The sequence below is a fragment of the Taudactylus pleione genome, unplaced genomic scaffold (assembly GCF_031769625.1).
Source record: "Taudactylus pleione unplaced genomic scaffold, aTauple2 ptg000079l, whole genome shotgun sequence".
Taxonomy (NCBI): domain Eukaryota; kingdom Metazoa; phylum Chordata; class Amphibia; order Anura; family Myobatrachidae; genus Taudactylus; species Taudactylus pleione.
Window position 1 is genome coordinate 620,950 of NW_028284481.1, and position 72,089 is coordinate 693,038.

General features: G+C 46.5%; 1 protein-coding gene across 2 annotated transcripts; it reads left to right on the forward strand.

The window, feature by feature from the left end:
- The first annotated feature begins 12,362 nt into the window (after nucleotides 1-12,362).
- FOSL2 (FOS like 2, AP-1 transcription factor subunit) lies at nucleotides 12,363-40,119 on the forward strand. 2 transcript variants are annotated; one of them, XM_088467946.1, is made up of 4 exons: nucleotides 12,363-13,429; nucleotides 30,526-30,780; nucleotides 33,073-33,180; nucleotides 35,173-40,119. In XM_088467946.1, the coding sequence occupies exons 1-4, from the start codon at nucleotides 13,319-13,321 to the stop codon at nucleotides 35,680-35,682; spliced, it is 984 nt and encodes a 327-aa protein (XP_088324072.1). In that variant the 5' UTR covers nucleotides 12,363-13,318; the 3' UTR covers nucleotides 35,683-40,119. The 2 variants fall into 2 exon arrangements, with proteins under 2 accessions (XP_088324072.1, XP_088324073.1); XM_088467947.1 differs by lacking the exon at nucleotides 12,363-13,429 and adding an exon at nucleotides 26,495-26,581.
- The last annotated feature ends 31,970 nt before the right edge of the window (nucleotides 40,120-72,089 follow it).

Consider the following 72,089-nt stretch of genomic DNA (forward strand, 5'->3'; position numbering starts at 1 on the left):
ATGCAAGCAGCGTCAGGCGTTTCACAGAAGGCAGCGAGGAAGGGAAGTAGTGCTCGCTATTTTTAGGACCAGAGATTGCGGGGGAGAATAAGCCACAGAATACTAATATGACTTTCCAGTAACGCATGTAATATATACGCATCTCTTTACCTCCACAGGAACAAACCCAAATATCTACGAAATAAAAAAGGTAATTAACAAATATTTCTCAGAAAGACCTGTAAATGACATGCAAACATTACATATAATGTATACATTTCAGAAACTGGTTGTATATTTACATTATTTTATATTATCTATAATTCAAGGTTACTATAATAAGGTTCATCATTCAGTACTTTTCCTTAGTAAAATGATTATGCTGGGTGCTACAATTTACTAGACCAGTGGTTCTGAAACTCAGGGCCTGATTCAGACCCACTCGCGAGCGCTGAGCGCTCGCAAGCGGGTCGATGTTGCCCTAGTGCGCATGCGCACGACGGAGGGAGCTCTGTCGTGCACATGCGCGAGACCCGAATAGTGACGGCCAAGCCGTCACTATGGGTCTCACACCAAAGGGGGCGTGCTGTCACTCACCATCGACAGCACGCCCCCTTTGGTGGGCGTGCCGGGGCGTTGCTGCCCAGACGGAGGTGTTCCCATGGGAACGCCTACCGTCTGGGGCCGGCCCCACTGACATCACTAGTGATGTCAGTGGGAGTGATTTTGGCTCTGATAGAGCCAAAAGCACTCCGGGCTTGCGGCAGACGAGACCCTACCGCAAGGGTCTCGTCGCAAGCCCGATGGTCACGATGGTCTTGACCATCGCGATCATCTTTTTGGCCGCTCGCATAAGCTGTGGGTGGTCACCCACAGCTATGCGAGCGGCCATGAGGCCGCTCCAATAATAGGTAGGACGGCCCTGATTCAGAGCGAGCGTTCTTGTCAGAGCGTCCGGCTCTGAATCAGGCCCTCAGGACCCCAAACAGTGCATGTTTTCCAGGTCTCCTCACAGAATCACAAGTGATATACGGTAATTAGCTCCACCTGTGGATCTTTTAAAACGTGTCAGTGAGTAATGAATACACCTGTGCACCTGCTGGGTGACCTGCAAAATGTGACCTGTGTAGGTTCTTGAGGACTGAGTTTGAGAACCACTGTACTAGACTATTGGCTTAATCTATAGCAGTAAAAGTAAATCTTGTTATCTGTAATGGATGCAGGGTGTGTAGTGCACACGGACTCCTGTGTCCAGGGGGACCCCACTCCGCACACCCTGCACCCATAGACTATACTTACCTCTCTGCCGATGCGAAGGAATCACCAGGAAAATGGCACTCGTGCGCATGTGCTGTAGACTTTGGCACAGTGCCAGCCTACTGTTGATAACGAGAGACAAGAGGCCCACACGGATATTGCACATAAGCCCCCCCCCTCCTAAATCTCCCCTGTTGGCACCGATTTAATTATAACATTTATGCAGAGCAGCTGAGTGATACTACCTCCTCATCGAATACTAGTTGGCAGTGGTAAGATGAATCCTACCACTTACCAGTTAATCCTGCATGTTTCTGCATACCATCCAACATTTGGAATTCCAGAATAGGGACTCTGGGGAGTGGCTGTGGCATGCTTGGGGTGTGGCTGTCTTATAGTGGGGGTGACCGCAAGGGAACACCTCTCAATCACCCACAAGTCAGGGCGAATGTCATGATACTGAGATAGTCCCCTTAAATCAGGACTGTCCCACTGAGGGCTCCCATCACAAATTGCGGGGCCTAGAACTGACAAAATAGGCAGAGCCCCACTGTGTTTCTGAAACTGCAGCCCCGCAGTGTTTCTCCAGCTCCAGCCAGCACCCCTTCTGTCTCTCCAGCCAGCACCCCTTCTGTCTCTCCAGTCAGCACCCCTTCTGTCTCTCCAGTCAGCACCCCTTCTGTCTCTCCAGTCAGCACCCTTTTGTCTCTCCAGTCAGCACCCTTTCTTTCCCCCCTCACCAGCATCCCTTCTGTCTCTCCAGCCAGCACCCCTTCTGTCTCTCCAGCCAGCACCCCTTCTGTCTCTCCAGTCAGCACCCCTTCTGTCTCTCCAGTCAGCACCCCTTCTGTCTCTCCAGTCAGCACCCTTTTGTCTCTCCAGCCAGCACCCCTTCTGTCTCTCCAGCCAGCCAGCACCCCTTCTGTCTCTCCAGCCAGCACCCTGTCTGCGTCCCCAGCCAGCACTCATTTTATCTATCTCTACAGCCAGCACTCCTTCTATCTCAGCAGCCAGCCCCCACATTCAGCCCCCTGCAGCCCACAGGCACTTGCCTTCTCCTTTGTCTTCTGGCCGCTCCCCTTCATGCTGCAGCCGGCTCCTCTGTCAGTGGTGTGACATGCGTGACATCATGACATCCTGCTCCTGGTCTTAATAAAAAAGAAAAACTTTACTGTACCAGGCAGCCACCGGCATTACAGACCCCCCAGTCATGGATTAAATAGATCCAACTGTAGTATAACCAATGCCTGCGCTGTTGCAGTGATCAGCAGGTCGTAGGAAACGATTATAGTTAGATCTCTCTGTCCCCCCCATAGCTGGTGTCCATAGGCTAATGCATGTATGGCCTCCAGGAGTTCTACCACTGTGCAGCTCAACAGTTATTGGTGGTAGGAGCCAGGGGCTGGTCCCACTCTCTGTCTGGGCCCTGGACTCCAGTCCCAGCAGTCCCCTTATAGCACTGCGTTAGACTTTCATAGATAAGCTCTATCCCCAACAAAACTGTAGGACTGTTCTCATTTTCATAATTAGAGCCCTTATTCCGGTAATTTATAGTAGTCAGCACCAGAACCGTAACTAGACTTTTTGGTGCCCTGTGCCAGAAAGAGCATTGGCGCCCCCCTCATTTTTCAAAGGGACATAATGCACCCAAAAAACGGGAATGGCCTCATGGGGAAGGGCCAGGGAAAAGATAGGGGAGGCCAGGAGATGCTGGGGATGAAATAAGAGGAAGCTACAAGCAAGAATGATAATAAACAGAAATTTGACAGGCCCAAACAGCGCCCCCTGACCTGTGGTGCCCTGTGCGATGGCACCGGCCGCACTGCCCTAGCTATGGCCCTGGTCAGCATAATCATTTTATTCAGACAACCACCCTTTTTCAGTGACAATGCCATTTATCATTTCCAACAGTGCAACAGCTTTCAGACAATAGAATCTCCGAGCAGAGATTGCTCAATGAGGATGTAACTGTGGTGTTGCTGAATCAATTCACCAACCACAAAACAACTACAGCCCAAGAGAACATCAAAAAACGGCATTACGCAAGAAAAGCAATACAATATAAAGGGTGGTCACAGACCCAATGATATTATTATTAATACGACAACCAGAATAGTAACAATGGCAAAATTCATTCTGTACAAGAGTTCTATGTACTAAGCCTTGGAGAGAGAGATAATGTACCAACCAATCAGCTCCTGTCATTTTTAAAAAACACAGCCTGTAAAGTGACAGTCTGCTGATTGGTTGGCACTTTATCTCTCTCCAAGGCTTAGTACATAGACCCCCTAGGTTATTTATATAATTTCTTTGGATCATTTAGGACAGCTATAGCTAATGAATCTGTCCCCTTGCCCTCGTTAACATGAAGTGTCGCTGACTTTATAGGGGCTGCCAGTAAAGGGGAGGAGCAAACAGGTAAAAAGGTAAATACTTTGCTGAGGGTTTCTAGAACAAGCATCAAGCGCAATCTAGAAGCGGATTCTCCAGTGCAGCTAATAGAATTGATAAAAGTAAAAAACGAAATGTACCACGCAATGGAACTGATGCAGAATTAAACACAAATTACTTTTGCAGACCTATCTCGCGTGTTTTTTGCACTATGCGGGGCCTGGAACATGTACAGCACGTTACAGCGGGTAATATGAAGTCATACTCAGTGGCATCTCTAGTTGCTCAATAGGTGTAACTTATTGGTAAAGGGGCATTCAAAGATAGGCAATATTTACATTGACATATTAATGGCATGTCAACGTTTTAGCAGGTTACGCTGAGGTTTGCATAAGTATAAATACGCCTATTTTCAGATGTACCTTATGCACCAGAGGTAGGGCTAGTGTAAGTCATACTTGCCTACCCTCCCACAAGCAGTCGTGGGAGGCTCACGATTTTTCTGGTAACCCCCAACACCCCGGGGAAAGTAGGCCCTTCTCCCGCATTCTATCCACTTCCTAGGGAAAGTGGACAGAATGGGGAAAATATTCTTGCGGTTTGGGGGGTCCGTGAGTAGGGGGCCGGCCCTATGGATGCGATTCTATTAGAATCGCTTCATTTGGCCCCGGCCTCTTAGTCAAATATACGGGATTTGCTGTATTTTAGCGCGAGGGGGCATAATGACACGGATCGTCTGGCCTCGCCCCCACCTGCATTTCCTCCCTGGACAACTTCCAGAGAGAAAAATCTCAATGACGGCAAATATGGTGTAACAGCCTGATTAATTCCGGATCGCTATTGCGATTACGCATGCAGACGGCCGATTGTTGTGTACTACGCATGCATGACAGTGCGTGTGTGCGAAGGCACCACTGCAATCGAACTGCGTCTGTTTAGAACGCCATTACAGTGGCGTGCATAAATTAGGCACTGCAACGGCATACGCAGCTTGTGTTCTCACTGCGTGCGATGAGATCAGCAATTTCTGAGTAAGGGCAGACCTGTTGTAATTGTGCGTGAGGGATAGATGTTACTCGATGTTCCCGATGTATACGCAGGATTGCAAAGTATTACGGATGTGCAAAAGTGGTAGTGGGTGTCTCTGTGCTGGCTCTCGGTGTCTCTATAATAGCTTTGCGATTGCAGTCATTACCATATTTTCGCAAACTACCTGCGTGCGTAATCGCAGCTGCGATCGCAATAGCGATCGGTAATGAATCAGGCCCTCAGTGGGCAGTAATAATGAGGAGGACTATGAAACCAAGCTTATGGAAAGAACGTCTTTGATATAAGTGCAATATTACATATCGCTCTCGTTGCTGTGCGCAAACCCCCAGTGTTTTGGTTTTGGTTCTAAATCATCGTCGTGTTTTGGTTTTGGTAAAACCATCCTCAAGTGTTTTGGTTCAGTTTTGATTTTGGATTTTTTTTTTAAAAACTTACTAAAACAGCTAAAATCATGTAACTTAGATCTGTTTTTGTTCCTATAGTATTATTAAGATCAATAACATCTATTTCCAGTGAACTTTGGGCAATAGCGATTACGCACGCAGCCTCGCTGCGGAGATATGCTAATCCACTGTGATCGCTATGCCGACGCAGCACAACATAAGGATGCCCACCTTACCTCACATACATCCGTAATACTTGGCAAGACTGCGAAACCATCGGTAACATCGAGTACAATCGGAGCACACAAGCATCGCACTGGCATGCCTGCATTTCGCTGACCACCCCCCTCCCGTCATCACCCTACAATGGTACTTCTTGTCAGTCACTCTGCGATGGGTCTGCGTAGCCACTGCGGTCGCAGTGGAGTGCTCACACACTGCGATGCATACGCATGCGCACAATGCAACAATCGCCCATTTGCGTGTGCGTAATCACGGTTGCAAGACTGGCTGAATCAGGCACTTTGACCAGCACACAGCACCTGAAATCACGAAGGAGGGAGTTAAATGCAATCCACAGCATGCGTGATCCATTTATCTAGATCGGAGTTCCAACCTTGGAGAGAAGACCCGAGGCGTGACACAGTTCGGCTCAGAACACCAAAGTTCGGGTGTGTTCGGTTTTCAGTAAAACCAAACCACTCATCTCTAATATTAATGTGAATTTATGATACTGGCGGCTTATAACTGGCGCTAGAATTTCTGTTGCCATTGTATTTGCCATTACTGCTACTGGAGGCTTATTATTGGGCATAACAATTATTGTGGTTATTTTATTTAACATGACTAATTAGGTGACACAACTGGGCATCACTGCTGCTAGTGGCATATTACTAGGCAGTACTGCTGGCATATTAGATAGATAGATAGATAGATAGATAGATAGATAGATAGATAGATAGATAGATAGATAGATAGATAGATAGATATGAGATAGATAGATATGAGATAGATAAATAGATATGAGATAGATAGATATGAGATAGATAGATAGAAGATAGATAAATAGATACATAGGCAAACGCAGGAGGGGTTTCCGTCTGCCTGGAAACCCCCCTCCCCAGCCCACACCATGACCACCATAGAAATGGTAATATAATAGATTGTTACTAGCAGTGGCGTAACTAGGGCAGGGCAAGCGGAGTGCGTGCCCTGGGCACCGTTGGACCGGCGGCGCAGGGGGGCGCCGCCGGCCACGGTACCGGCCCGCCCGTCCTAGTTAGCCAGTGTAGCGCCGACCGCAATGAGTGGGGTCAGCGCTACACATTTACACAGGACCAGCGCTAGGCTTCCAGTGACGGTCCTGTGCTGCACGCCTGAGCCCGTTCCCTCCCCCTGAGCGCTTGCCCAATAGCACCAGGAGGCGGGCTCAGGCTGTGCATAACACACGCATCGCCGCCAGCGCTGGCGGCGATGCATGTGTTAAACAGCAGCCAATGAGAGTCAGATAGACTCTCATTGACTGCTGCAGCACCCACTGCAACAGCCGGACTTCCGTCCGGCTCCTGCAGTGGGTAATGGGACTGACGTCATGACGTCATGACATCTGTCCCAAAATGCTGAGCGCGCCAGCCCGGGCGGGAGCGGCGTCGCGACCAGGAGCAGAAATTCAGGTAAGTATATTTTTATATATATATATATATATATATATATATATATATTTTTTAAAACCTATCTGCACAATGGGGGAGGGGGGTGGCTACTACTGGGGGGACTCTACTGGGGGAGGGGTGGCTACTACTGGGGGGACCTCTACTGGGGGAGGGGTGGCTACTACTGGGGGCGCCATTGGGAGGACCTACTCTACTGGGGACTACTACTTGGGGGGGAACTACCACTGGGGGCATTATAAAAGGGGCCTACTACAAGAGGCACTGCACTCGGGGGACCACTACTGGGGGCAATAATTGGAAGGGCCACTACAGGGGGCACTGGATAGGGGGGATCACTACAGGGTGCCTTCATAAGGGGACCACTACTGGGAAAACTGCATGGGGGGGACTACTGCTGGGGGCACTATATAAAGGGCACTGCATAGGGGGGTGGACTACTACTGGGGGCACCATATAAAGGGCACTGCATAAGGGGATACTGCTACTGGGCACACTGCATTGTGGGGACTGCTACTGGGGGCACTGCATAAGGGGGAACACTACGTGGGGCACTGCATTTGGGGGGGCCACTACTGGGGGTACTGAGTAAGGGGAACTAATTGGGGGCTGTATAAGGGGGACCACTACTGGGGATACTGTATAAGGGGCACTACTATGGGCCTGCATAAGAGGGACCACAACTGCATACTGGGGGTACTGTATAAGGGGTACTACTGGGGTTAAGGTGCATATGGATAGGTATGTTCAGCGTGAAAATAAAGGGGTGTGTCATGTTGACACGCCCCATTTTTAAATGACCATGCACTGTTAGAGATGCACTGCTATAGGGCCCAGTATGTACATATACTGTATATCCAGGGCAGTGCTAGGTTCTTTTGCTTCTCCTCCAGGCTCCCGGACTTGCTCCAATAGTCTGGAATGGAGCCCACATCTAAAATAAATACATTAAGCTCAGGCAGGATGGCCCTACTGCCGAATCTAATGGCTTACTGTGATCGCTGGTCCTGTATATGCTGGAATTATGACACACAATACACTATGCATGATGCATATAATGGGTCACTGTGATCGCTGGTCCTGTATATGCTGGGATTATGACACACAATACTCTATGTATGACACATATAATGGGTCACTGTGATCACTGGTCCTGTATATGCTGGGATTATGACACACAATACACTATGTATGATGCATATAATGGGTCACTGTGATCGCTGGTCCTGTATATGCTGGGATTATGACACACAATACACTATGTATGACACATATAATGGGTCACTGGGATCGCTGGTCCTGTATATGCTGGAATTATGACACACAATACACTATGTATAACGCATATAATGGGTCACTGTGATCGCTGGTCCTGTATATGCTGGGATTATGACACACAATACACTATTTATGACGCATATAATGGGTTACTGTGATCGTTGGTCCTGTATATGCCGGGATTATGACACACAATACACTATGTATGACGCATATAATGGGTCACTGTGATCGCTGGTCCTGTATATGCTGGGATTATGACACACAATACACTATGTATGACGCATATAATGGGTCACTGTGATCGCTGGTCCTGTATATGCTGGAATTATGACACACAATACACTATGTATGATGCATATAATGGGTCACTGTGATCGCTGGTCCTGTATATGCTGGGATTATGACACACAATACACTATGTATGACACATATAATGGGTCACTGTGATCGCTGGTCCTGTATATACTGGGATTATGACATACAATACACTATGTATGACACATATAATGGGTCACTGTGATCGCTGGTCCTGTATATGCTGGAACTATGACACACAATACACTATGTATAACACATATAATGGGTCACTGTGATCGCTGGTCCTGTATATGCTGGGATTATGACACACAATACACTATGTATAACACATATAATGGGTCACTGTGATCGCTGGTCCTGTATATGCTGGAACTATGACACACAATACACTATGTATGACACATATAATGGGTCACTGTGATCGCTGGTCCTGTATATGCTGGGATTATGACACACAATACACTATGTATGACGCATATAATGGGTCACTGTGATCGCTGGTCCTGTATATGCTGGGATTATGACACACAATACACTATTTATGACAGATATAATGGGTCACTGTGATCGCTGGTCCTGTATATGCTGGAACTATGACACACAATACACTATGTATGACACATATAATGGGTCACTGTGATCGCTGGTCCTGTATATGCCGGGATTATGACACACAATACACTATGTATGACACATATAATGGGTTACTGTGATCGCTAGTCCTGTATATGCTGGGATTATGACACACAATACACTATTTATGACAGATATAATGGGTCACTGTGATCGCTGGTCCTGTATATGCTGGAACTATGACACACAATACACTATGTATGACACATATAATGGGTCACTGTGATCGCTGGTCCTGTATATGCTGGGATTATGACACACAATACACTATTTATGACAGATATAATGGGTCACTGTGATCGCTGGTCCTGTATATGCTGGAACTATGACACACAATACACTATGTATGACACATATAATGGTTACTGTGATCGCTGGTCCTGTATATGCCGGGATTATGACACACAATACACTATGTATGACGCATATAATGGGTCACTGTGATCGCTGGTCCTGTATATGCTGGGATTATGACACACAATACACTATGTATGACACATATAATGGGTTACTGTGATCGCTGGTCCTGTATATGCTGGAATTATGACACACAATACACTATGTATGATGCATATAATGGGTCACTATGATCGCTGGTCCTGTATATACTGGGATTATGACATACAATACACTATGTATGACACATATAATGGGTCACTGTGATCGCTGGTCCTGTATATGCTGGAACTATGACACACAATACACTATGTATAACACATATAATGGGTCACTGTGATCGCTGGTCCTGTATATGCTGGGATTATGACACACAATACACTATGTATAACACATATAATGGGTCACTGTGATCGCTGGTCCTGTATATGCTGGAACTATGACACACAATACACTATGTATGACACATATAATGGGTCACTGTGATCGCTGGTCCTGTATATGCTGGGATTATGACACACAATACACTATGTATGATGCATATAATGGGTCACTGTGATCGCTGGTCCTGTATATGCTGGGATTATGACACACAATACACTATTTATGACAGATATAATGGGTCACTGTGATCGCTGGTCCTGTATATGCTGGGATTATGACACACAATACACTATTTATGACAGATATAATGGGTCACTGTGATCGCTGGTCCTGTATATGCTGGAACTATGACACACAATACACTATGTATGACACATATAATGGGTTACTGTGATCGCTGGTCCTGTATATGCTGGAACTATGACACACAATACACTATGTATAACACATATAATGGGTCACTGTGATCGCTGGTCCTGTATATGCTGGAACTATGACACACAATACACTATGTATAACACATATAATGGGTTACTGTGATCGCTGGTCCTGTATATGCTGGAACTATGACACATAATACACTATGTATAACACATATAATGGGTCACTGTGATCGCTGGTCCTGTATATGCTGGGATTATGACACACAATACACTATGTATGACACATATAATGGGTCACTGTGATCGCTGGTCCTGTATATGCTGGGATTATGACACACAATACACTATGTATGACGCATATAATGGGTCACTGTGATCGCTGGTCCTGTATATGCTGGAATTATGACACACAATACACTATGTATAACGCATATAATGGGTTACTGTGATCGCTGGTCCTGTATATGCTGGGATTATGACACACAATACACTATGTATGACACATATAATGGGTTACTCTGATCGCTGGTCCTGTATATGCTGGAATTATGACACACAATACACTATGTATAACACATATAATGGGTCACTGTGATTGCTGGTCCTGTATATGCTGGAATTATGACACACAATACACTATGTATAACGCATATAATGGGTTACTGTGATCGCTGGTCCTGTATATGCTGGGATTATGACACACAATACACTATGTATGACGCATATAATGGGTCACTGTGATCGCTGGTCCTGTATATGCTGGGATTATGACAAACAATACACTATGTATGACACATATAATGGGTTACTGTGATCGCTGGTCCTGTATATGCTGGAATTATGACACACAATACACTATGTATGACGCATATAATGGGTCACTGTGATTGCTGGTCCTGTATATGCTGGAATTATGACACACAATACACTATGTATAACACATATAATGGGTCACTGTGATCGCTGGTCCTGTATATGCTGGAATTATGACACACAATACACTATGTATAACACATATAATGGGTTACTGTGATCGCTGGTCCTGTATATGCTGGGATTATGACACACAATACACTATTTATGACAGATATAATGGGTTACTGTGATCGCTGGTCCTGTATATGCCGGGATTATGACACACAATACACTATGTATGACGCATATAATGGGTCACTGTGATCGCTGGTCCTGTATATGCTGGAATTATGACACACAATACACTATGTATGATGCATATAATGGGTCACTGTGATCGCTGGTCCTGTATATGCTGGATTATGACACACAATACACTATGTATGATGCATATAATGGGTCACTGTGATCGCTGGTCCTGTATATACTGGGATTATGACATACAATACACTATGTATGACACATATAATGGGTCACTGTGATCGCTGGTCCTGTATATGCTGGAACTATGACACACTGCACTTTGTATGACGCTTATTAAAGCTGGTTAAGTACTAATTTTGCCCTCTTCATTGACAGACCACACTGGCTCTAAAATTAAGCATTTGGAAGCACCCCTCTGGAAATCCTGCGTTTGCCACTGAGATAGATAGATAGATAGATAGATAGATAGATAGATAGATAGATAGATAGATAGAAGATAATAATAATAATAATCATAATAATAATAATTTTATTTAAATAGCGCTTTTCACCTAAAGGACTCAAAGTGCTTTACATTTACAGTACAAAATAAGCTTAAACAAGAGATAGATAGATAGATAGATAGATAGATAGATAGATAGATAGATAGATAGATAGATAGATAGGAGTGGATGGTATAAGATGCTGGCTGCCTTCGCTTCCCTGCCCAGTGCTCCCAGCCCGGTGCCCGCCACATGCAGGCTGCAGCACATGCGAGATAGGGAATCCCTGCCCGCTGTCGTCATCAGAACCAAGGAAACCCGCCTACGTCACTACACGCAAATGCCCATATTTGGCAACATGCGTCAATGGACGAGACCAAGCCCCGGAGAGGGGGGCTCTCGCCGCCCAGGGGCCCCTAGCAGAGCGTGCAGTGCAGCCGGCAGAGCGGAGTCAGGCCACGGGGCAGCTACAGAGGACGGTGCAGAACGGGCGAGCGGTGGGGGCTGTGCTGTGGGCGGCGGGGCAGTGAGGCGGAACCACCCATTTGGCAGTGAGGGGGGAGGAGGGAGTGACGTCGCCCTGTAAGAGTGCTGCCTGGAGCTGAGTGAATGATCAGAGTAATGCCATTCCCCTGACTCACCCGCAGAGCAGCAGAGAGAGCCCGGAGTAGCAGAGGGACAGCCTGAGTCACCCAGCAGCATAGTGACCCCCTGCCCTCCTGTCACTGTGAGCCATCAAAGTGCCCCAGCTGGTAACATTGTAACACCCACAGGACAGACCCTTCCACTGCTCAGGGGTCCCGGAGAGAGTCCCTGCTGGTAACATTGTGACACCCACAGGACAGAGCCCACTGCTCAGGGGTCCCGGAGAAAATCCCTGCTGGTAACATTGTGACACACACAGGACAGACCCTTCCACTGCTCAGGGGTCCCGGAGAGAGTCCCTGCTGGTAACATTGTGACACACACAGGACAGAGCCCACTGCTCAGGGGTCCCGGAGAGAATCCCTGCAGGTAACATTGTGACATCCACAGGACAGACCCTTCCACTGTTCAGGGGTCCCGGATAGAGTCCCTGCTGGTAACATTGGATACCCACAGGACAGACCATTCCACTGCTCAGGGGTCCCGGAGAGAATCCCTGCAGGTAACATTGTGACACCCACAGGACAGACCCTTCCACTTCTCAGGGGTCCCGGAGAGAGTCCCTGCTGGTAACATTGTGACATCCACAGGACAGACCCTTCCACTGGTCAAGGGTCCCGGGGAGAGTCCCTGCTGGTAACATTGTGACATCCACAGGACAGACCCTTCCACTGCTCAGGGGTCCCGGGGAGAGTCCCTGCTGGTAACATTGTGACATCCACAGGACAGACCCTTCCACTGCTCAGGGGTCCCGGAGAGAATCCCTGCTGGTAACATTGTGACACCCACAGGACAGACCCTTCCACTGCTCAGGGGTCCCGGATAGAGTCCCTGCTGGTAACATTGAATACCCACAGAACAGACCCCACTGATCAGGGGTCCCGGAGAAAGTGAGGACCGGCTAGAAGGGCTGCACTATCCTCCCCCGGCTGCTCGCTCCTCGGATCATGTACCAGGACTTTCCAGGGAGTTTCGACAGCTCCTCCCGTGGTAGTAGCAGCTCTCCGGCTCAGCCAGAGGGATATCCCGGCAGCTCCTTACCTACCTCCATACACCAGGTGAGGGTCTGATTCCGGTCACTAGGGTCCAGCAATGTAGGGACATCAGCATAACCAGTCACCTATTGTGGTATAAGGGGTTCTGACAGTTCTCCTGCCTTATAAGTGTTATGGAGTGCCCACTCAGAGTGTAGGTGACCTGACCTGTCCTCTATGTGGTGTCCACCAAGAGACCTGTATGTGGTGTGGAGTGTCTACTCAGTGTAGTGTATAGGTTGCCTGCCCTGTATGTGGTGTGGAGTGTCCATTCAGAGTGTAGGTGACCTGTCCCGTATATGGTGTGGAGTGTCCACTCATAGTGTAGGTGACCTGCCCTGTACGTGGTGTGGAGTGTCCACTCAGTGTAGGTGACCTGTCCTGTATGTGGTGTGGAGTGTCCACTCAGTGTATAGGTGACCTGTCCTGTATGTTGTAAGGCAGAGATGACCAGTCCTGTATGCAGTATGAGCCCTGTATGTGGTATGGAGATGACCAGTCCTGTATGCAGTTTGAGCCCTGTATGTGGTAAGGCAGAGATGACCAGTCCTGTATGCAGTATGAGCCCTGTATGCGGTAAGGCAGAGATGACCAGTCCTGTATGCAGTATGAGCCCTGTATGTGGTAAGGCAGAGATGACCAGTCCTGTATGCAGTTTGAGCCCTGTATGTGGTAAGGCAGAGATGACCAGTCCTGTATGCAGTATGAGCCCTGTATGCGGTAAGGCAGAGATGACCAGTCCTGTATGCAGTATGAGCCCTGTATGCGGTAAGGCAGAGATGACCAGTCCTGTATGCAGTGTGAGCCCTGTATGTGGTAAGGCAGAGATGACCAGTCCTGTATGCAGTATGAGCCCTGTATGTGGTAAGGCAGAGATGACCAGTCCTGTATGCAGTTTGAGCCCTGTATGCGGTAAGGCAGAGATGACCAGTCCTGTATGCAGTGTGAGCCCTGTATGTGGTAAGGCAGAGTTGACCAGTCCTGTATGCAGTATGAGCCCTGTATGTGGTAAGGCAGAGTTGACCAGTCCTGTATGCAGTATGAGCCCTGTATGTGGTAAGGCAGAGATGTCCAGTCCTGTATGCAGTATGAGCCCTGTATGTGGTAAGGCAGAGATGGCCAGCCCTGTATGCAGTATGAGCCCTGTATATGGTAAGGCAGAGATGACCAGTCCTGTATGCAGTATGAGCCCTATATGTGGTATGGAGATGGCCAGTCCTGTATGCAGTATGAGCCCTGTATGTGGTATGGAGATGAGCAGTCCTGTATGCAGTATGAGCCCTGTATGCGGTAAGGCAGAGATGACCAGTCCTGTATGCAGTGTGAGCCCTGTATGTGGTAAGGCAGAGATGACCAGTCCTGTATGCAGTGTGAGCCTTGTATGTGGTAAGGCAGAGATGACCAGTCCTGTATGCAGTATGAGCCCTGTATGCGGTAAGGCAGAGATGACCAGTCCTGTATGCAGTACGAGCCCTGTATGCGGTAAGGCAGAGATGACCAGTCCTGTATGCAGTATGAGCCCTGTATGCGGTAAGGCAGAGATGACCAGTCCTGTATGCAGTATGAGCCCTGTATGTGGTAAGGCAGAGATGGCCAGTCCTGTATGCAGTATGAGCCCTGTATGTGGTAAGGCAGAGATGTCCAGTCCTGTATGCAGTATGAGCCCTATATGTGGTATGGAGATGACCAGTCCTGTATGCAGTATGAGCCCTGTATGTGGTAAGGCAGAGATGTCCAGTCCTGTATGCAGTATGAGCCCTGTATATGGTAAGGCAGATATGACCAGTCCTGTATGCAGTATGAGCCCTATATGTGGTATGGAGATGACCAGTCCTTAATGCAGTATGAGCTCTGTATGTGGTAAGGCAGAGATGACCAGTCCTGTATGCAGTATGAGCCCTGTATGTGGTAAGGCAGAGATGACCAGTCCTGTATGTGGTAAGGCAGAGGTGGCCAGTCCTGTATGTGGTAAGGCAGATATGGCCAGTCCTGTATGCAGTATGAGCCCTGAATGTGGTATGGAGATGGCCAGTCCTGTATGTGGTAAAGCAGATATGGCCAGTCCTGTATGCAGTATGAGCCCTGTATGTGGTATGGAGATGGGCAGTCCTGTATGCAGTATGAGCCCTGTATGTGGTATGGAGATGACCAGTCCTGCATGCAGTATGAGCCCTGTATGTGGTATGGAGATGACCAGTCCTGTATGCAGTAAGACAGGTGGTAGATAGATGGCATAAGCCATGTCTGGTTATGAGGTTGATGTTTAGTCCTGTGGAGACACCTTCCACCCCAAACAACTACCCATTAATCCTGTATCTATGTTATAACAAATACTCAGTATCAGGCTAACCAGACCCATCTCTGGCTGTAATCCCCTCCTGGTGGAGAGAGGGAGAGCCCCCTGCATTGATCCAGCTCTCACACTTATTTTGAATTTGGTTCTTGTCTTGTCGGTTCTCACTTATTGGGTCCTAGCCCAGGCGTTTATGCAGATGTGCCATGTGTCATTGGCTGCGGTGGGAGCCCTGTGTTCCCCTAACCGTGATCTACATATGATTCACCAGCACTAACGTGTCCTATACACCAGAGCACATGGAGCATTAACCCTTTCTGCAGCAGAAGGCTTGCCTCAAAGCATGCAACGTACAATATCCAGAACCCTGCACTGCCGCGGAATTAATTTGGGTTACAGTTTTCACTTACAACAAATATTCCATCTTTTAGATCATTTGCAATATACTTCTATCCTCAACCAGGTCCATTGTTCCCGAGCACGTTTTATTGATGTTTGGGAATGATATATGATGTTAGGGGGATAGTGCGCAGTCTTACACACTAACAAACGAGTTCTCGATACACTTCCCCATACTCCTGTAACTAGGGTGGTGCGACCTGTGCCATGGCACAGGGCACCGCAGGGCAGGGAGCTCTGTTTGGGCCTGTCAGTTCTGTAGCTTCCTCTTCTTTTATCCCCAGCATCTCCTGGCCTCCCCTATCTCTTCCCTGGCCCTTCCCCATGAGTCCATGGCCCTTTTTCGGGTGCGCATGTTTTGTCCCTATTTGAAAAATGGGGGGAGGGCGCCAATCCTCTTTCTGGCACAGGGCACCAAAAAGTCTATAGACGGCTCTTCTCCTAAGCACCTGATGTTTTTAGGTGTCTTCGCCCTGTGGCTCAGGGTCTTCCGACATCAAATCCAGGGATGTAGCCATTGCATCGCAACCATTTGATGATATAACCATCAACGGTTTTACAGTGCGCAGACGCATTCATAGCTTTTGCGAATGCGCACACTAGCTGAACTGCCGACACCACTTCCAGGTGACAGCAGAAGCCGTCAGCCATCAGAACAGCTTCGGAAAGGGGCATCCGACGACTGGCAACCATCAAATACCCCTAATTTGACGGAAAAAGTACTTGTCTGCAAGTTGTCTTGGGGGGCATTGGACACTGTTAGTGCAGAGTGTATTGATGACGACAATGTAGCGTTTCCTTTGTGTGTCGTTTGTGTATAATGGGTGTCATGGCGACAGGCTTAAGACTGAACGCTGTTGTCATGCAATATTCTGGTTCCCTAACCACATAGCTCAGAGAGTGGCGGTGATTCTGTCCACGCTTCCGGGCCACAAGCTCTGCTGAGCAGAGAAATACTGCTGTAATGACTGTGCTGCATGGAGGCCTCGCAGAACACCAGTCATCTAGGTATTTGGGGGGACGGGACAGTGCTGTTTCCTCCTGCACTGTGTTTCCAGTTCCTACTTCTCCCTCTCAACCTTTGCACTTTGTTTTGTTGATTAGAGGTGCACTAAAGTTCCTTCTTCCCCACCCAGCCCACGTTGTCCTGGAGTGAGAGCTGATATTGACTTGGGAACAAAGGAACGAGGACTACAAGGCAATAGGAACCCACTGTCGGAGCTTATGACACAATCCAAACATAGGGAAAGGAAACGTGTTCCTAAGTTGTGTCTCAGTGCGTATTCTTCTGCAACATCCGTGATAAAATATATCGTTTAAAGCTCCAGAGAGAGCACTGGCGGCAGTTTTATACCACACTTTGATGGAGAGATACTTTCCTGTATCCTTGCAATGTCAGCAGAAGGTTGGTCATTGAAGGCCTTGGGTCCACCATAATTATTAGACATCCACTTTTTTTTTATCTACAGAAGAAAGTTACAGCGGGAAATAAAATAGTATATAGTACTGTGCCAACTACACGGGCACATATAGTACTTCTGGTGCCTTCAGGGTTTAACTGACATGAAAGAGAAGTACAGAGTGGCACAGGCCACCACAGGTAGCGTATGGTGTCACGGAACAGCGTATAGTTGCGGAGGATATGAATGAGCAGACTTACCTACCCTCCAACATGACCCCTTCCATCAGGTACAAAACACTGCTCCTGGACTTCCCACCTAATTAATGATTGCAGTCACCTGTGTTGAACTAGGTAATAGGTGAGACAGGTGTTTCAGCACAGGTGTCTGCAATCATCAATTAAGAGGGAAGTCCAGGAGCAGAGCATTTTGTACCTAATGGAACGGATCATGTTGGAGGGTCTGGAATTAGTTATGCTCCTGTGGGACAGATCATTTTGGCCAAACAATGCAAATAGGAATAGGAGAGCTCCATTATACACCCTGGAAATACAGAAAGCTGTATAGGAATACACGTTGATACAGACAAGTGACCCAATTATTGCTGAAATGAAGCAGAACTGACTGGCTGAGTTCATGCAGCCTCTCACGCAAACTATTTTAATTGGCACCTTTCTGAATACACAGGAAATCCTCTGCTGTCCTCTACTGACCTCTGCTGGCTGCAGGGACACTTTCTGCCAGTAAGTTAAAGGACAGGTGGCTTGTACAATATGTTGACCTGGGCGTGTTATGAAAACGCAAAGTGCGCTGTTACCTATGCATCGCGGAAGCAGCCGTAATCTGCCGCACACAAATATTTTCAGGCGATTTTTATTACTATTTAATAAATGTCATTACTTTAGAATATCGACGCTCACGAGCAGCGCCCTCTTACCTTAATGTGGTTCTCCTTTTCCTTACTTATACTATTACACACTCGGCAGCAGGGGTAGCCAACCTCGGTCCTCGAGAACTACTAACAGTTCACGTTTTCCACAGGTGTAGTCATTACTCGCTCACACATTCGAAAGGATCCACAGGTGGAGTTAATTATTTCACTTGCGATTCTGTGAGGAGACCTGGAAAACATGCACTGTTGGTAGCTCTCGAGGACCAGGGTTGGCTACTCCTGCTCTACAACCTACAATGACACCTAAAGGTGCGTACACACTATACGATATCTATGAACGATAACAATAACGATATCATTCAACGATAAATCGTTTATATCGTTCATTTTTATGCAGCGAACGACCAACGATGTAAGTCGTTGTTTTCTTGTTTTATTCATTTGTAAGGCGCTGATAATAATAATTACTATAAATATATGGTGGGAGCACCAATCATATGGCCCCGTTTAACAATGTACTTTAATACCAACGGCTTATTTAGTTTATTATCACAGTGATGCTAACAAATATGCCAGAGGTATTTAACATTACTTACCCCTCTGGCGAGGTCGGCCACTTCCCCCTCCCCTGCGGTATCCTAGTTCAGCTGCTGGCAGCTTATCTCTGCTAGCGACGTGCTACTGTGTCATGGCATAAGCGATACAGTGGCAGACAGCGGTAATCTTAAATACTCTGTTATACTTTGTAACAATTTAGATGCAGGTGCAAGGGTGCATTTTATATTCATGCCATGGTCTGTGGAGATGTAAATGTTTGGAATAAGTGTCCTATATTTTGTATCTTCCTCAGTTGTGTTTGCGCCGACTTCTTAGCAATTCTTGTCTGCAGGGTTGTCTTAACAGCAGTGTGGGCACTGGGGCCCCTACCCACCCATTCACGGGACAAAAATGTAAATGGTCAATAAAATTTAACATTTAAGCTGCAAACACACACAACGATGTTTTGAACGATTATTGTTAAACGATATTGTTTAACGATAATCGTTTGAAAAAATCGTTCACTTTCTGAGTAAACGATGAACGATTATCATTCATGCTCGTTCACGTTTGTAGTCCAGTCAGTCTTGTCAACTCAACGATTTTCAAAAATCGTTTGTAGTTCAAGAAAATCGTTGGTAACAAAATCGTTGTGTGTGTATGCAGCTTCAGATTTAGTAGTACTTTCAACAAAATCAGTCAGACATTTGATTAAAAAAATAGAAAGGTTTGGCTGACCCCTGGCGCTCACTATGTATACTGTGTCTGGGTGGAATACATATGTTACAGCCGGCGGTTCAAATCCTGGCAGTGCCAGCCCACCGTGGAAGGAAATCCCGATCGTGCGAAAGGTAAGTATTATCTAACCTAATCTACCCCTAACCCTCATTTAGGGTGCCTAACCCTAACCTCCCCCCCGTGCCTAACCCTAATCTCCCCATTGCCCCGCTATCTAACCCTAAGTTCCCTCCGGGGGTGCCTAACCTTCTCATCGCCCTAGCCTAAACCGAACCTCCGGGGGGGTGCCTAACCCTAAGTCCCCCCCCCCCCCCGGAACCCTAAACCTTCGATCGGGATGCCGGTCTCCGGCATAGGTTAATTAACCCTCGCCGGAACTCTATAGTGGAGATGCCGGCGGTCAGCATAGCGACTGCCGGCATCATAAACGCATGCCGTCTGGGTAATCGATAGGCTGCAGCTGCCCAAAAAGGAAAAGTTGTGCAATCTTTCCAAAATGACTTATATATAAAACATAGGTGCTGAAGCGCTGGAGGTTGCTCCTGGTAACCAGAGGAGTGGAGTTGGAACTGAGAAGCCGTCCCTTGCAGTGAAATCACGGATCTGCAATTTTTTTGTCCCCACAAGTAAATAAATATCCCCCAGCAGCACTGGATACAGGCTGCCGTGTATGAGCAGATGTGTCTCTCACACTGCCCCGGGGCTTATTGCTCAGCAGCAGTGCAGCCCTTACCTTTGCGGTGTGGGTGGGTGCGTGTGCCTGTAGCCGGGTCGGGAGTCCGAGTCGGGACAGAGGCAGTGGCAGAGGAGTCTCCTCTGAGGAGGCAGAGACCTGGATGGGTCCTCCAGGTCCAGGAGTCTACACGGCAACGGCTGGGCAGCACACAGTAGCAGCTCCCAAGGCAAAGCAACGCCCAAACTGCCTGGCCTGGAGCGGAGCTGCTGCTGCTCAACCAGTCACCAGTCGTCTCTCACACTCAGAGAGACTCTGTCTGACTGGTCTGAAGCCGGCGGAGGAAGTGGAAGGACGGAGGTGAGTACTTGGCACCCGGGAAGTGGGGTGGAGGAGCGGAGGAATACAGTGCGCCGGCTTTAATTTACCAACTGGTGGGGTGCGGGTTGGCGGGCCCCTAGAAGCTTCGGTCCCTTGGGCAACTGCCCAACAAGCCCAATGGATGAGACGGCCCTGCTTGTCTGTCTTCTGTTTCTTCGAATATCAACAGCGCAATTGCTAATGGTCCTAGTAGAGTTTCCCCATAGAATACGTCTCCTGCTCCAAGTTCATTTTAATATCCCGAGCACAGGCTTCTGGTGTGTCTGTTTCCATACGGATTCCAGGCTTCCGCAATGGACAAAATTCTCCAGATCCTGGAAACTGCGCCAATGGCGTTACTCCTATCTAGCGGATCTCCAGGCCCCATAATAAGCCATGATAATGATTTTGACAGTCAAATGCGCCACTTTAGACCGAACTAGCAAAACCATGTTATCTGTCCCTATTTTTCAGGGACCATTCCAGATTTAGCTGATTTCTCCCTGGACATGTCCCTGTTTCTCACAAATGAACATCTCTAATTATATATAAATATTTGGGCTCTATCTTTTAAAATGAAGGAGTATCCAAGCTCAGAGAATGACATTACACCGAAGTTTATTGAACATGCGGCAGTGTGATGTGGATTCCTAGAGTCGGCCTACGGTGCGGCTGAACAGGTGAATTAACGTAAAGAATGGTCTCTCCATCCCGGGAGGATAGATGTATCAATCTTTGGAGTTAGTTACAGGGGGAGACGTATCAAACCTTGGAGAGAGAGCAAGTACCAACCAATCAACTTCTAACTGTCATTTTACAAGCTGCGATTGAAAAATGGCAGTTTGGAGCTGATTGGTGGGTACAGTATCTCTCCCCAAGCTTTGATAAATCTCCACCAAAGTGGGGAAGTGTCAATCAGCGTCAAAATGTAATTTTAAAGACTGTAGGGTCTATGTACTAAGCCTTGGGGAGAGATAAAGTGGAACCGAGATAAATTATCAACCAATCAGCTCCTAACTGCCATTTTTCAAACACTGGGCCTAATTCAGACCCGCTCGTGAGCACTGAGCGCTCGCAAGCGGGTCGATGGTGCCCTAATGCGCATGCGCACGACGGAGGGAGCTCCGTCGTGTGCATGCGCGAGACCCAAATAGCAACAGCCAAGCTGTCGCTATGGGTCTCGCACCAAAGGGGGCGTGCTGTCGATGGTGATTGGTAACCCACAGCTATGCGAGCATCCAAGAGGCCGCTCCATTTTTAGGTAGGAGGGCCCTGATTCAGAGCGAGTGCTCTGGTCAGAGCGTCCGGCTCTGAATCAGGCCCACAGTCTGTAATGTCACCACCCACAAACGGCACTTTCCTGTCAATCACTCTGCGATGGCTCTGCGTAGCCTCTCCCGATCGCAGTGGCTGGCTCGCTCACGCGCACTGAGATGGATACGCATGCGCAGAACGCAAGAATCGACCGATTGCGTGCGTATTAGCAACTGCGGTCCCAGCTGACTCAGGTCCTGTGTATGCTTTCCTGTACATATGTGTGCTGTGTATGTGTGCATGCCTGGCTTGTGTCATTTCAGCTTGGTAGTGATTTAGCAGCGTGTATGCTCCTGTACATATGTGTACCGTGTTCTGTATGTATGTTTGGACATCGCTGTGCTTTGAGATGAGTTTTGTATGAAGAATGAATCTCCCCCTGTATCACTCAGTAGGTTGTACAACTGGCTCCTGTTGGGCTGTTATCACCATACCTTGGGCTCCAGGTCACATGCCTGCCTTTATTTCACCAGTGTCTGAGTATGCTCAGTATTTCCTCTTTGTTCTGAATGATTGCCCAACCTTGCCTGAGGCCACAGTCCCACTAACCTCTGTGGTCTGTCCGACATCTCCTCTCTTCTCCTTCTATCTGCACATGGCACCGTTTCATGAACTGAAATTGTATTATCTATATTTAACATTATAATCCCCTGCATAGTGCTAACATAAAAATAGGTATGTACAGTATAAATGTGTGTGTGTATGTATATATATAATATTTAATGTGTGTGGCATTAGGTTATAAGTTCCTGCTTTGACAACATTTTTTGTATTATTATTATATTTTTTTCATATTATGATGAACTTGGAAAAATAAAACTTTATAGACCGGTAAACATCCTTTTTCTTTGTCACTGAGCTACTGTTAGGATAGGCCGACCTTTATCAAAGGTGGAAGTAGTAACGTGATGTGTGATACCACTTTCAGACAGAAAATGTAAAAAAAAAAAAAAAAAAGGATTTTTCCTGACATTTGCGTACCGGGTTGTTTTGCCATTCTCTGTCTGTACCCCCCTTCAGACAGAAGAGCAAATTACCGGGTCAAAAAATTAAACCCGGTAATTTGCTGATTTACCCGTGTATTTCTTCTGTCTGAAAGGGTCAACCAAGGACTAAATTCCCGTGTCTCCGACCCTGCTAAATTCCTGGGTCGAAGTCCTGGGAATTTAGCCCCGGGATGACCCTTTCAGACAGAAAAAGGTCCCAGGTAAATCACCAAATTACCGAGTTGAAATGTTTAAACCGATAATTTGGCTTTCTGTCTGAAAGGGGCGTGAGAGAGAGGATCAGGTAAATGTTGGTCAGGTACACCTTAATACTAGTATCCGATTTTTAAGGTCCTGGGATTTCTTACTCACACATGACAATTTGTCATTTTGTTTTCGCTAGCAAGTTTACTAGCAGCCGGGAGCCCCGATCAGTCCTTTTGCAAATTGATAGGCATAATTTCTGGCAAATATTGGCACACTTGACAAAATGGTTGCGCTCATTGTATGTAGGCGATAGTTTGGTAAGGAACAAATTACAATTTTCTCGTGGGTCAGGGCTGGATTAATTTGTGTGGGGGCCACAGTGTACCTAAGTTGAGGAGACCTCTACCAATAAAATAATTTATAAACTGTGCTGGCGATATTGCTAAAAAGTATAATATAAATACTCCCAGCACCGCAAATGTGTGGAAAAAAACAAAACACTGTAGTGCCCCCAGTTCCCATTATACCACACAGAAACCCCAGTTCACATTACACCATAGTGCCCCCAATGCTGGTGATGTAGCTATGTGTTGGGACCCACCGAGGCGACTGTCCTGACTACTCTGTTATTTGGCATTGCTCTGGGTTTGGGGCTGTATTACGAGGAATCAGTATGATTTACCGCCGGACCCATGCCCGGCGGTTGGAATCCCGACAGCGTCATCCCGGCAGAGGAGGAAATCCCGATCGTCAAAGGTAAGTATATACTAACCTATTTCTACCCCCTAACCCTCCCTTAGGGGTGCCTAACCCTAACCTCCCCCCCAGTGCCTAAACCTAACCCCCCCTTCCCCGCCGCCTAAACCTAAGCCCCCCGGGGGGGTGCCTAACCCTAAGTCCCCCCCGGGGGTGCCTATCGCTAACCCCCCCTTCCCCTAGCCTAAACCTAACTTCCCGGGGAGGTGCCTAACCCTAATCCCCCCTGGGAGCCCTAAACCTAAACCCCCCACGGGTATCCACGCTCGTCGGCGCCCGGCTTCCCTTCGGTCGGGATGCCGGACATCGGGCTCCCGGAGTATGTCTAATGACAGGAGTCGGCAGATCTTTAGACCCTTGCTGGGATATGACAGTCGGGAAGCCGGCTGTCGGGATTAGGTCCACCGGCTTTTCGACTGCATACCGTATTACGAAGTGGCCGCTTTTGTAAGCCGCTGCTTCTTCGCAGGTTGGAGCTGAAAATTTAAAGCTGGACTCGCATTCAGTTTAAAGCTTTGTAGGTATAGCCTATCAGAACTTTCATCATCAGTGAATGAACCTCAGGCTCTTGCTGGAGCTTAGATCTAACCTGTTTCCGTGAGCAGAATGTGTTGCAATCCTGCCAGGAACAGGTTAGATTTCATGTGTGGGACGAGCTCATCGTCACTTATCACAAAATTGCTGAAATTCCATCAGCTCCCTGAAGTCAAATGTTATTCCTCTCACCCCCCATCCTCATTTCTGGGTCAGAGTGTTGCAAAATAACATTACCAATAGGCAGGTGATTGCAGAACAGCTCTGCGGAGTGTATGGGAAAAGTGGCTATTCTAAACCGCCTCCCTAAAAGGAATTCTTTCCAAATTTTCTCTTCTTTATATAACTGTAATAGAATTGCTATTCTGCCATGAGAAGGAGGGAAATGTTTCGTGCCAGCGGCTTGTGACATTCCTCACACATCAAATAAGACTTTCCCAGAAATAAGAGAATTCCCAGTCTCCTGCATGTGGAGTATAGCCCACTACTGCCCCCCAGAGGTCACAGGGAGCCTGCTTCCTGAGATTGTGAGCCTGGTTCCAGTAAAAGCGAGTGGGGGGGCGAGCAGAGAATGGGAAACCATGAAATTGAGCCTTTTTTTGGCAACACCCCTCTCTGCTATGAGATAATAAAACAAATAGCCAGAATGTTTGCAGATAACCCAGCCTGCGTATCTGGGCTTTTGAATTTGTTACCATTCTAGAGATAATTGAACATTTTTGGCCAGCCTGGATAATGTAACACACAGTTTTACAGCCACCAATCAGATTTTACTTATCATTCATCTAGCTCCTCCTAGAATATAATGAATCTGATTGGTTGCTATGGGCAACAACGCTACTCTTCAGGCCCCTCATACTTACCGTACAGCCAATTACACAGACAGGGGCCACTGCACAGCAAGTTTAGTACCAACTAAAAGTTGTGTATGGTGCTGACAACAAGCACAGTACAATTATAGTAGTTGTTAAGGGCACCAGACCATTTCTCCGATGCAATATAGAATCACTTCGGCTTCTTATACAGCCCCCAAAATGTTATCACTGATCCCACTGCTGACGGCCACAGAGGGAAGTTTGCATGAAGCCCACTTGTATTTATCCTGTCCCAACAATAATTTGGTCATCAGAACAGGTGACAAATTATTAATATTATTATTAATAATCATTTTAAATATTTTCCAATCTGAGGGTTTCATTTATCAATGATAATCTTGCTCCAGCCAATCAGCTCCCAGCTGTTTTTTTTTCAAACAGATGACAGTTGGGAGCTGATTGGCTGGAGCACCATTATCGTACTCAGCGCGTTTTATGACTTGTTGTGAATGATACAAGTTGTTGATAAATGAGGCCCTGAATATTTAGCTGTGTAAAGGCCCCCCATACACGGTGCGATGTGCACCTTGCGACGCGACGGCCGACCTATCGGGCGGTCCCCACAAGGAAGATAAAATTGTGGACTATATAACGTGTGATATGTCGGCACCCCCTCTCGCCGATATCATACCCACACACAGAACTATATAGCAGCGATATCGTTCCAATCCGTCGGATCGGCTCCTAATCGCACGGTGTATGGGGGGCGGTTACAGTATATAAGAGACCCCCAATCCGTGATCCAGGTGGATTCAGCCGCAACATAACGTTTCTTAGACTACAAAGACGGAGTACCCAAGAGGGTAAGATGCCGACTTTAGCATGCGATTATGAAATTGGTGCCAATAAAGGTGACTTCTATCCAATCTGTCCCTTTAATTATATTAATTATATATCAGACCTAAGCTTAGGACATAGTACAAGTGGCAATTAGTTTGTGTCATTTGTCACGTCTATTTTTTGCTGAACACCACTTGTTCCTATTCATACCGTGCTGCTCGCCCCTGGGCAGGTAAGGGTTAAGTTAGGAGCCCTGGGAGTGCCTGTGTGACCACACCTGGGCATTAAGTAAAGGGGAAGGAGATCAGAGGAAGTTCGTTTTACAGTGGGAGGCGATTATGTAATACAGATTTCCTGCCTCTCCCTCCTGGGCTGCCTTGAGAAGGAAGTTTCCATGCATCAGGATGAGCCTGTCCTGATTTACAGCTCCTGGTAACTATATAGCTGCTGTGTGCAAGTTACATCCTATTGTACCCTCTGGATCCCCCCCAGCCCCCCTCTATGTCCTCTGATACATTACTGTCTGTGATCTGTAGCCGCACTACAGGCATATAGGTTATATATGTAACTATCTCCCTATTGTACCTAATCCCCCTAGTCCTGTCCATTTAGTCATTACGTCCCGTAGCTTATGTGGCTGTGATTCAATGTATCAGACAGTCTGCCAGCTTGTGGACCTCCATCTCCCTGGCACACAGGCAGGACGGGGCCCTTATGTCTACATATTGCATAGTCGCCCACTGCCCCTAATTTCCATGGCAGTCCCGTGCTCGAATTATTGTGTCGGCACTGACCGTCTGCTTGGTACAATTCCTGCTTTGTATACTGGCTCCAATTCTATCTATCCTCTGGGGTTTATAACTTACCGGTTATGTAAACAGGACATCGACAATGCAGAAGAATAAAAAATAACTAAAAAAAAAAAAGACATTATAACCTAGTGCAGCAAACCTACCATATCGGTGATTAACTTTTATCTAGTTTGTATTCTATATAATGTTCTTTAAATGGAGCCGTCAAGCTCCAAAGTGTCCCTGGAAACTTTTGTTATTCAGTAGGGAACTGGTGACATCACAGAATTGGTTAAATTAGCCAATATTCCGGAGCATGGCGGCATTGAGGAACCCACACACTAGCGACGGATTGCAGCAATGTTGCGATCTCAGGATCGGTGAAATCCAACATGGTGAATTTCACTGATTTGTTTGCTGATTGCTCTTCTTGGCAGATTTGAATGTTTTTTTTTGTCCCCGAGACACAGCGTCTTGTCTGTAGCCCTGTACATATGTTTTGTGTAATTGAGAGACCTATCCTGACTGAGGTGTGTGTGTGTGTGTGTGTGTGTATATGTATATACAGGGCTATTTATCTGGAAACTGTGGGTGGAGCTATCGAAAAACAACTATATATACATAAATATATATTATATTTACATATAGTATTTAAAAACAAAGGCACTCAAAAGGCACTTTAAAACAAAACATATCTTTATGGAAAATAAATTTTGGCCCAGGACGTTACGTCATCGTTAATCAGAGGTTCAGGAACTGAGGACCTGATTCAGACCCCTTCGCTAGGATGCGTTCGCACGCAGCCAGCCGATTGTTTGTATTCTGCGCATGCGTACGCATTGCTATGCGCGTGCGCGAACCAGTGTGAGCGATCAGGAAGTGTAAGCTCGCTGCGCATAGACAGCCCCGCTGAATGAGTGACAGGAGAGGCCGTTTGTGGGTGGTGACGGGGGCAGACCACTAGTAACGGGGGAGTGAAGGTGTGAACGCAGGCGGACCTGAGCGTCTCAACGCCGTTTAATTAAGGCGTGCATAATTAAGTGGCAGCGTCATAGTACACGTCACTTGGTTGTATTTCACACTGAAGCTGTCGCAGTGCTTGCGGCAGGATATGGTCAACCACGAGCGCTTCCGATGGTTGCATACACCTCCTGGAGATGACGTGCGCAAGTGGGCATCTTAAGACAGGCTGGTGGGTGTCTGCATACACAGAGTGATCGCTCACCAAGACATAGTACGTGCGCTAATGCCTTGGCGTGCGAACGCCTGCCTTGGCGAAATTTGCGAACACATCTAGCGAGCGGGCCTGAATCGAGCCCTGAGTTACTGCTGAAATATACCACTGTGTATATATGTATAGTGTGTATATATATATATATATATATATATATATATATATATATATTTTTTTTTCCCTTTGGAGTTTGGACCCATTCGTATGCATCCATGGGCAATTCAGAATCATGTTGAATCTCCACGTGCAGCTGAAAGTGCGTAATTGGGTAGTAATGGGGCGTTCACACATAGGTGAAGTGTTATGGGTGTGTAGTCTATGCAGCATTGTTTTCATAAAAATTTCTTGTACCAAGGATAGGGTGGGTACAAGTGCTCACTGGTCATGACAGCGGCTATTTAACCAAACCTAAATGTGCCACATAGATGCATATAACTTTACATGCAGGCAAATATGGCATTGGTGGTCCTGGGCACAAACCACGGTAGTCTTTATTCTAGCACCCTGCACCTATCACAACCATTGGAGTTTCTCTTTCCTGTCTGGGGTGTCACTCTCTGCTCTGGTGCTTCTAGCACACACTGGTTTGTATCTCAGCAGTTTGTTACATCAGCTGAGTGTGCCAGAAGCACCAGAACAGAGAGCGACACCCCAGGCAGTAAAGAGTAACTGCACAGGTTTGTGATAGGAGCAGGGTGCTAGAATGAAGACTATGGGCGAATGTGCGGGCTGATAATGCCTGGCAATCCCTGTAAAAGCCTGTATGCGTTTCTTCGGACATTGATGACTCCTGGCTGTAAATGCGTTTTGACGGTCATACATCACAGTACGTGCAAGTCTTCGGCCGACCTCGCTGATTCAGCCTCCAGATGCCATAGTGGCTGGGGCTTAGTAACTGTATCTGCGGCATTAAGGCGCTGTTAGTTTATGGCACAACATTGCAGGGAACCGCTGCCCCTGACACTTCCATTTCTCATTGCTTTGTGCTTTCATATTTCCTTTACAACTTTTATCACAGTGTAATATTTCTAAATCCCCTCTTTATCCCTAGAGAGACGGTGGGTAAAACCTGCCTGCTATGTTAGAAAGGCTTGTGTTAGAGTCTGGAGCAAATTGGGATGGGAAGGGCGTTCTCCTGTCCGTAAATCTACCAGACGGCAAGCGGGACAAGAAGATACGGAACGTGTATGAAGGGGTTAAGTGTTCAGGTGTCAGAGTGAATCAGGTGCCGGCTGGAAGCGGCCTTCAGCTCGGAGCACAGATGTTTTTCCATAGCACAGGGGATCTAGCCTCCGGCAGATGAATGTATTGTCCCTGTTCTCTCTCTCTCTCTCTCTCTCTTTCTCTGTGGCTGGGTGTAATTCTCACAATTTGCCTTCATCTTCAGCCAGGTGTAGAGGAGATGCGACCTCGCCCAGGCGAGTGTTTGCCGATGTTTTATATGTGTAGCGAGGACAGAACATCCTGCTCTCCATCTTTTCCAGTAGATAAGCACGTATTTTACAGCCACCGACTACAGGTCCCATGCCGCTCGCCCTGCTAGTAACCAGCTGCCTTTACTCTCTATAGGTTTAGGAGCTTTTCTCAGCTGAGACTGGCCCGTAGTCTGTGGTCTCTATCCGTGCCTGCTCACGCCCTGCTGTATATAATGCTGGCTGGACCTTTAGAAACCAATAGAACGGGCCTACCTAATCATTTGTGGACTTAATATTGGCATGGCCCAGAAGTGGCCTGCACCCAGTGTATGAAGGCAATGGGTACACTTTTAGCAGGATGATTTCAGGCAACAGGTGACAGCAGAGGTTGGCATATAGTACTTGTGCCAGTTGTAGAACTGGGAAGGGATGAAGAACAGAGAGAGAGCACAGAGGTGACATAAAACCGTATAAGGCAGGAGAAAGACGGGCGTGACGCATAATTCCCACCAGTTTAAGAGTATTCAGATCTCTGGCGATATCACTAAGCAGGCACCAGGGGTTAGGGGGTGCATATTTCCCCCGTGGCATGACCACACCGGCCGCTGACATGGAGGGGCAGCCTTGGCAGTTTCATACTCGTGAAGCTGTTGGCTGCTGCTCCTCCGTGTTGGCGATCAGATGGGAGTACAGCTATGGGCTGTGGTATAGCAGCCCAGTCTCGCACTCCCAGATGCAGGAAATGCTGCCATGCCAGTCCTGGGCTTATGCTGCGATATTACTCTGTGTGGCCTCTAAACAACCAAATTGTCAGGTAATGATTGGAATGAATAGGATCATCTTCTGGCATGGTGAGACTATCGTTCATTTCATTAGAGCGGTTGCCTTATGTCTCTTATCTCTTGTCTCCTAATGGCTCCATTCTTGTCCCTGCAGAAATTCCGGAACGACATGCCCGGATCCAGCAGTGCCTTTATTCCCACCATCAATGCCATCACCACCAGCCAGGACTTGCAGTGGATGGTGCAGCCCACCGTAATCACCTCCATGTCCAATCCGTATGGGCGACCGCATTCTTACGGACACTCCATGCCCAACCTCCCTTCCGTTGGAGGTCATGCAGCCCTACAGCGACCAGGGGTCATCAAAACCATTGGCACCACCGCTGGCAGGAGAAGGAGAGATGAGCAGGTAACTGAAGGCCGCCAGCTTGGTGTTTTTCTTTCCTGTTGAATAACTAGAGAAACTTTGTAATCGATTAAAGCTCGAAGCCACGTTCTCTTTCTCCATGCCTCTAGAGCAGGGGTGGGCAATAATCGGACCAGCATCCCAGCATGCCCTGCCAAAAATTTGCTATTTGGCCATTCTAAAACTGTTGCAAGGCATGCTGAGATTTGTAGTTCAACAATAGCTGGAGGGCTGCTTATTGCCCACCCCTGCTCTGGAGTAATACCTCTTTTCACATACAATACCTTTTTTATGCAGCCCCAGTTCTTCCATTATTCTACAATTGATACAGTATATGTTATTCTGGGCCTGATTCAGAGGTACAACCCAATGCCAGTGTCTTTATACCACACTGGCATGTGATTCGCAGTGAGAATTTGGCCACATAGTGAATGACAGACATTGTGTGTTTATAGAAGGTAATGGGGGGGGGCTGGGCGACTAGTGAAATGTGGGCGTGTTTCATGATCATTTCGTGGGCGTGTCATAGCCAGCGGCTGCGTCTGTCTGCGCAGTTGCACTGGCACCGGAAGATCTGGAGTGATTTTGGCTCTATCAGAGCCAAAATCACTCCCACTGACATCACTAGTGATGTCAGTGGGGCCGGACCCAGACGGTAGGCGTTCCCATGAGAACGCCTCCGTCTGGCAGCCACGCCCCCGGCACGCCCGCCAAAGGGGGCGTGCTGTCACTCATCATCGACAGCACGCCCCCTTTGGTGCGAGACATGGAGCGACAGCTTGGCTGTCGCTATCCGGGTCTCGCGCATGCGCGCGACGGAGCATGCGCATTTGGGTACCATCGAACCGCTTGCGAGCGTCCTGCGCTCGCGAGCTGGTCTGAATGAGACCCTGAGCCCCCTCCACACATACTGTAAGAAGAAGGCGGCACTCCTGGACATACTACGCATAAAATAGCTGGTGATTTAATACAACTTTTCTGGGTTTAAGCCCCGTCATCAGGACATGTGTCCTGATGACGAGGCTTTAACCCCGAAACGTTGTATTAAATCACCAGCTATTTTAGGAGTAGTATGTCCGGGAGTGCTGCCTTCTTCTTATTTATGGGGTGTGTGTGTGTGTGTATAATATAATATATATATTAATATATATAATATATATTAAAATTTATTCCACCTATAGACTTTAAACCGACACCAAGTTTTCCACGTTGCTGAAAAGATAATCTTTGTGCTAAACCCTCAGCAATCTATCCACTAGGTTAGTTTTTGCCTGTATAGTTCTTATTCGCCATAGATGATTACTGTGTTTTTAGTGCACATTTAAACCTTGGAGCGATGTTGTTAAATCTTATGGACACTCTTGTGTCGTCCTTGTTACCACTTTGGGGTAAATGTAATAACCTGGTCGGTTTTGCCTGTTACATGATTGCCACTTTAAAACAGCAGGATCCAGTTATTACATTTCCCCCTTTGTGTTTTCATGTTTAGTTCCAGGACAGTTACCTAATCACACTTACCCCCTTTATTTGGACACCAAGGGGTATATTTACTATAGAGCGGATTGGTGGTGTTGACCGTTTCAAAACTGATGCACAAGTTGATGCTAAACGAGGCTGATTTAACATTGATTCATGTTGCAGTCAAAGTTGTCGGCGATCGGTGGCTTTGCCAAACCGCCCATTAGTAAATATAAACCACCAAATCCCTGTCCATTTATTCTAAATTGTCCCCCTCTGAACTCCTGTAAGTTACAGTTTTTAAATCTTGATTGGCATGTTCCTGTGTAACCACCACACGTCGTAGACGTCTGCCCCACCTCCTTCCAACACTTGTGCAAACAATCAAAGTCAGCAGACCCTACGCGTTTCACTGATTTTCTATGTTGGTACTGGAAGGTCTGGACAAGACAGTGGTTGCACTTCTGAACATTCCCAGTCTCTGGTGTTATCCTGCTGCCTTGCTCCTTGATCTTTTGCTGCCATCTGAGGTTTGAACTGCATTTTAACATAAGCAAAGACATATTTCCTTTTGACGTCAAGACTAGAAGGATGACAGATGATAAGCAAGTTGCGAAATGTATATTCGTTCTAACCACAGAAAGTGTCTCTGCTATCCCGGTGTCATTAGCACACTCCTTACACTTGCACAATTCCAGAACACCACCACTTCCTACAAAGTCAACGGATTTTAGCTTTTTGTGGCTATTAAATGACCGCAAAGGACAGCCTGTTACATTTTCTTTGCTTCATTTTCTTTTTTTTCATGTTTTCTTCTTTTTTCTTGTTCATTTGCAGCTGTCACCCGAAGAAGAGGAAAAACGGAGAGTCCGGAGGGAAAGGAATAAACTGGCAGCCGCAAAATGTCGCAACAGGCGACGGGAGTTAACCGACAAGCTCCAGGCGGTATGTAATACTTATCTGCTTCCTTCACTTGCTGATGATGGCTTAAGTCAGGAACCCTTGTGGCCAATTTCAACACCTCCAACTGCATAAAGTCTGATCTTGTACCATATTTCTCTACCGTGTCAAGACTAGTGAAAGGCCTGTGAGATTTCTAATCATGGGCTAAACTCAATTAGAGGCGAAAAGCCGTGGTCTGCAAAAAGTTTTCGCCGTTTTGCGCTTTTCGCCTGTTTTCAAAGTATCTCCGTATTCAATTCCAGGATGTTTTGCCTAGGCGAAAACTCCATAGGCAAAAACTTTCTCCAGCAATAGGCAGGAGAAAATAAGTGCAAAATCCATACTTTGGGGTACAAATGCGGGTACTTGACTCAGAACCCTTTGGACACCCCCCCCCACAATGACTAATAAACCAATATATATATATATATATATATATATATATATATATATATATATATATATATATATATATATTCTAAAAAAAAACAAACATAAAATACCCCAAAAGCGACTTGCCAGTTTTGGGGCAAAAATTTAAAAAGTGTTGGAAAATGGGTAAAAAGTAGGGGGCCTGGTATTTTGGGGGGCTATAAGGTTGAGACAGGTCTTTTCAGGATTGCAGGAGGCTACAGTAGGTGTATTTTTGAGATTTTTTAATCTTCATTTTAGAGGCACCAAAATATACTAGTACCCATTTACATGTACCCCAAATTTAACTGCGGTACTTACTTTTCTCAAAAACATTGCTTTATATAATTTTTACACACTTATGCAAATATGCATATAACAGCACTTTGACTCAATATAAGATCACTAAATACTTTTATTAGGGCTATTAATACTCTTTTATATTGATTCCCTGGGTCAGTTAGGCTTTTTTGGGGTACAGCTTGATTTCTGCAAAATATGCTGTCCTTTTTCGCTAGTTTCGTTATTAAAAACATTCGCCTATCCGCGTTTTTGCCTGTTTTGGAAATGAATAGGAAGAAAAGTGGGAATGCGCATGACGAAAACATTGCGTCCAAACAGGTGAATGAGGCAAAATCATCACTCTTTTCGCCGACCTCGACTTTTCGCGGCTAATTGAATTCGACTCTATAGTGGAATTATATTCTAGAGAAATTATTCGCTGCCCTGTAGTCCCAGAATGTCATATCGCAGTCAGCAACATCGCCAGGTTTTTCTGCCACCCCATAGAGGGGCAAAAGAAAAATAGCGAGTCTATCGTAATAGGCGCACAGCCGAATATCACGGGATATTCGTGACACATTGGTGCTAGTTGTGCCGACTCGGTAAAGTGAAAAACAAACTTTGAAAAAAACAAGTTAGACATTCCCTATTTTTTTTTTTTTTTTTAGTATAGCAATAAAAAGCATATTTCTGATTGGTTACTAGAATATATAAAACATACAGTAGTTGCCAAATGAAATGCGTAAAGGGCGGGGCATCTTAATGAGAAATGAGCGAAAGCTCCATCTTCAGGTTCCCTTTATTTGTTGGCCGGCCCATGTCCTCCTGCAACTAAATACATTGCCCTTCCTCAGCCATGTTCTCTGTGTTTTTCATCAGTGTGTTTATGCCATTGGGGAATGCCTGCTTTTTATGCTTTCTTGATAGGCGCAAGGTCGCTACCTGAATGCTGCTAAATGTATGCAAAGTGCACAACAGATCTATGTCATGTCTAAGGGCAATGTAAACGAGCAACTCTACCCGATGATATAATGGAATGCTTGAAAAGCATGTTGGATAGGAAACAAAGTTATGTATTTTAGTAAAGCTGACTCACTGGCATATCTAAGCCAATGAATTGATCATACATAGATACATAGGACGAAAACTTAACATAAATATATTAAACGCTATGGATTTTTTTTTTCTTTAAATAATATTTTTATAGAGCAACTTTAAAACTGTCATTAAGTAGTTCATCGCTTGCACGCATTTTATTCCAGGGGAAAAATTTTTAATATTAATCACGAATTTCTCTTTCAGGAAACTGAAAAACTGGAACAAGAAAAATCAGGACTGCAAAAGGAGGTAGCGGAATTACAAAAAGAGAAGGACAAACTGGAGTTCATGCTGGTCGCCCACTCGCCCATGTGTAAGATACATCCAGACGAGAGGATCGGCACATCCCACAACGCTCACGCTGTCCGCGCGTTGATGGGCGGCAGAGTGGTCGTCAAACAGGAACCAGTGGAGGAAGTCATCGGGAATTCCGCCACTGCCAGCGTCGACAAAACTCAGCGGTCTGTGATTAAACCCATCAACATTGGTGCCAGTTTCTTCAACGAGGAGCCCCTCAACACGCCGGTCGTTATGACCTCAACACCGCCAAGCACTCCTAGCGCCGCCAATCTCGTCTTCACTTACCCGAGTGTGCTGGATCAGGATTCGTCCACCTCTCCTTCAGAGTCTTGCTCTAAAGCCCACCGTCGCAGCAGCAGCAGCGGGGACCAGTCTTCTGATTCGTTGAACTCCCCCACCCTTCTGGCCTTGTAACACCCGCTACAAAGTAAGAACTCTCTTCTCTCACATATCAGGAAAATGTCTAGGAGGGTAGAAAGCTGGCGGCAGCTGCTTCACACCCATGGACACGTTGTGTAAGAAGAAAAAAACATTGTTATAACTGGATACCACACTTTAGATGCTCGGCTGTAGCTTTGACATTGACGGGTCATTCTGATTGGCTGCACACGGGCACATTTTCATCCTTGTTGTATGGAACTCCCGGATGGGTTCCGATAAGGTTTGGGATCTCCGACCTCTCGAACAATTTAGACATTTCATCCATTTTTACCGGTTGATGATTACTGTCTTTTAGTCTTTCGTTCTGGGCACTTTAAGGGATTGTCTATTTGAGGATTTTACTCTTCACTGGATGAAGGTACAGAATTCTGTTTTTTGTTTGGGGAGTTTTTGTCCTTCTGCTAAAGCAATTCCAGGGACTTCGCATTTTAATGAACTGAAAAAGAGAGAGAGAGAAAAAAAAAACGCCATGGAAAAAGTTGTTTGCAGGGAGAAGAAGCCATGCCAAAGACCGCCCCAGAACGCAGTGTTGTGGTAAACCGTGCGTAAGGAAAGGATTGGCAACAAGTGATATACAAAAAAAAAACGGTTTTATAAACCGTGGCAATATAATGCCCTTGTGCCTTTTGGATGAAAAAAGAAGTTTCTTTTTTTTTTTAATCATAAGTAGAAAAATAATGTACACCCGACAATCTGATATGGGATTCAGAGTAATGTCTGTATATTCGCAGTCTGAAAGGCCAAAGTGCGTTATATCCTGTGTGGACTGTTCCACCAAACTCCCCATTTCCTAGAGTCCCTCTTCTATACTCTCAACATAGTGCGACCGTTCTGCAGCTTAAATGGAGCTGGGATTGGTGGCCATTTTAGTATGTTAAGTAGTCAGCCGTGGTCCTGCATCCGCCACCCATCCCTTTCTGTCCCTGCCACGTGGTATCTGTGTCGTCATAGTGGAATTGATAAAGGGACCTTGTGAAAAAGGAATAGATGTAATATTTCAGACGAAATAAAAACCTGCCTTGGTACACGTCGCCCCTAAACCCCCCCCAGAGATGTGCAGAACAGGTAGTGGCGCAGTCACTGCTGCATTTCTTCCTTGGGGCCAAACCATTGCTCAAATGCTCATGGGGATGAGCATGGGGATGCAGAATATAAACAGCCTCCATAATACAGTATGTGCTTTTTTTTTTTAATTATTATTATTATACAAAAGCCCATAGGGATATTTTAACATAAACCAGCATGCGTTACGGCACATACATGGGCTGGCCTTTAATTTATGGAAACCCAAGATAAGCCTGACACAGGCTGAGCACTGTTTTATGAGGGCGTTCTGCATTAAAGCTGTCTTTTATTTGTCCTAAAATAAGGCCAATTATTGCCCAAAGGGGCACGGATCTTTATAATGCGCCCACACCGTACACTCCTGCTTCCCATATCTGATAAGTTGAGCCCTAGCTGGCTGCCATGGACATGACACGGGCCCCAGGACAGGCCTAGTCAGGTTTATGAGTCAGTCCTACCTGCGGTTACATAGAGATCCTTCTGTCTGACGCACGTTTCGCTCTGCCTGGCTAAGACTGGGAAAAATGCCAGTGACTCCTCACTACGTTATCAGTGTTATCAGCATACAACCAATAAATTCTCTAAAGCCATTTCTGTCCTGGTTGTCAGTATTGCTGATTGACAATCCTCCATTAATATGCCCTGTTATACCTCACAGCCACTCGCACTGCTTCATCGAATGCGTCATACACTGTGTACATCAGATTTGATTCAGCAACCAGCTTTTCATTACTATATATATATATATATTGTTATTGATTAAATTACAGCTGTTATGAAGAGTAAAGCAATGGTTCATCAATATATTAGCTTCCTAGGTTACTGCAATGCCCCATTTTCGAGGTTGGGGGGGGGGGTGTAATGACCACCAACCTTTTTTTGCGCTAAATCTGGTATTGGTGATGTTGGTGGGGAACGCTAACTAAAATGGTTGCTCATGCACCATTAACGTGGTCATCAAAAGTAATTGGCACGAAAAGATATTGATCAATGCTGCTCCCAAATGTTTTCTAAATTCAGTTTTGCACTATAATATGTTACTAGTGATCCTGTGTCCCTTTACTATCTTGTTATTAAAACGCCCCCCCCCCCCCCAAAAAAAAATATATATATTTTGTATCTTAACTACAAACCCATTTACAGGTACTGAAACCCTGCTCCCGTCTGACCCTACCCTGGTCCGCTCACCGTTGTCACAGGGCAGTGGCAGGCACTTATTCTGGATGAGACTACCACTCGCCAAGTCCCTTGGTGGTCTTGCTAGTCTGTATTTTGCAGAAAGTTAGCTCTTTAATTGCGTCATTTAACCCAACAAATAATAAACATAGAGGCGTAGACTGAAACCTTTTGTAAGGTTCTAGAGCAGATGCGCTGATTCATTAATGTCATTGAAAAATATTAACTGCTGGATAATAATATATGCAAGGATTCAAGGCTACAAACACTACACCTTGCGGGACTAGATGCCGAGCTGTACATTTTGCCAAAGGGCACAACTACCCATTGTGCGCTATTAATCCAGGGGTCTGACTGTATGTACTCTCTCAACGTGGTTAAAAAAAATAAAGACTACTTTTATACAATGCATAAAACACTTTACTTCTACAGCAATCAGAGGGGCCCAATGATCACAATGTAGAGTGCTTGCTTGGCTTCGCCAAGCTGTGAAATGTGAATGGATGAATTAATTGCCTTTTGTTTAAAGTGAGCAGGACTATATGGGCGTTCCTAAATACAGACCTATGTATAGACTTGCAGTTTGGTAGCCAAATTCACAATCCTACGTGAAGGACAGTCCCAGCAGCTGAACGCAGACTCTCAAAACCCAATGTGGTTGGTGCAGGTCATTGATTTTGATTACAAAACAATGTTTTATTAAATCCCAAATACAAGATGCCCAGATAGCCTTTAAACTCTCGTTTTTTTTTTTTTTCCCATTATTCTGTACAAATATACCCTCCGTAATTCCACATACAAAGAAAAATACCGTAATTGCTAGGTCCACAATAAAAGGAGAGCAAATTAGCAAACCTGCGAAACGCGCCGTGCCATTTTCTTCATCCTCATTGCCCACCTTCTCCTGTTTATTGTTTTGAGATCTTTTGGGAGCCTTTTCATTGTTATTTATTTTTAATGTTTACATGTCTGAGATTTTTCTTGTATTGGGAGAAGGGTCGCCCTAAGGTTTTTATTCTTGTCATTAAGCATTACAAAATGCCTTGTTTCCTGAGGCATTTGGTGCGCTAGATGTCTTCTGCACTAAACGTTTATAAATATGTGTAAAAAAAATAAATAAAACTGTTTAAATCTCCGCTTTCAATCGGTCCACATTTGAGTAGGGGAAATTTCATACTGAAAGTTACTATAGTACAGTACGAAAAAAAAAAAAATCCTTCATGTTGCGACACTGATTGCTTGTACGTATCACTACAGTAATCTCTTGGCCTCTGTGAGTACATCGTCCCTATAATCCCAAGTATCCCGTGCCTAATAATGAAACAATTAAGAAATAAAATCTCAAAAATGATGTAAACAACGACGCATCTTATTTTTGGCAGTGTACCCCCCTCTCCCACCCCATCTCCTGTACATTCCTATCTACAGGATGATTGAAACCTATAATTTAGGAAGCACATACTTCTGCAGCCGTTGGGGAACTAAAATCAACGGAATGCCAGCAAATATTGCTGGGACTTGTAGTACCATAATTCCTGGAGAAGCGTGGGTTGCCAATCTCTATTTTAGGATTTCAAAAGCCACCTGGTCTTTTACACAAATGCGCTTTGCAAATGATTCATAAAAATGTGTGTAGAGTCGTTTTAGATTTTGTCGTTTGCGTGTTTAGCGATGTGGGATACAAAGCCTATTACATTCCTGGACGGGATGTTGTACCAGAGCTAGATTACGTACTGCAGGTCAGTGTGTGTGTGTGCGCAGCGTATAATGTACAGAGTTCAAGGTTATCCTGTCCTTTAAGTGCCAGCTTTCTTGTGTAGGTGTGTACTATATATTATATATTTTTCTACCTAGAAATGAAATAACACCAGTCGTACACCTTTTAAGATGTACTTTTGTGTACTTTATGGAGCAAAACTTTTGTAACCCTCTTTTGTTGAAGGGGACGGGGCTGAAGCACATGTTTAGTATGAGCAGGATCTGAAATCTGTAGTATTTTTTAAATCGATGGATCTTGTGGGTTAATTCACTGCTTGCAATTTAGCGGATTTTTTATTTTTTTTTTGTTCTTATTTATCAGATGTTAAGAATAATAAAATGTTGTATTTTGAAAAACAAAATGTTGTTATCTTTACAGTGTGTCTATTAAAAACCAAACCAAGTATTTGGCACTTTTTAATGATTGGTGTCATTGATGTAGTCTGGATCAGTTGCCTTCAAGTGATGCGGCACTCTGTGCAGGAGAGGCTGGGGTCGGGAGTAATATTGCTGTACACAACGGAGCTCTAGCTATCCCCAAGGCCGGCACGTGGTATATGCACAAAAAAAAGAGAAGTACAGGTGCTCAACTCCAAATTAACTGATTGTATATAAAAAATACATTTTTGCAGTGAATAGAGGGTTTTGGCATAATCTTGGCCGAGGTTATGGGCCTACCCACCACATCCGGGTAACCTCTGTCGGGTAGGTCCCTAACATACTAGGATTCAAATCGAGAGTGCATGACATCCCCAAACTAGCCCAGCTAAGCCACCCCAGGGCACCACCATAGTAAGAAAAGTGCAGTGTAAAAGAGATAGTTAGGAGCAGCTACTGCTGCAAATAAAGAATGAAAATAAAAAGTGAGGTACACGTATAATAAACAAACGGTGAAGGGTTAAAATGTGTTATAAAGGAAAAATGTGTTATAATGCAGTGCCCTGAGACAGATCAGCCAAAGCAATCCAGGGGGACCCACGCCCCAAAAATGAACCAAAGCTGCACTACACAGTCTAAATATTTGCAGGACTTACCTATATTGTGCCTCTGACTGGTGTGCATATTACTATGCCAGACTCCATGCTCTAAACCAATGTAGTAAGGGTGCTAGTCTGAGTGGAAAGTGTCTCAGGCTTTCCAGGTGTGCAAAGCAATGCACTGATTGGATTCATATAGGAAATGGACTTCAGACTGCACACCCTGAACATATATATATATAATTGGAGGTGCTACCTGTGGAGACAATTGATATATGCACACAAAAAAAGAAGTACAGGTGCTCAACTCCAAATTAACTGATTGTATATAAATACCGGCTCGAGGTATGTTCGGTGGGACAGTCCAGTTTTTCGGGCACTGCCCCGCTGTTCCACCCAGCCTGACGTTAACGGGCACGCCCCCAAATATTGTCATTCAGGGCCATGGTCTATGGTAATTAGACCACACCCCCAAGATGCCGCGAGTAAGGGGGCGAAAATCACCCATCCTGCACAGGGCGTGGCTCCCCCTCGAGCCGGCCCTGGCTATCCCTAAAGCATCCAGTTAGTCCTGCACAGGGGCAGGTATTGCCTACCCTCCAACATGACCCCTTCCACAAGGTACAAAATGCTCTGCTCCCAGGTAACAGGGTTATCGATTCTACACATCAGAGTTCCTCATGTCTTTCCACTTCTGGTCAGTGGCGTAACTACTGCCCCCGCAGCGCCCGCGGTGGCTTGGAGGGAGCTGGGTAACTTGGGGGCGACGGGGGCACTAGTTACGCCACTCAGTGGCGGAACTCCCATAACTACAGAGGGTGCAGGGGGTACTGAGTGTGTTACCAGCAGGCGCCCGGCTCCTATTCAAACCCCCAGCGGCAGCTCCCTCCGTCTTCCAGGTCATGACGTCAGGAGTGAGCTCCGTCTTTCGGGTCCCGCAGAGCACTATGGGAGTGACGTCACGACGTCACTCCCATAGTGCCGAGGAGCGGACGCCGGGGTATGGACGGCAGCAGCACTGGTAAGTGTTTATTTTTTTGTGTGTTTGTGTGCGCGCGGGGGGGAGGAGGGGAGCATCTACAGGGGGCTCACTACTAGGGGCAACTACAGGGGGCTCACTATTGGGATCAACTAGGTGCAACTACAGGGGGCTCACTACTGGGGGCTCACTACAGGGGGCAACTACTGGGCACAACTACAGGGGGCACTACTAAAATGGGCACAGCCACAGGCGGCACTACTTGAAGGGGCACAACTACAAGGGGCACTGCATATGGACACAACTACAGAGGGCACTAATTTAATGGGCACAATTACAGGGAGCACTGCATAATGGGCACTACTACAGGGGGCATTGCATAAGGGGCACAACTACAGGGGGCACTACTTTAATGGACACAACTACAGGGGGCCCTGCATAATGGGCACTACTACAGGGGACATTACATAAGGGGCACTATTACAGGGTACATTGCATAAGGGGCACTAGTGTAGGGGGCATTGCATTTTGGGGCACAACTACAGGGGGCACTGTATAAGGGGCACTAACTTGATACACACAGTTTACAGGTTATAAACTTTGTTCCCAATAATCTGGCTCTACACGGACATAAAAACTGTACAACCTGTCTTGAGCTGAGGTGACAGACTGGCAGTAGCAGAGAGGAGGGTTGGTGAAGTAGATCTGTCAGGGTGGGATGTAATGGGCATTACTGTTTGGCATACTGTGTATTTGGCATTACTGTGTGCACAATGTGCTATTAGGGGCATTACTGTGTGGCATAATGTGTTGTATGTGGCATTACTGTGTGGCATAATGTGAAATAGGGGCATTACAGCATGGCATAAATTTGTTATAAAGGCTTTACTGTATGTCATTATGTGTTATACGTGGCACTATTGCGTGGCATGTGTAAGGGGCATACGGTGTGGCATAATGTGTTGTAAGGGGCATTCCGGTGTGGCACACTGTGTTATAAGTGGCATTACTTAGTGTGTCATAATGTGTAAGGCAGTGGCGGATCTAGACTGCTCTTTTAGGGGGGCGATTTAATGATTAATTATGACTCCTCCTCTTTCTTGTATTGGCACCTCCCCTTTCTGTTTGTCACCTGGGGCAAGACAGTAATTTGGTTCCGCCCTGGTAATTCACCCATAGTAATGCTCCCTGCAACAGTGCTCCTACAGTAATGCCCCCATAGTAATGCCCCAGTAGTAGTGCCCATATGGTAAAAAAAAAAAAATACTTACCTTAAACCCCACTTCTGCGTCCGCCCGGCTGCTCCTCGGAACTATGAGAGAGATGTCATGATGTCTCTCCCATAGTTCCCGTGGGGAGAGCCGGAAGCTGGAGTTCAGGAGAGAACTCCATCCCCGGCTATCGCGGCGCAGCAGGGGAGGAGCTGGGCGCCTGCTGGTAATAAAATCTCAGCGGGCGTCCGTCTTGGAGCCTCCCTGTGGTGCCGGGCTGGAGGAGACTGGCGGCGGGTGCAGCAGCGCACCCGGTGCACGTGCACCTCCAGCCCCCCCCACTAGTTGTGGCCCTATACACACCACGTGACAGCTTCCAGCATTCTATATATACGCACCACGTGACAGCCCTAGATACAGAACCCCTCTATCCCCTTGCCAGCCCTAGCATCCCTCCACCCCACTGCCAAGCAGGTATAGTACCCATCAACCCCTCTGCCAGCTCTAGCACCCCACTGCCAGGCAGGTATAGTACTCCTCCACTCCACTGCCAGGCAGACCAAGCTCCTCTTACTGCAGTGGTGTCAAACTCGGGCCCTCCAGCTGCAGTGAAACTACAAATCCCAGCATGCACTGCCACAGTTTTGCTATTAGGGCATGCTGGGATATGTAGTCCCACAAAAGCTGGAGGGCCGAGTTTCACACTACTGTCTTACAGCATCCCAATGCCAGACAGCCCAAGCTCCTTACTACCAGTCAGCTGGAGAGTCACTGGCCGCATCCACTCGTGGGTTCCCGCTGCTCTGCTGCCGCATCCTCCCCCGCTGGAGTCCCGCTTCCGTTCCGTGACCTGGCTGCTAGCTGTACAGCACGGAGCCATGGATGCCCTGTCACTTATTGTGCCTCCCGCCAAGGTGCCACTGCCTTTGGCCCCGCCCTCAGCTCCGCCCATCGCCAAACATCGAGAAGGTCCTTCCAACGAAGGACATTTTCACCACCCTGCCCCGGATCATGCACTGAGCTGATTAGCCTGTGCTGTGATTGGAGCCTGTGTAATGCGCTCCCCGCGCATTGCACAGGCTCCGATCACTGAACACAGCCTGTGCAGCTCCGTGCATGATGCAGACTATGCTACGGGGGGGGCGATCGCTCCATTGCCCCCCCCCCCCTGGATCCGCCACTGGTGTAAGGCACTTTGCTGTATCATGTAATAACCACACACCTTTAAAAGTTGTCTTTGGGGGGCGCCTCAAAACTTTTTTGGCATGGGGGAGCAAAATTTATAGTTACGCCACTGCTTCTGGTAATAACCTCATTACATTACTTAGCCGCACACATCTGCCCGTAGGAAGCGTGGAGCGTGGAGAGAACGCACAACGCCCAGGCAGTTCAGACAAACATGCACCGTCTGCAGACCCTCCAACATGACCCGTTCCATTAGGTATAAAATGCTCTGCTCCTGGACTTCCCTCTTAATTGATGATTGCAGACACCTGTGCTAAAACACCTGTCTCATCAATTACCTAGTTGAACACAGGTGGCTGCAATCATAAATTAGGTGGGTCCAGGAGCAGAGTGTTTTGTACCTAATGGAACGGGTCATGTTGGAGGGCAGGCGTCTGTCAGGATTGGCACTGTCAATTTTATTCAATGATACTGAATGGGCGATTTAAAGTATTATGTGGATGGGGACTCTCTCACCTGGCTGTCAGTGAGATCAGTCAGTCTCCCTGCCCTGCTTAGAGCCGTGCAGGCAGTGTGGTGGCCACACCCCTTCCCTCTCCTTCAGTCCTCTCCTGCACTGGGGTCTTCCGGAGCCTGTCAGTCACAAGCTCCGCTCCCCAGATTACACGAGGAGCCAATGCTGGAAAAAGCCCAGTCAGTGATCACTGTAATGCAGGAGTGGGGAACCTTTTTTTTGCCGAGGGCCATTTTCATATATATATCATTATTTGCGGGCACGCCCCATCCATGTGACATCACACAGGGGCGGGGCCATGATCTCAGGTGATTACAGCAATGCCCGGAGCATCCTGAGGATGCTTCGGGTAGCTGTAAGGGCAGCGGTGTGACCGTCTGAAGCATCCTAAGGACGCTCCAGAGGCGGCACTGCTGCATAGATTCTGGCAGCAGGGTGCCATTCTAGGCACCATGAGCCAGATGAGGCTAGCAGAAAAAGCTCAGAGGGCCAGACCAAATGATTCCGGGGGCTTATACGGCCCCCGGGCCTGAGGTTCCCGATCCCCGATGTAATGGCTTCCTGATGAGGAGATAAGATTGTGTGTGTGTGTGTGTGTGTGCGCGCGCGCATGTTTGTGTAGCCTATGTCAGTGGTTCTCAAACTCCGGTCCTTAGGACCCCACACAGCAGGGGCAGAACTATGGGAGACAATGGAGGCGCCTGCCGCCGGGCTCCAGCACTGAAGGGGCACTTCCTCCATTGCCCACAATATATTCACCCCACTTAGGGCTGTAATTATGTACCCGGAGTGTACTGTCACGGCCACCCAATACATGGCACCCTTTTCCGGCACCTGAGAAGCCACTATATACTAGTGGAGAGTTCCATGTCAGCTGCTGCCTCTGTCTATCTATAGCCTGTTCCTAGTCATTGGGTTTGCTGCTCCCCAGAAGCTTCTTTTGTTAGTGGGACACATCCGGTGCCCCCCTCACCCACAACTCTGTCTCACTGTGACGGGGGTGGGGGGTGGTCACCAAATTATAACTTGCCTCCGGGCATCTAGGAAGAACTTATGCCACTGCCACACAGGTCACATTTTCCAGGTCACCCAGCAAGTGCACAGGTGTATTTATTACTCACTGACACATTTTAAAAGATCCACAGGTGGAGCTAATTATTTCACTTGTGATTCTGGGAGGAGACCAGGAAAACATGCACTGTTTGAGGTCCGTCCTGAGGACTGAGGGTCTGATTCAGAGGCGCTCGCAAAAAGCGAGCGCTCGCTCTGAATCAGGGCGGGAGCTGGTTTTTTTAGTTGCGGCCTCCTGGCTGCTCGCATAGCTGTGGGTGACCACCCACAGCTATTGCGAGCGGCCAGGATGATGGTCACAATGGTCAAGACTATCGCGACAATCGGGCTTGCGACGAGACCCTTGTGGTAGGGTCTCGTGGCCGCAAGCCCCAGAGAGCTTCTGGCTTTAATAGAGCCGGAAGCTCTCTCACTGACATCACGGGTGATGTCAGTGGGGCCGCCCACAAACGGCAGGCGTTCGCTTGGGAACGCCTCCGTTTGTGAAGCCACCCCCCGGCCACGCCTACAAAACGGGGTGAGCTGTCGATCAACATCGACAGCCGACCCTTTTGTAGTGAGCCACGGAGTGAGTGCTTTTTGCGCTCGCTCATGCCGCGCGTGTGCACTGGGCCACCATCGACCACGCTTGCGAGCGGGTCTGAATCAGGCCTTGAGTTTGAGAACCTGCAGGCTATATTACTCCCAAGGAACATTTCAGGGAAAACCCGATCAAAATAGTATGTGTGTGCGTATATAATATATATCTCCCCACTAATCAACGGCACTCACCATTCCTGGATTTGGGGTGAAACGTAGTATGTGACCACATTGTGGGGTCCTTGACGGGGCAGCAAGCTTACATGCATTCATTCGTTCAGGTGGTAGTCGGTGATCATGGAAGTTGGGCGCACCCTTTTTCCCGCAGCACTGTCACGACCAAGTGAAGATTTTCTCCTAGGCATTGTGAAATCTCCACCAAAACGAACCAGAAGCTACATATGTATGATGTATGTATATATGTGGTGTGTGTAGCCAATTAACATGATAGGCTATGAATCATCTGGCTATGTAAAGGCCCCCATGCATCAGGTGTCCGATCTTGCGATCGGAAATGGCACTCGGCGGCCATCGATGTTCCGCCATCCATTGTAGGATCGGTGAAATTCTTCTGGCAATCACGACCATTTTTCTGATCGTTATCGGCACATCTGTGAAATCCAACATGCAGTGATCTATCTATCGCAGATGTATGGGAACATCTCAAGGAAATTTTCAGTGAAAGCCATTTCAAAATTGGCTCAGTAGTACCCGAGTTTATCAGGAGCATATATACAAAATATATATATACATATATATATATATATATATATATATATATATATATATATAATGGTAGACAAAATCCCGGCACTCATCCGGGTAGAAAATCTATATATGCGTAGGTGCCTTCCATGGGCCAAGTAGCCCAATATATGTGTCACAAATGGCGGCACTCCACGTCTTGATTTAATGTAAACAAAGTTTAATCCGACGACCGTTTCGGGCACATGCCCGTCATCAGGGATATAAACCAACAATACAGCCTTCACATACATATATATCATGAGTAATTTACCTTAATCAGCCGATTGTCCACAGCCGGTCCGCGACGCTGCAAACTCCCAGGGACACGTGCCCACACTGCGGCGTCGCCACCTCTGGGACATCACAGAGCCGCAACGGGTGGCCGGGCCAATCAGCTGACACACCAAGCGTTGTCAAGCCAACGCAGTACAAACTAAAAACAAATACAAAAACACATGACAATATTATAAACTTGCATCAAATACATATAGAAAAACAATGAATAAGTACAGCATTACATATAGTTACATCCAATCAATACAGAAGCATTGAGAAGAGAACTTTAACTGCAACACATTAAAGAAAACACTGTAGTCCCCAGGATTTATTAAGCCTTTTAGGGGCCATTATGTCCAATTTAATAATCCAGCGGCATTCCACTTGTAGTAAATGTTTGGCCCTATTGCCACCTCTCCCACTAGGCGGGATATGATCGATAATTTTAAAACTTAGGTCTGCTACTCCATGTTGTGCTGATATCCAGTGTTTTGCCACTGGCTGATCACTTATACCGGAATTAATGCCCGAGCGTATTGCAGATCTATGCAGCGCCAAGCGCTCCTTGATCTGCCGCTCAGTCTTGCCTACATAAGGTAGGCCACATGGGCATGATAACAGACTACAAAAGTAGTACTGCAGGTCACCGGAAATCTAATATGGACCTTTTTCCCAGTGTAGGGGTGATGAAAAACATCTCCCAAGGTGGCCGACCAGCAAGTGATGCACCCAAGACCTCTGTGATGACCATGAAAGTGAGATGGTTTTCTCTTCCTCAATTTAGCATCGTCTAAATGGACCAATATGTCCTTTAAATGACGGCCTCTGGTATAACAAGGCATTACTTTGGAGTTGACCAAGGATTTGAGCTCAACATCACTGCTCAATAATGGCCACAAAGTTTTTACAATCCTCGTGGTATCAATGCTTCTAGTGGTATATCTATTTACCCACGGTATCTTTTTCACAGCATCTTGATGTACAATTTTAGACTGTAAAGTAATATCATGGGGGATATTACTCACCTTTTCTTTAATTTTTAATAACTCACGTCTATTGTAACCTCTTGCCACAAATTTGTTAACCATTTCTTCAAGTTGATATTCTAATTGGATAGGGTCGCTGGTAATGCGTCTAATGCTGGGCATACACTCTACAATTATATGTCAGATATCTGTACAATCTGTCTGGTGGGAAGGAAAATCTGGTCCGTTTTCTAGTGTTTGGGAGCAAATTTCTATTGTTATTTGCTCCCATACATTACCAGATTTTCATTCCAACCAGCCAGATTGGACAGATATCTGACAGATAATTGCATAGTGTATGCCCAGCATAACACATAAGAATTGCGAATAGGGCACACTATGTCGTAAAGGCAGGGGATGGAAACTGTCGTGTCGGAGTACAGTATTCCGATCAGTCTCCTTAACAAATAGATCAGTATTACAAATACCATTATCATTAATAATATTCACTTTGTTTACATTAAATCAAGACGTGGAGTGCCCTATTTGTGACACATATATATTGTGACACAGTCGGGATAGGGGTCCCTCTCCTGGGGTAGATGGACTCCCTCTTTACACACACAGCAGCCGGAGAAACAGGACACAGTTCTGGACAGAGCCAGTCTTTATTGTACCAGACACATAAACAAATAAAACATAAACAAAATCCTAGCCTATCTGGGTGTTATAATTAGACAGTAAGTTCCCTCACTATCAGAACAGTAAACCAGTTCACATCCTCAATACTTACAGGTTTGTATCAAACAGTGTCTCAGAGCAAGCTAACCTGCGGGCCTGCTTGCCCAGGTGTGAGACACTCAGCCACAACTAAACCCAGCTTATATCAGCCATTTCCAGGTGCAAGCCCTAATGAGCCTGCTACCAGACTGAAAGGCCCAACACCTGGAGTGGCCTATGGATGGAGTCCTTCCTCTCCTCACATCCACACCCTCAGGACCCATTCTGGCTTTTCACCAAAGCCAACATTTCTAGTCTATTTTATCAAACAGACTTCTCCTGGGGGTTTCAAAATACATAGGACAAGAATCTGGGACACACATAGAAGCCATTCCAAACTTTTCCAGTGCCTCTATCACAATATATATATATATGTATATATATATATATATATATATATATATATATACACCCCACTAACTCGGCAACTGTCATTTCCTAGTTTCTTATTTACTGTATTTTATTACTATCACGATGCTTCAGGCATACATATCAGAAACTTAGGGTTATTTAGTATTATTTCCTATGAATTGTTTGCGTGGCTGCTGCTGTTGATATTTCTAATGATATTTAAGCATTGATTTAAATCTAATCATCAAAATAGGATCATTGTAAAGCGCAGGCAGGGCCACAAGACGTGATTCAGCTCGAACAGCGTCATCAAGCTGCCCAGACCGCCTACTTCACTTGGGATGTTGGTGGCAGCGAACTGCCTCCAGGAGCAGGCAGTTGTCTATTTATCGTTATAATAGCTCATCTCTATTTAACAGGTGGAAACCTGGGCATTGTATCAGTCTCTGTAGCCTTTTAAGTACTTCTACAGGAATGTGGCCTATGATAAATAGTCCCTTAAATGCTGTTTGGCTAAAGCATGGACTCTACTTCTGGATGACTTGATCTGTCCATAACTCTGCACTCGTTACTCACTACTGAAGAGTTAAGTAGATGCAGTGTATTGAGGTGCGTTTATTAAAGGAAGTGGTTTTATTTTTGGTTTATCATTTTATTTGATCTATGTGTTTATATATTCATACACCTATAACATCTATTTATATTACATGCCTAACTTGTAGGAAGTGAGAAGCTTCTGAAGATAGACAAGAGCCAATCAGGTGTCAGAACTATACGGATGCAATTTTATTTTTTATTAAGGTGCGAGATAGTTTTCCGCCGCACCGTACTGGGTTAATGCAAAGTCACTATATGTGGATATAGTACATGTAAGGTGACATATCACTGGTGCAACATCAGGACGGGGGACACGGTATACGTTTATGTAGCCGGTGGACAGAATGCCGATTGCCGGCTCCCAGACTACTTAATCCCAGTGAGGGTTAACTGACAGACGTCGAAATCTAGACGCCTGTCATTTTACCGATGCCGGGAGACCGGCGCCCGGCATCCCGAACGAAGGGATGCCGGGTGCGGACAGACGCGCAGGGGGTGGGGGGTGGTTTAGGGCTCCGGGGGGCTTAGGGTTAGACACCCCCCGGGAGGTTAGGGTTAGGCTAGGGGGAGGGAGGAGGGAGGAGTTAGGGTTAGGCACCCCCCCCGGGGGACTTATAACACAGTATGCCACACCGGAATGCCCCTTACAACACATTATGCCACACAGCAATGCCCCTTACACATGCCACACAATAATGCCACGTATAACATAATGACATACAGTAATGCCCTTATAACAAATTTATGCCAAGCTGTAACACCCCTATTTCACATTATGCCACACTGTAATGCCACATACAACACATTATGCCACACAGTAATGCCCCTAATAGCACATTGTGCACACAGTAATGCCAAATACACATTATGCCAAACAGTAATGCCCATTACATCCCACCCTGACAGATCTACTTCAGCAACCCTCCTCTCTGCTCCTGCCAGTCTGTCACCTCAGCTCAAGACAGGTTGCACAGATTTTATGTCCGTGTAGAACCAGATTATTGGGAACATAGTTTATAACCTGTAAACTGCGTGTATCAAGTTAGTGCCCCTTATACAGTGCCCTCTATACTAGTGCCCCTGATGCAATGCCCCCTGTAATAGTGCCCCTTATGCAATGCCCCCTGTAATAGTGCCCATTATGCAGGGACCCCTGTAGTTGTGCCCATTAAAGTAGTGCCCCCTGTAGTTGTGCCCCATATGCAATGCCCCCTATACTAGTGCCCTTATGCAATGTCCCCTGTAATAGTGCCCATTATGCAATGCCCCCTGTAGTAGTGCCCATTATGCAGGGCCCCCTGTAGTTGTGCCCATTATGCAGGGCCCCCTGTAGTTGTGCCCAGTAAAGTAGTGCCCCCTGTAGTTGTGCCCCATATGCAATGCCCCCTGTAGCAAGTGCCCCTTATGCAATGCCCCCTGTAATAGTGCCCATTATGCAATGCCCCCTGTAGTAGTGCCAATTATGCAGGGCCCCCTGTAGTTGTGCCCATTAAAGTAGTGCCCCCTGTAGTTGTGCCCCTTTTAGTAATGCCCCCTGTAGTTGTGCCCCTTCTAGTAGTGCCCTCGGTAGTTGTGCCCCTTTTAGTAGTGCCCACTGTAGTTGTGGCCAGCTCCTGTAGTTGTGGCCTCCCCAAACCTCTCTCCCTCCCCTCCCTCACTTACCTGACTTTGCGCGCTGTCATCCGCGTTGTCTCTCCCGCTGCCGCGCTGACTGGATCTAAATAGATCCAGCAGATGCGGCCGCGCAGGTTCCCCAGGTCGCGGGTGACATCATGACATCACCCGCGCACTGCATTACTGGGAACGCTGGCCTCTGAAGTGATCGGAGGGTTCCTTAGCCTCCGATCATTTCAGAGGCCAGCGCTCACAGTTGCAGTGGCGTAACCACTGCCCCCGTCACCCCCAAGCTACCCGGCACCTCCAAGCCACCGCGGGGGCTGCGGGGGCAGTAGTTACGCCACTGCCTGGGGACGATCAGGATTTCCTCCAATGTCGGGCTGCCGGTGAATCATACCGAGTCCATGGACACATTGCCTGAAGATTACACGGTGTCATCCATCCAAACTCCCCTTTGAGTAACCTACACCTCTACTGTCTTCCCTCTTCTACCAGGTATCTCCTTCTGAATCGCCAATTGCAGAATTGGTAGTACTCCTTGCGCATGGAGTGTCGGTGTATAGGTAGAGAGTTATGCAGCTGGCACAGGTGAGGAATATCCTAACTCATTAAGCACAATTGAGGTAACTGGCAGGCTTCCTACTGGTAGCGCTTTCTGCTGGTTACACGCTGGACTGTCAGTCCAAACAGGGGGGTAAATTTCTCCCTCTGGGACTGCCATTGGCAGAAAGCGCTTGCAGTGGGCAGCCACTTCTGGGTTGAGTACGCCAGCACTCCCTGGCTAATAGGGGCTGCAGCAGGTGCAGTCCCTAGAAGACGGGTTTCCTGTGAATGCCTGTTTTTCCCGATTTTCCCTATGAATAACAGCCGGGAAGCCCCCCTCTCTCCATAAGGGGAGAGCTGCCACTGCTGACTACTAACTCTGGGCAAAACTAGCTGCTACCAAGTACCAGTAGCTCCTATTGTCTTAGCTTTACTAGCTCCCTCTAGAGCACAGGTTCTCAAACTTGGTCCTCAGGACCCCACACAGTTCACTTTTTGCAGGTCACCCAGCAGGAGCACAGGTGTATTCATTACTCACTGACACATTTTAAATGATCCACAGGTGCAGCTATCAGTTTCACTAGTAATTATGTGAGGAGACCTGGAAAACATGCACTGTTTGGGGTCCTGAGGACCGAGTTTGAGAACCTGTGCTCTAGAGCACAGGTTCTCAAACTTGGTCCTCGGGACCCCAAACAGTGCATGTTTTCCAGGTCTCCTCACAGAATCGCAAGTGAAATAATTAGCTCCACCTGTGGATCTTTTAAAATGTGTCAGTGAGTAATGAATACACCTGTGCTCCTGCTGGGTGACCTGGAAAACGTGAACTGTGTGGGGTCCGAGTTTGAGAACCACTGCTTTAGATTGTAAATGCTCTAGAGCAGGACCCTCCTCTACACTCCAGGGCTGATTCTGAGTTGGACACATTCGCTGGCGCTTTTTCCGCACTGGCTGCGGATCCCTGCTTATTGCGACTGCCTGTGGAAGCCTATCCCTAATGTCCTGCTGCCTCAGCTGTCATCATAAGTATTGGGAGTTAACCATCCCCGTGCTGGGCGCAATAGGTCAGTCTGAAACAGGCGCCCTGTCTCCCTCCGCACACGCTGTGAACGAGCACTGAGATAGGTCATTTTAGTGCGATCTCATAGTCTGCTCCTACTAACTGCCCAAAAATGCCCAATTCACTGATGGCGTGGTCCGTCAGAGGATGAATCATTCCATACGTCCTAGAAAACTCCGCCTGTCTGCTTAAGTCTGATTTGGCGCATACACGAGAACCATCAGCAACAGCCCCTCTGTCTCATGTCTGCACTTTCTCCTTCACAAAACTTCTGCCTCCACCGTGTCATGTACTAGGGTATGGAGTGGGGATGGATCAGTATAGCAAAGCACTTAATGAAATCTCGGCCTCATAATATGAAATCCCATAATGGATAATTGTACCCGTGGCCATATTAATTAGATTGTTTCTGTGTATACAGAGGGTGTGCCAGAGCTTTTATAGGACATGGGGGTCTATGTACTAAGACTTGGAGAGAGATAAAGTACCAACCATTTAGCTCCTGTCATTTTTCAAACACAGCCTGTAAAGTGACAGGAGCTGATTGGTTTGTACTTTATATCCATCTCCAACTCCATCCACTTAGTACCCGCATGATTTGCAGACTATTGGATTAAGCAATAGGATGGCTTACAATGAACTCAGTCACCTTCGAGTACATGATCCCCAGCAGCTATTAAACCATTGGTGTCATCATTCGGTAGAAGTGACTGGGGTTTAGCACAATTACAACACAGGATGCAACAAAAACAGAAGTTCCAGGAAAGCTTTTGTTCCAGATCTCACGTTCTGCATGATAGAGACAGTCCGTGGAGATGGAATCTGGCAAGGAAATGTGTAATCTTTACTTTTTAATTTGCATTGTTAATAAAGTGATTCATAATATTACAGATATTTATTTCTGTTGCATAAGAAAACCTCTGGGAAAGTTTAAAATATTATTTATGGACAGTGGTATAAAATGTAGGAAGGGGGCAGCAATGCGTACATGCTGACTGCAGTGCAGGACCCCCTCGGCTGTTCTGAGCATGCGGGGGGATAAGCTAAACCAGGCTCCCTTTCCACTCATTAGCATTGAAAAACATAATGGGATAATATTCTGGAATGCAAAGAAATCCTACAGACCAGGGGTTCCCAACCACAGTCCTCAAGCTGCACTAACATTCCAGGTTTTAAGGATAGCCATACTTGAGCACAGGTGTGTTAATTAATATTTCATTACACCTGATTTGTAGAATATTCCCCTTTGTCTTTAATTTTAGGGTCATATTTCATCATTACAGATTGTACTACAATGAAAGAAAAACTATTTCCAAATGTGACAGGCGTATTGTACAGTGTGTGCCTTGCAGCGTGTATGCAGCGCCCTCTAGTGCTTGAGATTTGGAATAGAAAATAATTTTATTCAGCAGTCAAAGTACAGAAGTGTAACTAGCTTATAGTTTCGTGGCAGTCCTTTGTAGCTTCACTTTTGCTTAGGTTTCTTTACAGTTGTCCATTTAATTATCTGCTGAATATCCAACACTTAAACAACATTAATAAGGCAAAACTGTATTTTGATATTACTTTATAAGAACTTTGATCAATTTACTTCTCCATCAATGCAAATAATAGTAACTATTTTATTAAGCTGGGTACACACTAATCGATATGTGTACCGAGCAATGCAACCATCGACACCCCCACTGAAGGGTCGATATATCGTGTGGCCAGTACACACTAGATGATTTGGTGCCCAACTGCCCGATACGTTGACCCTGCCACAGCCGGCTGCATGGAGTCGTGATGGGGTTGCTGCATGGGGTCGTCAGCCGCATCGTCAGGTAGGGCTGCATGTAGGGCAATGCGGCTGACGACCCCACGGGAGCACACACCGCACAGCATAGTGCATACACACTTAACAATTTTAAGGATTTGATGTTCCGATGCGTCGGAATACGGCAAATCGTTAAAGAAATCGTCTAGTGTGTATGCTCCCTTATGCTTTATGACCCGTGAGGGTTATAATGCGATAAGGCTGAGTTTTGCCCTGGTGATATACTATAGGTACATGTTGCTTATTGCAGAGATAAAAGATCACCACCCACCACCACAATTTACCAACAAAATATTGCCAGGGCAGCTGAGCGATACTTTGATGCCTTCACAGTCCTGGCCCACACGAGCAAACATTGGCCAGCCGGCTAAAAGCGAAGTCTTCTCCCTTCGTTATAGTCTTTGTAATCTAATGGGAAATTCATATGTCCAAGGAAGAAAAAACAAACATAAAAAAACCCCTGACACAATTGGTTACTACAAGTGCCCACCGGCCACCGCTGAATGATTGTGACTGAGTCACTGGAACACCCCTGAGCCACTAGCCAATCACAAGCAGTGTGGAAAAACGCTTGTCATTGGCTGGCCCTGAATGGCTAATGGGATTTTATACGTGGCATTCAGTCTGGATTATAGAGGAAGAGCAAAGTTTTTGTTTTACATTAAAGTTTTGCAAATGCTTTATTTAATTAAAGTTTAGTGTAAGAACGTTTATCTGTATGTTTTATTTACTTATACACTTAGGCACCATGGTTGCTCTCCACAGGCCAGGGGGTTCAGATGTCCCCCAGCTGGTAGTCATGCTTTTTTTTTTTTGCAGCCTCTGTTCCAATAATGGCAACAGCTTAGGGCTGGTATTCATTATGCTAAGGGGTATCACACTCATGTTTTTTTTTTTTTGCAGTGGGAGCCATCCCACTCTATGATATTTAATAAATAGAATCCCCTATGGAACGCCTTAGCTGGCAGTAATTCATTAGCATCATATGGCCTCTCCCCAATCAAGCAACTCCCAATATAGCGGCATCACGCAGAAGGAATGGGTCTCGTGATTTGCAGAGAATCACATCTTAATGCCCCTCCCCCATCCCATCCATTTTTTTCTCTTCCAGGAGTCCATATAACTACCCAAAAATTTGTGATCCTCCCAAATGCCAAAAAGGAGAGCCATTAAGTATGCTCTGGGTGCGAAAACAGTGGTGGCACTTGTTCAATCAGCAGCAAAAAAGCCAGAGGAGATTCTCAGCACACAGTTATGTCATTAGGAGACACCCAGCAGACAGGTCATGGAGGAAGGGAATTTATAGCTGTCTTTTCCGTAAGCCTATCTTCCAGCACTGTCAGTGTGTCTGTCTATCCCGTGAGCCTGTCTTCCAGCACTGTCAGTGTGTCTGTCTATCCTGTGAGCCTGTCTTCCAGCACTGTCAGTGTGTCTGTCCTCTGAGCCTGTCCTCCAGCACTGTCAGTGTGTCTGTCTATCCCATGAGCCTGTCTTCCAGCACTGTCAGTGTGTCTATCTGACCTGTGAGCCTGTCTTCCAGCACTGTCAGTGTGTCTGTCTATCCCGTGAGCCTGTCTTCCAGCACTGTCAGTGTGTCTGTCTATCCTGTGAGCCTGTCTTCCAGCACTGTCAGTGTGTCTGTCTATCCTGTGAGCCTGTCTTCCAGCACTGTCAGTGTGTCTGTCTATCCTGTGAGCCTGTCTTCCAGCACTGTCAGTGTGTCTGTCTATCCTGTGAGCCTGTCCTCCAGCACTGTCAGTGTGTCTATCTGACCTGTGAACCTGTCTTCCAGCACTGTCAGTGTGTCTGTCACCCTATCAGTACTGTCAGTATTTTTGTCTGTCCTTTCAGCCTGACTATAAGCATTGTTAGTGTGTCTGTCTAGTGCTGATAATGTGTCTTTCTGTCCTGTGAACCTGTCTTCCAGCACTCTCAATGTGTATGTCCCGTGAACCTGTCTTCCAGCACTGTTAGTGTGTAGGTCTGTCGTGTGAGCCTGTCTTCCAGCACTGTTAGTGTGTAGGTCTGTCGTGTGAGCCTGTCTTCCAGCACTGTTAGTGTGTAGGTCTGTCGTGTGAGCCTGTCTTCCAGCACTGTTAGTGTGTAGGTCTGTCGTGTGAGCCTATCTCTCTTCAGAGTCACTGAGCATTTTATTATCCTGGGAGAGAAAGAACACTGCCCCCCCCTTCCCATCTTGTTGGGTGTACATTTTTTCATCCTATACATCCTAGTTGTGACACAGTACCAGAGAAGATATAGTCATCCGATTGTGAAGGTGTGCCTTCCCCTTTACAGCATCCCAGTGACTGCCATACTGTACAGCATCCCAGTGACTGCCATACTGTACAGCATCCCAGTGAGTGCCATACTGTACAGCATTCCAGTGACTGTCATACTGTACAGCATCCCAATGACTGCCATCCTGTACAGCATCCCAGTGACTGCCATACTGTACAGCATCCCAGTGACTGCCATACTATACAGCATTCCAGTGACTGCCATACTGTACAGCATCCCAGTGACTGCCATACTTTACAGCATCCCAGTGACTGCCATACTGTACAGCATTCCAGTGACTGTCACACTGTACAGCATCCCAGTGACTGCCATCCTGTACAGCATCCCAGTGACTGCCATACTGTACAGCATCCCAGTGACTGCCATACTGTACAGCATTCCAGTGACTGCCATACTGTACAGCATCCCAGTGACTGCCATCTTGTACAGCATTCTAGTGACTGCCATAATGTACAGTATCCCAGTGACTGCCATCCTGTACAGCATTCCAGTGACTGCCATACTGTACAGCATCAAAGTCACTGCCATACTGTACAGCATTCCAGTGACTGCCATACTGTACAGCATCCCAGTGACTGCCAGTGACTGCTCTGTTAGAGCCGAAATCTCTCTGGGGCTTGCGGCAACGAGACCCTACCACAAGGGTCTCGTCGCAAGCCCGATGGTCGCAATGGTCTTGACCATCACGACCATCTTCCTGGCCGCTCACTATATGTGGATGGTCACCCACAGCTATGCGAGCGGTCAGGAGGCCGCTCTAAAAAAAAATAGCCCGGCCCTAATTCAGAGCGAGCGCTCTTCCAGAGCGCCCGGCTCTGAATCAGGGCCTCTGTCTGGATCTTAAATCACATATCTTCAATCTTCTGACTCAGATTAAAATATAATAAATCTTTATTAGTATTCATTAAAATATATTCAAGATAATAAAGGCAAAATATATATATAAAAAAAAGATATATGAAATGTATTTTCAAAATGTTCCTTGTACTGCTGGTCTAATACTTATAAAAAAATCATCATGCTCACTATACATCAGTGACATAAGCCCCGATGGTCGCGATGGTCTTGACCATCGTGACCATCACCCATAGCGGTCGTTAGAGCTGTAGGTGTCAACCCACAGCCTAACGACTGACATGGAGGTGGCCGTTCAGGATTCAAGCGGCCGCCCTGTTTCAGAACGACCGCTTGCATCCTATAACCGCCTCTGAATGAGGCCCTCAGTCTCTTCTCTTCCTCCCACCGTTGCTGCTGCTGATTGAGCACCGGGGGGTCTCTGAGCAGGGCACTTCCTGGTCACATGACACATCCAAGGTGTCCATCAGTGCTCAAGGCACCCCCACTCCCCCTCCTCCCCCCAGTGAGGCATGCCTCTTTTGGCTCTTTTTCTGTGCAGTATTACTGTCTGTGGTGTGGCCCTGCCCCCAGCACTGTCTGAGAGGTGAGGCTGAGCTCTTGTTGCCTAACCTCTCGTCTCTCACTGCAATTCTAAGGAGCTCAGCAAATTTGGCCAGTTTAACTAAAAAATGATTACAATAAACAAAGAAGATGTTTATAAGTTATACATATCTTCTTTGTATTATTCTAATTGTTTTTATATCAAAACTCTGGAGCATGACAGGGAGTATGAGTAGGATAGAGGGAATATGACAGGGGAGGCTCTGCCTCCCCTGCCTGCACATTCCTGCTATACATGGACCTTTGGCTTTAGGCTTATTATTGCAAAAAAAACCCTCTCCTAATGTTGTCTACAGAAATGATCTGTGACAGTCTGATTGGTTGGTTATGCTGGGCATACACTATACAATTATCTGTCAGATATGTGTCCAATCTGGCTGGTTGGAATGAAAACCTGGTAAAGTATGGGAGCAAATGACAGTCAAACATTTGTTCAGAAACACTGGGAAACAGACAAAAATGGACATTCAGCCAAATTGGTTAACTAAAACAAATTTATCCAATTTGAACAATTGTTTTTGTCTGTTTTCCAGTGTTTAAAACCGTATAATCGATTATTTGCTCCCATACATTACCAGATTTTCATTCCAACCAGCCAGATTGGACAGATATCTGACAGATAATTGTATAGTGTATGCCCAGCATTAGATTCGGGTTAGATTTGTTATAATGGAATCGGTATGATTTGCCACCGGACCCATGCCTGTCGGTTGGAATACCGAAACCAGCAGCCCGGCAGAGAAGGAAATTCTGATCGTCCTCAGGTAAGTATAAACTAACCTAATTCCCCCCTAACCCTAACCCTCCCTTTGGGGTGCCTAACCCTAACCTTCTCCCCCAGTGCCTAACCCTAATCCCCCCTCTGTGCCTAAACCTAACCCCCCCTTCCCCGCCACCTAAACCTAAGTCCCCCAGGGGAGTGCCTAACCCTAAGTCCCCCCCCCGGGGGTACCTAACCCTAACCCCCCTTCCCCTAGCCTAACCCTAACCTCCCGGGGGGTGCCTAACCCTAAGCCCCCCTGGGAACCCTAAACCTAACCCTTCCCCACATGGCTATAGGCACCTGGCGTCCCTTCTCCCAGCGTTGGTAAAATGACAGGCGTCTAGATTTAGATGCCTGTCATTTAACCCTCGCCGGGATTAAGCAGTCGGGAAGCCGGCTGTCGGGTTAGGTCCGCCGGCTTCCCGACTGCATACCGTTATAATCAGTGCTCGAAGTGGGAATTTAGAGGTGGGGGTATGGCGAATGAATCTCTTCCCCCCCCTCCCCTTGGGCCCCTGCTTCCATATAACCCCATTGTACGTCTCACCCCCCCCCACCCCACTCTCCCTGCCTGCTCCCCTCTCTCACACCCTGCCCTTCTCACTAATTCCCTCTCTGTCACCCCCTACAATACTAACTGCCTGCCTCCCTCTGTCTGCCCCTCTCTCTATTCCCTCGCACATCCTCCCCTCTCTCTATTCCCTCTCACTACTTACCTCTGTGCGCTGCTGGAACGGAGCTGCCAGGACTCAGGAGCACCGGGTCCCACGTTGCTGGTGCAGTTGTGCGAACCAATGAGAAGCTGCCACTTGGCAGCTTCTCATTGGCTGGCGGCCGCGAGCCCTGTGATTGGCTGGCTGCCGCGAGTCCTGTGATTGGCTGGCGGCTGCGAGCCCCGTGATTGGCTTGCGGCCGCGAGCCTTGTGATTGGCTGGTGGCCAGTGTGTGCTGACTGTAGCCGGGACCGGATGCTTTGTCCCGGCTACATGCCAGCGTGTCCGCTGCCGCCGATCGAGATGTGTCCCCTGCGGGACACATCTCTACACATTTCCGCCGCTGTTCTTTTCTGCAGCTAAAATGAAGTGGGGTCGGGAAGTGGCGGTATGTCATACTGCCGTATACCCCCCCACTTTGACCACTGGTTATAATACAATATTCTTAATAAATAGTATTAGGGAATTAATTATTTACCCTTACAGAGAGTCACTTTATACTTTTGCCTGTCAAATATACGGTATATCACTGGCTGGTGGGACATAGGAAAAGTTCTTTGTTGATATGTCTTTAACCTTTTGCAACTATGATAAATAAATGTTACAAAATTCAAAGCTGCTTCTAGTGTGTTGGTAATTGAACTCCAATCTGCTATAATGTCATTCTCATAGAAATCTTTAAATATCCTACAGTAGTTACATGCTGCATTCAGATTTATACCCCTTTCACACAGGATTTCTTTAAGATCCTGGCTTTTACCTGGCATTTGAGTGCTGGGACTTTCTGCCGGTTCTAGCCTGACCCCCCTTTCTCACAGACAACGAAATTACTGGGTAAAGCACTTTTTCCCCTGTAAATTGCTGTTCAACAACGATATTTTTCATATGTCAAAGGCTCAACCCGGGTCAAAATTGCCGGGTCTCCGACCCTGGTAATAAGCAGGGTCGGAAATTCGGGATTTATGACCCGGGTTGACTCTTTCACACAGAAAAATTACCCGTGTTGATAAGCAAATTACCGGGTAAAAGTGCTTTACCCGGGGGCGTGGCCTGGCAAGCACTGAGGGGAGACGTGTTTTGGGAGAGCTCCTTCCTGGCCTCCTTTAAAAGCCTTTTTCCTGCGGTTACTGACACCCCTGCTTGCTCCCACATCGGCTCTAAACTTGTCCATATTGAGGGAGAAGGTCCGCGGAATCGGAAGGCATTTTTAAATGTCTTTGCGGGTTGCGCCCTTCCTGACCTCCTGAAGCCGGGGACTGGATTTCCGGACCTGTTGCGGCGGTGCCTCTGCGTCCGCGGCACCTGACCCCGCCGCTACACCTGTGACCGGCTGACCCTCCCTCTGGTGACATCGGGTGGTCTCCTCCTTACCTCCGTTGGCTTGAGCTGCTGCCGTTGCCCGCCGGAAAGCCCGTGCTGCGCTCCTGCTCTGACGCACTTGGCGCGACCTACCTGGAGCCTGGTGTGGATCTTGGCCTTCCTTGCCTCCTGAAGCCGGGGACTATCTTTCCGGGGATGTGGCGGAGGTGTCCCTGGGTCCGCGGCATCTGATCCCACCGCTGCATTCGGAGATTACTGATACTACCCCACATAGGGGTCACTGAGCGGCTGTATCATCCCTACATCACAAAGCTGGTTTTCCCAACAACACCTGCTGGGGACCCTGTGCTACGCCTTTACCCTGCTGTGTCTGGTGTGGCCTTCCTGAGGCCCTGTGGGATCCTGATATCTGTTGGATCCTGATTCCGGCTGTGGACCTGCAGAGTCTTGCTGGTGCCCCCAGTAGTGCCGAGGTGTTTGCTTTGGAGGTGATATTCTGGAAAGTGGTGAGCTCATACCTCTCCTTCACCAGCTCAGTCCCCTTAGCACTGCTTTTATTGTATATGCCTCGGGGGCTTTTATATAATCCACTTCCCCACTCTGCCTAAAGGCTGTTATATTACCATCTTGGCTTGCCTTCACCTGCTCACCAAATGCTTCCTAGGTATTCTATCCCCTTTTTCAGTGGAGCTACAGTGTGAGCCCGGTGGCTCTATGTGATCGTTTCCTGCTTGCTATGTGGTCTTACTAACAGGGGAATGTGCTACCCGCCATCCATCTACCTAACACACTACATGACCTTATGATTCCTCCTCAAGTCTTTTCCTGATGGGCAGGACCAAGAGAGTTTCACAGAAAAAAGATCCTCGGACGCCAAAGGTCGATTCCTCTCAACCTAACCTTCGCTCATATCTATCCATTTCACATATTGCGGATTCACCTGTTGCTGACTCCATACCTGTGCAGATTTCCTCCCCTACCATGGCTCGTTCTCCCGCATCCGGTGACCTTCATGCTCAATTGTCTCAATTGCGAGGGGAAATCACAGAAGTATTAACCCACGTCCGCTCTCTACCCTCTAAACAAGACATGCAGGTGTTGGAGTCTCGAATCCAGGACTCAATGCAAACTCAGATCTCGTTAGTACAAGCTGATGTTAAACATCTGGGATCCCGCATGGTTACTCTTGAAGAGGAGAAAGAGTCAGTTGACAACCAGTTATCTCATCTTCACGATTTAGTCTCCCAACAAGCCTCAGACATGAGGACAATGCTAAACAGATTGGATGACCTGGACAACAGGTCGCAGAAACAATATTCGTGTCCGGGGGCTTCCTGAGGATGTCCCTCCATCTGGACTGATTGATGCCCTAAATAAAATTTTTGGAGAAATACTGGAACTTGACCCCACTGATCCTGTGGAATTTGATCGTGCTCACAGAGCTCTGCATCCGAAGGGTCTTGCAACTGATCGTCCGAGAGACGTTATTTGCCATGTCCACTACTTCTCACAAAAAGAAGAGATCCTACGTAAAGTGCGTAATCTGGAAGGTGTGGAATTTAATGGTACCCGTCTACAAATTTTTCGAGACCTATCTTGGAGGACTCTCCAACAACGGCGGTTATTGAAACCTCTTACAGATTCCCTGCGTAAACAAGAAATCAAATATAGATGGGGGTTTCGGTTCTCTCTACAGGTCACTTATGCCGGTAAACATCTAGTTCTCCAGTCTCCTGAGGATTTACCTGATTTCTGCTCTGCTTTGGGCGTGGAGCTTATTACACTTCCCGATTGGCAGGCTTTTTCACTTCCTCTACTTGCTCCTCTTGGATGTCCGAGAAGAGACCGTTGGCAACAAGTACAGCATCATAAAAAGAAACCTAAAGGTCCTGACTCCCCTCCAGCATCGGACCCCACCTGATCTATGTTCAGCTTACTAGAGGGCTCCCCTTCATTGAGACGATATTCATTCTTGGCTCTTCCTTTTAATTATTTTTTGCAGAATTGTTATTACAGAAATGTTTAGAATTGGGCCGTCCGGGCCTCTTTTGTTATTAGAGGCTTAATAGATCTCTTTCATTTATCTGTTTCTTTCTCTTTCTTCCCAAGGTACGTCTATAGTCAGATATATCAGATTAACTGAGTTATATACCCTTTTTCAAGTTAAAATGTTAGTATATGCCTTTTCTCTACTTACCTGTTTTAAAAAAAAGGGAGGGGGAAGAGAAGGAAAAAAGGAAAAAAAAAATAATATATATATATATTTATTCTGACCACATTTAATTCTTTTATGAGGAGTTATGTGATTATGTTTATTTAATTTATACTGATAATGTTGTGTGTTTCTATTTGATTGTGATTTTTGCTTTTTTATTGGATGGCGTGGGCACTCCGCCCCTGTGTGCCCCCTACCGCTAATTTTTTCCCGTGACAAGGGTTCTCTGGCGGTCCCCTTATTGTCCGGCAGTGTTTTTTTTTTCTTTTTCCTCTCATAAATGTATTACTATACTATCGCAATTTCCGTTTTTTTTGTCTCCCCTTCATTCCTTCATGTTTTTTCCCTTTTTCCCTTTCCCTCCCTCCTCTCTTACTTAGTCTCTCTACTAATTTTTTTGTTTTATCTGATGTATTCTTCTCGGTCATGTTGCCTTAGCCCTATTCTCCACATATGGCTGCTTAATTACGTATAGTCTCTATTAATGCCAGGGGACTGAATATCCCAGAAAAGAGAACCCAAGCCCTTCGTTCTTTTCATGCGGATAAAGCAGATATCGTTTTTGTACAGGAAACTCACTTCCGTCAATCCTCCTCTGCTCCTCGACTTAATAATCAATTTTACCCCATAACATATTATAGTAATTATTCCCAATCAAAATCTAAGGGTGTTGCTATTCTTTTCGCTAAACATTTACCTGTTACCAATGCTGAAGTGCATGATTTGGAGGAGGGGAGATGCCTACTAGTTAAGTGCTCTATTTTTAATCAACTTTTCACGTTTGTTAACATTTATGCACCATACCAGGGCCAGCCAACCTTTCTTGAGAGGGTTCTGGATAAAATTGATACACTCCAACAGGGGATCTTGATGGTAGATGGAGACTTTAATTGGGTTCTGGACCATCTACTAGACACCTTGTCGGGCTCCTCATCAGTCCCTTGCCGAACATCAAGGAAGGTAAGACGGTTGCTTTACACTCATCAGCTGTCCGACGTGTGGCGCACCTCACACCCATTAGATAGAGACTACTCATATTATTCTAGTTCCCACCAGTCCTATTCCAGGATAGATTACATATTAGTTGGCCATAGATTTCTACACTTGATACATGACACTTTTATAGGAGTGACAACCTGGTCTGATCATGCTCTGGTAGGGGTAGACATCTCCCTTGGATTTTCTGATCCAATCACTAGATCTTGGCGTTTTAATGAGTCCCTATTGTCTGACCCTTACTGTAGATCTCAGTTAGAAGAGGCCATTGATACATATCTAGATTGTAACACCACCCCGGATGTATCTAGCCTCACTATATGGGAAGCCCACAAATGTGTCCTCAGAGGAAAATGCATCCAACTTGGTTCCTATTTAAAGAAACAAAGGTTGGGGCAGATAGACCATTTATTGCAGAGAATACAGGTTTTGGAATCTACTCACAAAACTTCCCTTTCCTCTGATATTTATGTGGACTTAGTCCAAGCTCGTTCAGCCCTGAATAAACTTCTACTCGAAAAGGTCAAACATTCTTTCCGAAAATGTCGTAATCGATATTATCGTTGGGGTAATAAACCCGGAAAGATGTTGGCAAGAGCTTTGCGAACTCAGAGAGCTCGTTCCTTTATCCCTTCTATCAAAGATGGGAGGGGAATAGTTTTACATGATACCCATAAGATTGCAGAAGCTTTCTGCTCATATTATTCTGCGTTGTATAATTTGCCTGTCCCTTCTGCATTTCCTGATGTTCTTGGGAAACAACAGGCCATAGAGGCCTACCTCACTAGAATTGGATTCCCCAGGCTGGACGACCTTGCCAGTGGGGACTTAGAGAGACCTTTTACTTTAACTGAGTTGCTGGAAGCTATTAAATCCACCCCTTCCGGGAAAAGTCCTGGCCCTGACGGTTTTTCTATCAATTACTATAAAGCTTTTAAGGGCAAACTGGCCACCCCACTGTTGGAGGCTTTCAATTCGGTTTCCGATAAGACCCCCTTTTCAAGCCAATCCCTAGAATCCCACATTACGGTCATCCCTAAGGAAGGCAAGGACCCCTCCCTCTGTCCCAGTTACGTCCAATCTCCCTCCTTAACATAGATATTAAACTATATGCGAAACTTTTATCAAACAGATTAAAACACTTTTTACCTTCTCTGATTCACAATGAGCAGGTAGGGTTTGTACCGGGTCGGGAAGCTAGGGACAATACATCCAAAATTATAGCCCTTCTTCATTTTATCTTGTCTACTGACACTCCAGCAATCCTACTGTCTACTGACGCCGAGAAGGCATTTGATAGGATAGATTGGAGTTTTATGTCTGGAATATTGAGACACTTGGGACTCGGTCCTATTTGCCTTCAACGTGTTCTTGCTCTTTATCGTTCTCCCTCTGCCCGCATTAGGGTTAACGGCTCCCTCTCTAACTCCTTTTTCATTAATAATGGTACTAGGCAGGGCTGTCCTTTGTCCCCCCTGATTTTTGTTGTGTGTATGGAGGCTCTGGCAAGATCGATCAGACTGAATCCGAATGTATCTGGCTTTAGATTACATAACGATGAATATAAATTAGCTTTATTTGCTGATGATTTATTGGCCACGATTACTAATCCTGTTATTTCTCTACCAAATTTGGTGGAGGAATTTAGGATATTTGGTGATCTCTCCAACTTTAAAGTCAACTATTCTAAATCGGTGGCCTTAAATATTACGGCTTCCCCACAGATGGTTTCAGGCCTTAAATCAGCGTTCCCTTTCACCTGGCACCCTTCCCAACTTACATATCTAGGAGTTAATCTTACTAGAGATCTCTCTCGCCTATTTGAGGCCAATTTCACTCCCCTTCTGAGCAGGATACGCTCGGATTTGAGACTATGGAAATCAGGTCCCTTCTCATGGTTTGGGAGGCTGGGCATTCTCAAAATGAATTCTCTTCCCAAGATCCTTTACTTGTTACAAACCCTCCCAATTCAACTACCTCCGCGATGGTTCCTGGAAGTCCAGGCCCTTATTAGAGATTTTGTTTGGGGTTGCGGCAGGCCGCATTTGAAATTAGATGTCATGTCCCGCCATACAGAGCGGGGTGGCCTACGCCTCCCAAATATTAAAGGTTATTATCAGGCCTGCATCCTACAAAGAATTTTGTCCTGGTCCAGATCAGACACCTCTAAACAATGGGTGCACATTGAGAATCAGATGCTGAAGATCCCTTTATCAATAGCCCCTTGGCTCCCTGTCCTTCCCAAAATCTCTCACCCGACCATTGGCCCTACGTTAAGCTCTTGGAAAACACTACGTAAATCCCCCTCGATATCATCGTCTCACTCCCCCCTCGCCTCATTCCTGTTTAATGAACAATTCCTCCCAGGCCTGGACATTAGGATTTTTCATCCTTGGTTAGCGGTAGGACTCTGTAGGTTTGGACAGCTGGTGAGTGGTGGTAGCTTTGTGCCCTTTGATGAGGTCTGTGGGAAGTGGAATTTACCCTCTCGGGAATATTGGCGCTACCTCCAGGTATGGCATTTTCTGCAGTCTCTTGGTCCCCCCAAAACTTTATGCTTACCCTGTACGCCATTTGAGCAATTATGTATTAGCCCTGTCCCTCCAATTCACACTATCTCGCTGATTTATAACTTTCTTTTAGCAGATGCTAGCCTCTCTCTCCCCAATTTTACCAAGGTATGGGAACGAGAGCTCGGAGTTGACCTAACTGACGATGAGTGGGAGAAAATATTTAAGTTGGCTCACGCGTGCTCTCCTAGTGTTGGTGTTAGGGAGACTCAATATAAACTGTTATCACGTTGGTATAGATGCCCAGATACTCTCTCTAAGATGGGAATTGGGGTCCCGAATATATGCTGGCGCTGCTCTGGGGCTCCAGGTAATCCATTCCATATATGGTGGCAGTGCCCTATCCTTCAGCCTTTCTGGACTGAAGTTATCAGCCTCTCCGCAAAAATTTTAGACGAAGCGGTCCCTATAGAGCCAACATTTTGGTTGTTTCACCTATCATCAAGGCCCCTTTCACAGTACAAGAAAACTTTATTATGTCATTTGAATAATGCTGCTAAAGCAGTTATTCCGGTGAAATGGCGCTCCTCCTCTCCTCCAACAGTTATGGACTGGTTTACTAGGCTGGATCTATATATGGATATGGATGATATAATGTCGTCTGTTGATGGTGATTATGAGTCCTTTAGAGATACTTGGTGTCGCTGGATGGATTTCAAGGACTCAGTGTTCTTCAAAAGTATCCTTTCCGCTTCCCGCCCTCCAGTGTCCTAGATTAGTACCAAATATTAATTAATAACATATACTGATAATTCTTGTGCATCTGCACATGGTTTAGACATTAATTAACAGCTATACTTCTCATTAAATTTCTCTTAATTCCCTCCCAATAAGTACTGATAAATCTGTGACTATATTATGTGATATGAGGTGACTGCTATTTTTTGATTTACTATATTGATTCCCCTTCCTTCCTTCCCCCTCTTCCCTTGTTGTCTAGTTATGTCTTTGTCTTCTTGTGTTGTGTCTTTTTTGTGTTTCTTTTTTCTATATAAATGGGTCTTATGTTGTGATATTTTATGATGCCACTGGCACTTTTTGTGACTGAGGTTTGACGTTCTCCAGTGTCGTATTTCTACTATATTGTCTCTCCCGGCAATGACCCGGATACTGTCTGTAAGTAATTGTATTGTTATTCTATTGATTTTTTCTACAATAAAATACAATTTGCACTAAAAGTGCTTTACCCGGTAATTATGTTTTCTGTGTGAAAGGGATATTATAAACTTGCCTGCTTAGTCACATGAGTAAAGTAATATCCCTTTTCCACCAAAATTCCGGGTCTGGAGTTGGAACAGGGTTACTATCCGGATCAGACCAGGAATTTAGCCGGTGCCGACTCAGGATATTCCCGAATCGGCTCTTCTCACACCGCAGTCGGGTCTGCATAGACCCGGCTTTTCCGGCGTGAAAGTGGATGCTTGGAGATGACGTCATCTCCAAGCGCCACTGAAACCGGGCCAATCAGCTGGCTTGCGGCGCACTGCAGGTCATCGTGACCCGGAGTGCGCCGTACACACAGCAGGGTTTCAAGGGCTACGCCCGTGTTAAGCCCTGCTATTTACCTGGGTTGGATTGCCGGGTCACACGACCTGGCGATCCAACCCTCTCCCCTTTTACACCAAGGAGCTGCCGGGTTAACCCTGCAATAACCCGGGTTTTAGCTCCGGTGTAAAAGGGGTATTAGTTTCTATGCAATGTCTGGTATATGAGGGAAATGCGAGTGCCGTGGATTAGTGCTTTTTGTTTATTTGATTAATTTTTATAATTAATCATTTTGTGATCACATTTTCTCATGCACCCCTTTTAAACCTGAGTGGTCTAGCTTGTGTCAGCTGTTTTCCTAGGTGCTTTGCTACAGGTGATCTAGGTGACTATCTCACCTATACAAGCAAAGTTGCTGTGAGTTTTAAACCTTGATAGCATACCCTGAGTTTAACACTAATGTGATGGCTATGGCCCTGATTCAGAGCCGGACGCTATTAGCGCTCGCTCGTTCAGAAAAAGGGGGTGGCTATTCAAATGAACCGTTCGCTCTTTGCGGTCTGTTGACGCCTCTATGTCTGAACGAGCGAACAAAACATGCGGTTGTTTATTTGATAAAAACACCCCCTGGCTGCTCGCATCCTACGTCATGTCTGCTATTTATTAGATTAATCGAGTACATCGATCAGCGTATGAACTGCTCGCTAGTCTTGTGGCTGGTTTTTCCTACCACTATATTGCGAGCAGTTCTGACTATAAAACAACCAAGTGACGTGGTCAATGACGCTGCTGTATTAATTATGCACACCCATAAAACGCCCGTTTTGACCTTTAAGCACGCCTGCGTTCTGAATTCCACTCCCCGTCTTCAAGCACCTTCCCCTGTTACCACCCACATACGCCTCCTCCTGTCACTCAAAATAGCAGGCATTCGCTATATAGTGAACAAACGATTTTCGGCCGCACTGACTGGTTCGCGCATGCGTATTACAAACCGTACGCATGCGCAGATGGACGAACATCGCTCGGAACGAGCGTATGGCCGCTTACAAGCGGCTCTGAATGAGGTCCTATGTCCATGTTAAAAATTCTGAGCAATAGTGTAGGGACTTGCAGTAAAGTGAGGTCCCTTGACAGGGGGGCTGCAAGCTTAAATGCATTGATTAATTCATGAACCAAAACCCCACTGTCTACTATTAATATTATTGTTAGTTATTGTGGTGAGTTAAGTGGGGGAGACAGATTGATCCTGTACAAGACTATCTCATATATCAAAACATATGTAAAACCAACATCCAAAATATTTTAATATATGACATCACTCTGTTGGTGGTGCACCCCAAGTCACCTTCCGTTCACTAATCCCAGAATCACATGGAAAGGAAGCAGAGGTGTCGGGATCACTGTTCTCAGACTAAAGACGCATATCCTCTTGCCGATTAAACAAAGCGATTGAACAATTATGACATCGTAATCGTTCAATCGTCGGAAATGACAAGCAATGCGCACTCCCACTGGTCGTTCCCGACATCAATCATCGCCTGAACATGATGGTCAATCTGCCGATAATGACAGATTGGCCATGTTTGGGGATGAGGGAGGGTGCCTGCACTGAATGACATATCGTTCAGTGTGGGCACCTACAGGATGAGGAACGGCTGGATGATTACGATGACGTAATTGTTAAAACATTCCTCAGTCGGCAAGTGGATACGGGGCTTAAGGTTTTCATGCAATAGATCTACAGTATATACCGTGGTGCCTGACTTATATACATTCTAGAGAAATTATTTATTTATCTACTATGTGATGTCTATTTTTATATATTGAGATGTGTTTGTATACTCTATGTACTGAGGGCCTGATTCAGAGCCGGACGCTCTTTAAGAGCGCTCGCTCTGAATCAGGGTGTTTTTTTTTTTTCTTGCAGCCTCCTGGCCGCTCGCTAAGCTGTGGGTGACCACTCACAGCTTTAGCGAGCGGCCAGGTGATGGTCGCGACCATCAGGGCATGCGACGAGACCCTTGTGGTAGGGTCTCGTCTGTCGCAAGCCCCAGAGAGCTTCCTGCTCTAACAGAGCAGGAAGCTCTCCACTGACATCACTGGTGATGTCCGTGGTGCCTCCCACAAATGGCAGGCGTTCCTTCGGGAATGTCTCCGTTTGTGTAGCCACCCTCCCTCTCCACCTACAAAACGGGGCGGATCAACATCGACAGCCGCGTTAGTCAAGATCAAGTGACCATGATGTGTAAATTGTATTTATTAAGACTCTTATAAAAAATTAGAACGTCACACAGGATATAATAAGTGATAAGTATCAAATCACAATAACAGAAAAAACGTGGGTAAAGAGCATCTGAGAACACCTGGAGATGTAATACGGAACTGCTATGAAAGTCCCTCTCCTAAGACGGAGCTTAAGACAGAGGACCTCATTCAGAGTCGGTCGTTGCAGCCGCACGGTCGTATGGGAAAAGGGGCCGGATATGCAAATGATGCACTCGCAAGTTGCGTCCTTTAGATCAGATCGGTAGCTGGTCAACCAAGGGGAGGAAGCGGCCGGAAGACAAAAAAATACGCCCCCTTCTCGTACGCATTACACGTCATCTCCGGGCATATAAGGATTAATCGAGACCATCGGGAACCATCGGAACTGGTCGTAGAGCTGAAGGTTGACCATACCCTCTCTTAACCTCTACGATCATGTCAGTGTAATAACCTCCCATGTCACGTGTGCTATGACACTACTTTGTTAATTATGCACTCCCATAACACGCCATTCGCATAATTAGGCACGCCTGCGTTCGGATCTCCACTCCCCCGTTTTCAAGCACCTTCCCGTTACCAGCCACAAACGCCTCATCCTATCAATCGAACTACCGACCTGGCTGTGTTCAAGGAGAGAGAAGTTTCTGATCGTAGATGCTAGTTTGCGCACGCGTATTGCGAACTTTATGCATGCGCAGTTTAGCGAACATCGGTGGCGTATGACCGTATGGCCGCTACGACCGACTCCGAATGAGGTCCCGAGTCTCTGCTACCTTGTATTTATCTGTATTACATCTCCAGGTGTTTTCAGATGCTCTTTACCCACGTTTTTCTGTTATTGTGATTTGTGCACGTTCTAATTTTTTATAAGAGTCTTAATAAATACAATTTACACACCGTGGTCACCTGATCCTCACTAGCGCTCCATACACACCTTTGTTCACATTCCATATGCACCTTACCTTTGCGGTAGTTTCTCACAATGTGGAACCTCTGAAGAAATGTATCCTCCCTGGGATGATGGCGT

Excerpts from the sequence above, each read along its gene's own strand:
- FOSL2 (XM_088467946.1), top strand. The coding sequence starts at position 13,319 with ATGTACCAGGACTTTCCAGGGAGTTTCGACAGCTCCTCCCGTGGTAGT. Across the intron at positions 13,430-30,525 it reads TACCTACCTCCATACACCAG|AAATTCCGGAACGACATGCC; the intron begins GTGAGGGTCTGA and ends TTGTCCCTGCAG. Across the intron at positions 30,781-33,072 it reads GGAGAAGGAGAGATGAGCAG|CTGTCACCCGAAGAAGAGGA; the intron begins GTAACTGAAGGC and ends GTTCATTTGCAG.